The 60800-nt window shown below is 48.1% G+C and overlaps 2 protein-coding genes across 10 annotated transcripts; both read right to left on the bottom strand.

Moving 5' to 3' along the window:
* Positions 1 to 2323: 2323 nt before the first annotated feature.
* On the bottom strand, positions 2324 to 34359 carry FTCD (formimidoyltransferase cyclodeaminase). 4 transcript variants are annotated; one of them, XM_072640795.1, is made up of 19 exons: positions 34122 to 34358; positions 32079 to 32262; positions 30116 to 30244; positions 29043 to 29131; positions 27089 to 27268; positions 25794 to 25931; positions 25500 to 25631; positions 24970 to 25031; positions 23493 to 23622; positions 21422 to 21587; positions 20405 to 20444; positions 19811 to 19949; positions 17276 to 17371; positions 12726 to 14003; positions 10948 to 11319; positions 9739 to 9917; positions 7937 to 7975; positions 5030 to 5286; positions 2324 to 2526 (listed from the first exon to the last, which is right to left on the bottom strand). In XM_072640795.1, the coding sequence occupies exons 1-14, from the start codon at positions 34173 to 34175 to the stop codon at positions 13917 to 13919; spliced, it is 1626 nt and encodes a 541-aa protein (XP_072496896.1). In that variant the 5' UTR covers positions 34176 to 34358; the 3' UTR covers positions 2324 to 2526; positions 5030 to 5286; positions 7937 to 7975; positions 9739 to 9917; positions 10948 to 11319; positions 12726 to 13916. The 4 variants fall into 4 exon arrangements, with proteins under 4 accessions (XP_072496896.1, XP_072496897.1, XP_072496895.1 ...); XM_072640796.1 differs by having other exon boundaries at positions 2324 to 4393; positions 9739 to 11319; XM_072640794.1 differs by having other exon boundaries at positions 9739 to 11319.
* Positions 34360 to 36047: 1688 nt separating this feature from the next.
* SPATC1L (spermatogenesis and centriole associated 1 like) lies at positions 36048 to 59042 on the bottom strand. Of its 6 annotated transcripts, none has more exons than XM_072640787.1 (6): positions 58964 to 59042; positions 57097 to 57329; positions 49769 to 49855; positions 42295 to 42645; positions 37412 to 37563; positions 36048 to 36442 (listed from the first exon to the last, which is right to left on the bottom strand). In XM_072640787.1, exons 2-6 carry the CDS (start codon positions 57311 to 57313, stop codon positions 36116 to 36118), a joined length of 1134 nt encoding a protein of 377 aa, XP_072496888.1. In that variant the 5' UTR covers positions 57314 to 57329; positions 58964 to 59042; the 3' UTR covers positions 36048 to 36115. The 6 variants fall into 6 exon arrangements, with proteins under 6 accessions (XP_072496888.1, XP_072496886.1, XP_072496887.1 ...); XM_072640785.1 differs by having other exon boundaries at positions 58932 to 59037; XM_072640786.1 differs by having other exon boundaries at positions 58426 to 58990.
* Positions 59043 to 60800: the final 1758 nt, after the last annotated feature.

The raw sequence follows: 60800 nt of genomic DNA, 5'->3' as shown, positions 1-60800 counted from the left end.
ACAGTCCTGGGTCTCTTCCCACCAAGTATCAGGGACACATATGAGGCCAGTTTTTCCACCTTGAGTTAGAATCTTTAGTTTATCTTGCTTGTCATCCATACTAAGCACATTTATTTGTAGCCTTGAGTTTTACCACTGCCTTCATTCCTGGATTTTATTTCCTGTGAATTTCTATGGCAATTTTGTAGCTATTCCTTATTGCATGTAATGTTGTGTGTGTGTGTGTGTGAATAGTTTTCTATCTCTCTTTTTTTTAGTTAAAATCCTTTGCAGATTTTACTTAGATTTCCAAGATTCCATTTTTACCATTAGCTGCTTTTGTCTTTGGCAAGGGGCTCACTATTTCTGCGTTTGAAAATTCTGGTTTAAAAATGCAAATCCCATTCCCTAACAGTATCTCCTAGCCTGGGAGCTCCATACTGGGAGCTCAGATAATATATCTTAGCCAAACTTTGGATCTCCCCCCATGTATAGATTAAATGCTTGTCTCAGATGGGTCCTAATTAGAAAGGACACTCTTTTCCACAATGCCATGATCACTAGGGGCAGATGCCAAATAGAAGAGGACAGGATTGCTTAGGAAAGGAAGGGAAGCCATGTGCAGGAATGGCAGGACATCTGGGCTACGGTGATGAAGTGGTGACTATGGACATGGCATATGCAACAGCTTTGGCATCAGTGCAAAGGGTTCCTGAGTCATGCCAGGAGCTACAGAATGAGGTGTACTGAACTAGAGATAAGCTGGATGCATACCAGGCATGAGGACATAATAAGCACAAGTGGGCAGTCATTCAATCACTAAGCATTTATCATGTGCTAAATGCCCACTAACATGGTGCCTAGACTCCAGGAAAAGGAGACCCCAAAAGGAGGTGCCTGAATGCTGCCTTCCCTGGGATTCTCAACTCTACTCGCGCTCCTGAGACGTCCCCTGTGACTGGGGTGATTTTTGTTCCTTAATGCCTTGACTTAGAACTAGGTCAATCCCATTTCTGTTCCTTAGATGCTACATAACAAATATGATCTATCCTCAGATGCATAAAGTCTTTGTTGCTCTGGAAAAGCTAGAAATGCAACAAATCCCTATATTAGCAGACAGATACTTCTGGGTGGGCACAAACAGGAAGCGTACTCATTATAAGAAAGAAATTTCTCAAGACTAACCTTGGCACACCTGGCCATAATAAGAACTGGCATTTACATAGGGCTTTCTATTTATTCATTCCTTTTCCTCACAGCAATGCTATGAAATAAGGGCTTTTAGCACTCCCATTTGACAGCTGAGGAAAGTGAGGCAGACATGGGTGAAGTGACTTTCTCAGGTGCAGAGGTAGAATTCCAAGATCTTCTTATCTGAATGCATCTGATGGAGGGAGAGAGGTCTAGGAACTCAGCTGAGTACACCAGTCACGTGCTTACTGTTGGCTGAATAAATGACCTCAATGCCATGAAATATGTAATCCCTGTAACGTGAAATATAATGGAATGTCAATAACAGGGAGAGTCTTTTATCACTGTCACAGCCTCTAAGTCCAGTGTGGTCTTCCAAAGGGAGTAAGAGTGATGGTGATGAGGGTTTACTTGTATTCAACCATGGGGCTTCACTGGAGCATTGAGGTGGGGGTTGGATTGTAGGGTGGGAGTTTTCTTTGGCACTGGGAGGGGAAGAGACTCATCCAAGGTCACAAAGCCCTTATTTGTCAGGGGCAGGACTTGAACCCAGGTCTCCTTGACCTTGATACTGACTCTCTATCAATTACACCACATCATTTTATTGTGTTTTTGGTCCAACTTTTCCTTTGCTCTTACAGAGTGATTCAAGAATCATTTCCATTTTGTAAACAAAGGATGGAAGGAAAAAGCAGTTAACTGAGAGGACTGGGTCTCCCAGAAAGTCTGTGTAACTTGAACACAGAGCCCCAGAATCTAAATTCATGGCTTACTTAAGGTTCTCCAGAGATTGGAAATCCCCCCAATTTGCAGTACTGGTTGACCTTTGGGTTTTGCATTTATTTGTCTTCTCCCCTTATTTTAAGAGCAGCCTGTCCTGGGATATTTGCCCCCATCTCCCTTCTCTGTCCATTTACATAACTGAGAAAAATAAGTGTGGTCTTGTTTTCTCCATTGTAAGAGAAGTGCCTCCTGCCCCGGGATTTTGCACTGTAGGGGCCAAAGCATCTGGGGGATGCTCCTATGGTGAATGTTCCCAGCTTCTGAGGTGAGGGCTGTGAGCCAGGAAGGTGACCCAGCCCCTCAGAATCTTCATCCCCCACAATGGACTCTGACTCAAGGATTACATCAGAAGAAAAAGCCATCAATGAAATCTTATCAGAGCTCTCAGAGAAGCCCACGGACATGGCCATGTTTTAATTTCAGTACAGACAGATTGAATCATTGTGGGAAAGCAGGAAGAGCCATGGGGTAGTGGTGGACTGCTGCCATTGCTGGCCCCTTCAGCAGAGCCCCCTGGTTGACTGTCACATCTCAGTCCGAATCAGAGCCTGAGCCAGATGAACGGCGACGATGCTGAAAGAGAGAGGTGTTCTTAGGAGCTGTCTGGAAAAAGCCCAGCCTGTGCCTTGGACCATGAAGGACAGGAACATTCTGTGGACTTGCACCCCCAGAAGACTCTGGGAACCCAGAATCTGGGACCAAAGGGGCAAGGAGGTGTAGGGAATGTTCTCTTGGACCTGATCTTTGTTTCAGAAAAAGAGTCAAAAAGACTGAACTAGACCCCTTGAGGGCATGGGGCACTAGGGCTGGGAGAGACTTCAGCTAGTCAAATCCCCAGATCTTACATTTGAGGAAACTGAGGCCTGGAGTTGGGAGGTCACTTGCCCAAGACCCCAGGTCCTCTCTAGTTGTTGGGTTGGCAAATGAACTGAATCTCTGAATTATAATATTCCTCAGACCAAGTCAATTCACAACAAATATTTACTGAGGACTTGTTCTGTGTGAGGCCTTCTAGTGGCATGAAGATGACTCTGGGGTCTGTGTGGCTTTGCTGTTGGAGAACAAGCCCTGGATGGTCCTTCCGAACTGTAAAGGCTCAGATTCTAAACCAGTGAGGGGCAATGGGTCTGGTGTCTGAGACTCACCACCAGGTTACCTACAGGGCAATGAGCCCTTTGGTCATGGGGCCTCTCAACAATCCACTGAAGGGAGAACAGATGGATTGTCAAGGCTGATGAAATGGGGAAACAAGATGGTCCCACTCTTAAGAAGCTCTCCACTGAATAGGCAGGATTCCGTATATACAGGAATAGGTAAGAAGCAAGGCATAGATGGACAAAAGAATGGCCCAGACAAAGTATGTTCAGAAGAGTTGAGACAGGAGGCCTCCTGGGTAGGACCAAGAGAGCTTAGTGGCTCCTGAGCTGGGCCAGAAAGAAAGGGATGAGTTTCAGGGGAATGTGTCTATGAGGAAAGGACTCATGAGCCACACAGCCACACTGATACGGGGGCAAGGGACAAGATGGAAGCAGAGTGTGAGAAAAGCAAACCAGAATCAGGCTGGGAAGGCCCATTGGAAAGAGACTGCAGAGGAAATGCCAGCCTCAGTGGGCATGGGGGTGCTCTGGGAGGCAGCAGAGGCTTGGGGAGAGGGCCAGGAAGACCTGGGGCCATGTTCCCCTGCCCCGATTCATAGGCCACTGAAGTGCTTAAGGGACCCAAGCTAAGAGGGAGGGGCCCATGGGCATTAGTAGGGGAGCTACCTCTCCCAGGAGCTCCCCACATGAAGCTCTCTGGCTCCTTCCCTTTCCCTAGAAGTAATGGGGAGACACCAGAAGTTCTATGCATGGGGAAGATTAGAGAGAGATCCAAGAGAGGAGAGGCTGGGGAACCACTGAGAGGCCATTGCAGTCCCCCCCTCCCAGGGGGACCAGCATAGTGGCCATAAGGCAAGAGAAAGAGGCAGAGGTCAAATGGACAGAGCTTAGGGATGAATGGACATGGCAAGAAGGAACAAAGAAGAATCCAAGATGAGGACAACATGAAGAGCCTGCCTACTGATGAAAACAAAAAAGAATGGCATGAGGAAGAGAGGAACTCCATCTGAAATGCCCGCAGAATGTTCAGGAAGAGATGAGTTGAAGGCTGGAGCTCCAGGCTGAAGTCGTGAAGCACGATGAATTTGGGAGTCATCTTCAGAGAAGCCATCGACCATTGCCTCCCTCATGGTGTACAAGATCTCCAAGGGGTTTGTACAGGATGGAGGACAGAGTCTGGGAGACACTCCAGCTAGAGAGCAAGAAGCAGCAGCCAGCCTCCAGAAGAGAGGCGAGCAGCAGCTGGGTCACAGGAAGCAGGGGAGTGGGATATTCGGAAGGAAGATGTGCTCAGCAGGGTCCACTGCAGGAGAATGGTCATGGAGGATGGGCACCACCTACATCTGAGAGACGGAGACACAGAGAACGAAGAGACAGACAGAGAGAGACAGAGAAAGAGAGAAAGACAGAGAGGAAGACAGGGAGAGAGACAGAAAGAGAAAGAGAAAAGAGAGAAGAAAGACAGAGAGAGAGAGACAGAGAAAGACAAAGGGAGAGAGAGATAGAGAAACAGAGATGGAGACCAAGAGACAGAGGGAGGAGACAGAGAGAGAGAGTTTGATCCAGGGGAAGCTGTGTCTTTTAGGTTAAGGGGCACCTTCTATATTCCTACAGCCCTTCATATTCAGTGGCCATCATGCCTCCCCCTCCCCCTTCTCCAAAGCACGATCTCGAAATCTTTCACCATCCTCAGCAGGCACTGCAGGAAGGGACCTGCTGGGAGGTACTTGGACCGAACATGTGGATTCCAATCCCACTTCAGACCCGTACAGCTATTGGACACTTAGATCAAATGACTCTTATTGAACCTCTCTCGCCTCCATTTCTGCAAAATGGAAAGGATGAACCTTGCCCTGTCCACACCCTGGTAGGTGCTCCATAGACCCGAGTTGAAGTCTCCCAGTAAATAAGGCACCGATATTTCTCTTGCCTGCTTCCCTCTGAGGACATAGGCTCCCTCAGAATTGCCTGAGACTCACCTTATGGCAGTGGGGCCCAGGTCCATGTTTGTGATGATGGTGATGGCCTGGATGTGGAGGAGGAGGGTGGCAGCCAGGTGGTGGAGGGTGGCATCCAGGTGGTGGAGGATGGCATCCAGGTGGTGGAGGCTGGCAGCCAGGTGGTTGAGGATAGCAGTGGGCCATTCCTGGGCCAGGGGGAGGACCGCCAGGGTAGTGCTGGCCATGAGGTGGGGGGCAACGAGGGGGGTACCCTCCTGGCCCCGGGTGCGGCATTCCTGTTTTGAAAAAGAACACTGGTAAGACAGTTTACAATTTTCTTCTCTTCCTGCCTAAATAAATTCACCAAGGCCCTGGCTTCACAGCCCAGACAACCTCAGCTCCCCTCCCTAGGCCTCAGCATTCTCATCTGAAAATTTACAGGTGTCTTCTCTAAGGCTCCTTCCATCCTCAGGCCCTACAAGCCTCAATCCCTTTTACACACAAGATTTTGTTGTCCTTCTTTGTCCCTATGAGAAAAGAAGGGCATATCCCAGAGGAGAAAATCGAGGCTTCCCGGAGTGAGGCAACCCACCAGCTACCCCAAGGTCATACCAGTGGTTAGTGGCAAAGCTGAAATTTGCAGCAAGGTCTTGTCTCCAATCCAGATGGCAGCCTGCCACACCCAACCACAGGAAGCTGCCATGCTACAGGGCACTGAAGGCAGCTTTTGGAAGTCTCTGGGGAATCCTTCCTTGGCCTCATCAGCCTCCCTATCTAGACCTGGCTTCTGTCTGCCAAAAGGGCATATGCCCATTCCATGTAATTCCTAGCCATAACAGGATGATGTACCTAGAAAATGGCTAAGACTCTAGAGTAGGAGTTGGAAGCAGCTTCAGAGGCCACCTAGTGCATGCAACCTCCCCATTTTACAAATGAGGAAACTGAGGCCCAGGCAGGAGAAGAGACTTTCCCAAGGTCACTCAGGTACAAAGTTATCAGAAGTAGGATGCAAAGCCAGGTCCTCTAATAAAGTTGTACTATGCTGCTCTCTTAATAAAGGATGGTTTTTAAAAAAAATAAAACAAAAAATGAGGTTTGAGGAATGAGTTCATCCACTCATCCACACAGGTCTTCAGAAAAGAATTCTCTTTCCTGTAGAAGTGACACAGCACAATAAAAAGAGTGGTGGTTATGGAGTCAGAAGATCTAGGTTCAAGTCCTGACCACCATTTATTAGCTAGGTGATAGAAAGTAAGTCATGTCATCTGTTTCCTTGTTGGTAAAATGGGACTGAGCTGTACCTTGTAGACCTTGAAGTGAGGCCAAAACACACAATTTTCCTGCCCCAAGTGTTGGAAGCCAAACAAACTGTGTTCCGTGGATGACAGAGAAGAACACTGGATCTTTATGTCCAGTATCCTCAGGCCTCATGAGGATATCTATGCCCTCTGACCTATCTATTCACTCCTTGCTACTCCCTAGTGCAGGGAAGGGGACCCTGAGTCCTCAGGGATGACGCCAATGGAGCCCAGCTCTGGAAGGCTCCCTCCAGCCGGAAAGATTCTGAGTCTGAGCTTGAGGATGGACTGGCTGGACATGGGCTGCCCAAGGACTGACCCAGCCAAGGGCAGACGGTGCCTACCACGGGTGGTCACCCTGGGTGACTATCGGGGACAGGCAGCATGTCACAAGAGAAAGAAAAGAGGATTTGGAAAAGACCCTGATTCCAAAGCCTGGCCTCCCTGGCTAAGATCTTCTGCAAGAAGCCTTGTCCAATCCCCTTAATGTTAGGGCTTTCTCTCTGTGGAATACCATTGATCTCATACATTGGTTGTTTCTACATTACTGTCTGCCTTTTGTCTCATCCTATGGACAGTAAGCTAGCTCCCTGAGGGCAGGGGCTGTCTTCTAGATTTCTTTGTATCCCTAACACTTAGCACCATGCCTGGCACATAGTAAGCCCTTACTAAATGTTTATTGTCTGACTGGCCTTGCCACTTACTACCTGAGTGACCTTGGGCAAACCATTTAGCCTCTTGGACCTCAGTTTCCTCATATGTAAAAATGAGGGGAATTGGACTAGATGGCCTTGAGATCCCTTCTGACTCTAGAGCTCCTAAGCCTGGGGAAGGGGTGGGGGGAGGGACAGGGATCTATGTGAGTGGAAAGAGGTATGACTCCCTTCTCCCTCACTCCCCAGAAATCACAAGTCCTTGAAACAAAATAACATGGCACTGCTGATTCTGAAAGATCAGATCCTAGATCATCACTGCAGTTACTTTCTTAATGTTGAAGAGTCATCCAAGCTCAGTATCCATCTGTTTGGGGCTGGGCATGTCCTTGCAGGGGAGTACAGAATTCCCAGTGGGGAAACTCCCTCTCCCAACACAGACCTGCTCATTTGACAGCTAAGAGCCAGAGGGCAGGTGTTCTTTACCTGGGGGTCTGTGGAAGGGGCCTGTGAACTTGGGTGGGAAAACAACTCCACCTTTATTTTCAGTAACCTCTGAGATCTAATTTTTCCTTCAATTGTTTAAAAGATACGATTCTGAGAAGGGTCCACAGGTTTCCCCAAACTGTTCACAGTGGGTCTAGGACACATACAGAAGCCTCTGCCTTGGAGAATTGCCTGGGGAAATGGGAGATCAAAGGACTTTCCATAGGTCATGCAGCCAAGATGTGTCAGAGAGGTGATTCGGGCTCCAATGCCACTCACTGTCTAACCACCATTCTGCACTAGGGTACCTCATAATCTGTTATTTGGTGGAAATTATTTTAAAAATTCCTTACCAGATCCTGGATGGCCTTCCTTAGGGTACCCCCAAACCACTGCTCATAGACCTACTTGATCCTCCCTGAAGTTGCCAGCTTCCAATCATGTCCCACATCCCCATAAACACTGTGGCCCTTGCACAAAGAAGACAAGGGAGATGTTTGAAGCCGTACCTGAATTGGGATTCCACATTTCGCCCCTCCTTTTGTCACCTAAAGTACAGAAGGACATCACGGTTATCAGGATAGGAAATCTTGCTCCCTCCCCCTCATTGGCTTAGGAGAATTAGGAAGAAAAACAAGACCCCTCTCTTAGCAGCCTCTTGAGGGCTTTGTGACCATAGATGACAAGTGGAATAAAGGACACTAATGCTGTGGCCTGAGGAACAGAAGGGGATAGAAACAGCACAAAAATTACCAGAGATTGGAGATAGAAAGAAGGAATCTTGAGTGTCTGCAGGGGTATGGGTGGCCACATGCAGGACAGGGATCAGAGAAGAGGCCCCAGGTCACCTGTACTCAAGGTGGAATGTTTGTAAAGAGTATTTTTAAAGACCGGACCCGGCCTCCAGGCACAGGCCAGGAGCAGGGAAGACAGAGAAGCCTCCGAAGAAGCCTGAACCTGATGGAAACCCTCCCTGCCCCACCCCACTGTGGACTTTGAAACCTCTTTCTGCCTCCCCATCTGAATTACCACCACCTAGCACAGGGCTTTGAGTGCAGTAGGTGCTTCATAAATGCTCGATTTTTGTGGATACTTGGAGATCATGCCAGTGTGGCACAGGCTCAGGGAGGTCTTACCAAGCTGGAAAAGCTCAGCCATGGTCTGTCCACCTGTGGCCAGGTCGCCCGAGGCTGGACAGGCTGAGGACCAGAATTATTTTGGCCACAGCAACTAACAAGCATTTGTTAAGCGCCTACTGTGTGTTAAGTCCTGTGCTAGGTCTGGGGATATGAAGGCAAAGACAATGTACGCACATAGATGCACAATCTATGCAAGAGAAACCAAGAAGGAGTGCTATCCATGTTGATGGAGGGCACACCCACAATGATGAAACCACAGATGGGTCCAACCTGGCCCTGACCCTGCTAGGGCAATCCTCTTGGGAAATTCCTGTGAATTCCACCTTGTGGCCCAAGCCTCCCCCGGGGACAAACCCTGAAGGTAGCAAGGCTGTAGCTCTCATCCCCCCTCCATCTGGGACCTCCTGACCCCAGGGAGCCAGGGCCTTCCTGACATTTATTCTTACCCTGGCTGCCTCTCAGAATATCTCCTCCACCCACCTCCAAGTCTGCCTCCACCTTGACCTGGCCCCTTGGGGCTCTGCTCTGGGAGACGGTTAGTACCATGGGAAAATCAGAGCCTACAACCCCTCCCAGGTCACGATGCATTAACAGTGAGGGAGCAACACTTCAGCTGTGCTTTCTCTGCCAAGGAAGATGAACTTTGCACTGGAAAGGACAGAACAAGGACTAGGACCCGGGATAAACACCTGGCACAGCCAACCCTCTGACCACCAGTCACCCAAATCTCAGGGAGACTGGTCCTGGGCTAAACTGATAGTATCTAGCCTTGGGCCTGGTTCTGAACGTTCTTACCTTAGTGGGATCTGTCAGAGCTGGGCATCACTGGCCCATACTTGGAGAACCCAGAGCAGAGTCTCCTCTCTGACAGACTGAGTCAGAAGGGAAGGGAAGGGTTCCACTTTCACAGAAATTAGCCTTTCTCAGAGCTCACAAAATCACCAGGTCTCTCCTCCCCAGGAAAAAGATAAGACTTCTACATATCTCTGATTAAGAGAATTTCACATAGGAAAGGACCACACAGGCCATCTGGTACAACTCAGACATCCTGTTCTGTGTCAATGTTCCAAAGACCCTGCCTTCTCTAGATCCTCCCTCCACCCCTCCAGATAGCAGCCCCCAGTTCCCATGACTTTCGCCCAACAATACAAATTCAATCCAGAGATACCTACCTCCCTTCCACAAAGCGTTGAGAGCAGAGGCAAGATGGGGAAGCTTCCTGTTCACCCGTCAGCCTCTCCTTAAATGCCAGCACTGGCCTTCCTCGACAGCTTGTCCCAGCCAATCAGGAGCCTCACAAAAAAGGGCCCACATGTGATGTTTACAGAGGGTGGACACCCAGGCCATATACCTTAGAAAAGGTGAAGCAGGACAAGCAACCCCTGAATTACTCCTTCTCTGACGCCAGGAGAGGCTTGTGCCAGGAATGTCAATTCCCATACCCACCCAACACACAGGCATCTCTGATAAGAAGTGACTCACTCCCTGGGCAGGCCCCCAGTGGGCCCTGGAGGGGGTCTACTATACCACCCGAGGAGGGAGGGTGCACTCTCAGGATGCCCACAAATGGAGGGTGAAGCGGAGATGCTCAGCTGTGGAGCAGAGCAGCCAGGTCTGGGGAGGACCCTATGGAGATAGCTCCATGGGGTTCAAATTGGGGGCAAAGCCCTAAAACATAGTAATAAGCAAAAAGCCATAAAAACATAAGCTCTGTGAAAGGTGAAAGCCAGAACATGGCGGCCTGTTTACAAATTGTAACTTAGACACCAAATCATAACTTAGACACTGAGTCAAGATTTAATATGCTATATGACTTACAAAAACCAATTGAAGAATATTGTGCCCTCTAAGTAACCTGGACGTGATCAAAACACAAACTTATGTATGTGCGTGACATGGGCTTAACTCTGAAGCTTATTCCTAATATCCACCTGTGGGGAGGGGGTACTCTTCAACTTCCCCTGAGCCTGTCTGCTTTCTATGATTCCCAGGGGGATTTGGGGGTTCTTGCGGGAGCGGGTCCACTCGATCATCTGGCTGCCTCCCAGACCAAAGATTGCCATTTTCAAGTATTCATAATGACTGATTAAACAACGACTATAATTGATATCTAGATACTTGCCTTTTCCTTCAGGATTAAAAAGAATACCCCACAGTTATGGGGGAGGTATGGGGTTCCCCAGCCAGGGGAGTTCCTGACCTTACAGCCTCATTGACCCACCTGAAAGGGAGTAACACAGGCAGGAGCTCCTTTCCAATCAATAGTCTGCTAAAGGGGTGCCCAATGTTTGCTGCCGGAGGCAGGCGGGGGAAGGAGGAACATGACACAGTTGAGAGACAGAGGGGTGAGCGTCCATGACCTTGGGCCTCAGTTTACTCACCTGTCAAATCAAGGGGCTGCACTAGATGATGGCTAAGGTCCCACTCAGCTCCAAATGCCATGCTGTAGTTATGTGACCTGGAGCAAGTTACTTTGTCCTATATGAATTAAGGGGCAGGACTGGGTGATCCCAGACATCACTTCCAGTTCTAATAGTCTCTATGCCTGTGATTCTAAGGAGGGATTGCCTGTAACCAGAACACTTCAGCTCTGAGACTGGCCCATTCTCTGTCACCTAGAGGTCCATGCCAACCCCCCCTGCCCTGAACCTACAGGAGTCTTCTCTGCCATCACCTTTTCCATACTGGATCCATGTTTCTTGACTTTCCACCATCACTGTTCTTCCCAAAGCCTCTCTCAAGAGGCCCTGCCTCTGTAAGAAATGAACACAATAAAATAACAAGTAGGCAGCTGGCCCCATCTGGACACGTATGTCCCATTCTGCCATGGTTGCCCCCCACATGGGACAGGCAGAAGCTCCTTGAGGGCAGAATATTCATTCCTCCCCAGCACTGGGCACACAGTAGGGTTCTACTCAGTGCTTGAGGCCTTGAAGTCACTTTACCTTTTCATGATTTGAGACCCCATGAAACTTGTCTTCACCTGGGCTCACTTCACTCCAAAGGTGTTTGACCAGGACTTGTCCAGTCATCCCCATGGATGGGTAACACTTCTAGCTAGAGTTCTTTGTAACACCCAAAAGTCCCAGAGGGGCTTTTCAGGTGACCCTGGGGGCAGAGATGGGGTGGTCTGGGGATCCACTTGGGAAGGAGTCCTCCATCTACAGCAAGGACTGGAAGCTAAGGATGCCACAGGGCAGCCCTGGGGGCTGCTGGTCACCAGGCCCATGTGGCTAAGCTACAGAGGAAGGGGCCCATCCTCTGGCCCCCTAGTCCCAGCCACAATTAGTGAAGGCCCCCACTCAAGAACACCCCAAGGGCTTTCATTTTTGGACTCGGCATCCAATTCCCACCTGGGACACTTAACAGATGGTAACACTGGGCAAGTTCCCCGGAACCCCAGGGCTTCAGTTCCCTCTTCTGTACAATGAGGGAGTGGCCTCATGGACTCTAGGGTCTCCTCCAGATCTGTCTCTGAATATTCCTGGGATGGAGTCCAGGAGCAGACACCTCTCCCTTCAGAAGATGATGTGACATGATTTTTTTAAGCCTTTGAGGCTTAAGGCTTTGAGCCAGGAACAATACTAAGGATTCCCTGACAGAGCAGAAACAAAGCCTTCCCTCCAGAAGCTTCCCTTCTAGGAAAGAGGTGCAGCACATTCCTGGGTAGGAGGGTCCCCCACAAAGACATAGGCCTAGGTCTAGGAGGGACCTTAGACCCCTTCCTTGTACACATGAGGAAACTGAGTCTGAAAAGTTAAGTGACTTGTCCAAGGTGACATGAGTGGTAAGTATAAGAGAGGAGATTTGAACCAGCTCTTCTACCTCCACAAACACTGCCTTTTCTACCACTGTCCCCAGGTGTGCCCAAAACAAAGACAGAGTGATGAAGGAGGGACCCACAAGGGGAAAACAGGCTTAGGAAAGGTCTCTCAAATGTGGGCCTCCTTGGGACGAACTTTGAAGGGGGTCAACATGGGATGGCGGAGGTCTCTGGGAAGTAGAACACTCCAAAGTTAACCCTCCTCCCCCACACACCTTCAGGTTTCTGCATTGGGGTCCCCATCAGCCAAGCAGCTCTGGCCTCCCCATCCCCCATCCCCCTGCCCAGGGTGTGGGTCACAAGGTCCACCAATGGTCCAGGGTGAGACAGACTCACCCTTCCTCTCCTTAGGGCGTGCATCTATCAGCGCCCTTATCTGGAAAACAGAAATAAGGCCTGGCTGGTATGATGGCATGCTAATAAAATCAGATTATAGGAAGTCTGAATCTTGAAACCTGAGGTGATTCTTCTGAGCCAACCAGGATCATGGGCACTAAACTTCAAGTGACTTGAAGAATCCAATCACTGAGTACAACTCCATGAAAATGAGTTAAATGCCTGCTGTGAGGGAATGGGGGCTGGGGACCGAGTCTTAGATTCTGAGATTCCAAGGATCTAGATGGAAAGGAACTTGGAGGCCACTAAGTCCAAATCCCATGTTTTACAGAAGGGAAAACTGAGGCTCAAGAAGGTGAAGGGATTTGCTCCAGGTCACATAAGTGGTGGAGAAGAAGGGAGAGAGGGAGAAGAAAGTAGGAGGAAAGTAGAGAAGAGGAGGAGGAGGGAGGAAGGGAGGTGGGGGAAAGAGGAGGTAAAGGGTGAATGTGGGGGAGGAGGAAAAGGAGTGGGTGAGAGGAGGAGGGGAGATGTAAATGGAGGAGAGGGAGGGGAAGGGAGGGGAGGAGAAGAAGAGAAAGAAGAAAAAGAGGAAGAGAGGAATGGGGAGGGGGAAGAGAACTAGAGAAGGAAGTGATCGATAAGCAGGTGACTGGGCAATGTCACGCTAAGTAAACAACCTTTGTCACTTAATGAATCACTTGCCAGAGCTTCTTATCTTCAAGGGCAATCACTACTTTATTTTTAAACCCTGGCCCCTCCCCAACACATACATTGTTGTTCTGTTCTCAGCCCTGGGAAGGAAGAGTAGAGCTGAAGGACTTGTCTTTTGAACAAGGGACAGGGCAGACATGGATGGGTGGGTGGGTGAGTGGAGGGATGGGTGGATGGATGGATGGATGGATGGATGGATGGATGGATGGATGGGTGGGTGGATGGGAGGGTGGATGGATGGATGAGTGGATGAGTGGGTGGATGGATGGATGGATGGGTGGATAGATGGGTGGATGAGTGGATGAGTGGGTGGATGGGTGGATGAGTGTGTGGGTGGGTGGGTAGAGGGTTGGGTGGATGGATGGATGGGTGGATGGGTGGGTGAATGGGTGGGTGGGTGGGAGGATGGATGGGTGGGTGGGTGGATGGAGCAATGGGGCAAGTTGGTACACTCTCCCCCAGATGGTGCCAGACTCTTCACTCTGTTCGGGCTGCCAGGGACTCTAGCACAGAGTCAGCATTGTTCTGAGCTTCCTCCAGGAGGTGAGAAATTTTTTCCTGCATCTGGAAAGGATAAATTAAAGGATGTATCATTTTCAGAAACTAGCTTAAAACATCTCCTTTAAAAAGCAATTTCTGCCCCCACAGAATGTGAGGAAAAGAAGAAAGCCCACAAGGGAGTCAGGGTGGGCCTTTGGACTGAATCTTACTCAGCCTGTGTGACCTTGGGCAGCTTGCTTAACTTCTCCAGGCCTCAGTTACCTTATCCCTAAAGAAAAGAGGGACACTAAATGACCTCTAAAGTGCTTCCAACTCTAAACCTCTGATCCTCTGGGGTGTGGAAAGCACAATGCATGTTGGAGTAGCAAGGTTTGGGTTCAAATCTTGTCTCTTCAGGCTCTTTAGTCTAAGACCTGGGAAAAGTCATTTCCTTTTGCTGTGACAAGGTAGAGGCCCTGAACCCCGCTCCTCAACTCTCCTTGAATTTTTCCACTTGATCAAGTCTCTGTCATTTGCCTGAGACATTGACCCATTCCTGTTAATTGAATGGCCTTTCATTGTGTCCTATATCCAATCTCCCAATTCTGTTACCTCTAACCTAGCCCAGACCTTCATTATCTGTTACCTCTGATCACCCCTGGCCACTTCCCACTTTTAATCCCATCTAGAGCCCTTACCTCCCAGTCACCCCAGACTATTCGGCCATTCTTAGATCCTTCCCACAGTATTTCTGTATATAAAATCCGTCTGATCTCCATTAAAGTCCTCAGATTCCTTAAGAGTCTGGTCAATATGGCAGATTTTTAGAATCACATCCACTCTCTTTCAGTGTTCTAATAAACCTTGTCTTTGACTGAAAGAAGGCTTGGGTCGAATTTATTAGGGCAGGACCTCACTATTTCAGGGTCCCAGAACCCCTAAACCTCAGCACCTGGATGTCAGCCTCCTCATCTGTAAAATGAAGATCCCATGATCAGAGTTCACCTAGTCTACCTCTGGTTTTATAGATAGGCTTTCTTGGATAAATGGATAAATGGGTGGATGGATGGGTGGATGGGTGGATGGGGTTCTTCTTGGAAGTGCCTCCTAGCTGGCACTGAATGCAGGACTTGGAGCCAGAAAGACCTAGGTTTCAATCCCACCACTAAGACTGGTTCTGAGACCATGGGAAAATAGCTTGACCTTTCTGAACCTCAGTTTCTTCATCTGTTAAAACAAGGACAATAATCCATGTGGTGCCTAACTCACTGGGTGGTTGTGAGGCTCTAGGAGGACTGTGTTTGTAAAGCATTTTGCAAACAAAGGTGTTAGAGAAAAAGTCAGACCTCATCATTTGTATGACTTGGCCCCATCTTCCCCTAAGGCCCTCATGAATTCCACTCAGCTCCACTTTAGTCTCTTTTTTGGTCCTATCCAGAGCTGGGACATTAACGAGGATGCCATCACAAGCTCTGGTGGGCTCCACTGCTCACTGATGGCACGGATAGAGCAAACCAGAGGGGGACCTCAGGAGACAGATGTCCACAACAGCTTGAGATGTTTCCAAGGACTTGTGAAGTGGGAAGTGTCTGCACTTAATCTGGGACACCTTGTCTCTGCTGGGAGAGGGCTTCCCTAAGATGCCTCAGTGAGGGGGCACAACAGAAGTGCTAGATGGGTGCTTTCTGGTTGACTATTTGATTGGTTGACAGTATTGGTACTCAGGAAATAGATCCAATTAATTGAAAATAAATGAGTTTCCAGGACAAAAAAATCATGTCTGTCTGCAATGGACAGGGAAGGCTTTACCAAAGAGGTGGAAATTTCAGCAGGGCCTTGAGAGGAGTTTGACTTTGGAGAAGTGGAGAGGAGGACAAGCTAAGGAAAGACAGTGGGAGCGCCAGGGACCTTCGGCTCTAAAGGGAAAGACTGCATATTAAAGCGATTAAGAGACTTGGAGTGACCAGTGGAAGTACAAGAGCAGACAAGCTGAGCCCCTGGGGAGCAGCACTGTCCTGGGCACTCCTCCAACGGAAACCCCATGGGTGAGTTGAGGAAAGGGCTCGTTGGGGTGAGGGTTGAATTAGGGTCCATAAATGCAAAGTTAATTTGAGGAGAGAAAGAGGACTGAGCTTTGAATGAAGCCCAGGAGCCTAGGGGGGAGGGAGTGCTGTATTTGGAGTGGGGAGAACTGAGTTCAAATCCTGCCTCTGTTGCTCACTATCTGCGATGTTAGACAAATCACATCATCTTCCAGACCTCAGTTTCCCTAACTATCAAGTGAGGGGGTCCCTATATTTCCAAATCTATCCCCTTCTGACAAGGGGGAAATGAGGACAGAAGGCCATCCAGGCACAGGGGCCAGCCGAGGCTGAGGCACCTAGGCAGGAGAGGGGATGAAGAATTCTGGGAAATAGCTGGTGGTATTTGGTTGGAGTGGAGAGAGTCCTGCTAACTGGCATGGGAAAGACAAGCTGGAGAGGTGGCCGGGGACCAGAGGGCAGAACCCTGGCACGGCCAGGTGAGGGAGGGTAGGGGGAGGGGGACAGGGCCTCAAGCTCCTGCTTGTCAGAATTGAAACCTTCCCTGTGCTATCATGACTCTACCCACCTCCAGACTAGGATGTCGAGCCTAGTGAGATGAGTCCAGTGGGATGGGGAAAAGAGAAAACTGGAGAGCTTGGAGCCCCTGAACGCTGTGCTGGGAGGAGGGATCCACCTTATTCCCCTTGGCCCCAGGGGATGTAGGGAGGACTTGGCTGCCTGACCCTTCCTACCAAGGCACACTCCATCCGTGGAATGGCAGGTTCCCCCTCACTGGGGGTCTTCCACCAAAGGTTGGCTGACCCCTTGTCAAGAATGCTACAGTGAGAACTCTGGGCAGGGTATGGCAGAGTAGTCATCAATCGATCCACAAGCACCCCTTCATTAAATGTCTCCATAAGCCCCAGACAAAATGGAAGCATCCTCTCTCTAGGACAATGTGGGTTAGTCTGGATGGCTCTGAGTTCTCTTCAAGCTTAGAGATCCGTGGAGTGATGCTATTCTCAGCATCCCAGGAGAAGTGAGCCTGCATTACCCTGGGTTTCATGGCTGGGGAGCTATGAGCCAAAAGAGGGAAAGACTCCCCCAAAATGGATATAGACTCTGAAAATCCTTGGACACAAGGATTGCCCTCAGTTTCCCCATCTGTCGAAGAGGGATCATCGCATTTCTCCTTACATTTCTGCCACTCCTCCATTTCCAGGCTCCCATTTTTGCAGCCAAATCAATTTAGGTGAAGGACCCATGGGTTCTACCACAATAAGACTGTGACTCAGTGAGGCTTACCTGGACACCCTACCTCCCACTTCTTACCTGTCTACGAAACTGTTCATCACTGATATCCCTCAGATTGATGAGAACATTGAAATAGGCCCCAAAAACGCCTGTTTCTAAAGCTTTGGTGGCCACCTGCAAAGAGCCCAAAGCAGAGAAAAGTTTGTTACACATCCTGGAAGGAACGCACCCTCCTCAGACAGGAGCTGGCTCTCTGGCCTTCTCCATTCAGATCTGACTTCCAGTCCTGACCCTGGTTGGCTGCATGACTGGGCAAGTCGCTCCTCCATGGGCTTCAGTTTCCTTAACTGTAAAATAAGAGTTTGGACCAGATGGCCTCTGCAGTCCCATCCAGCAGTGTCCAGGCATTAGGGCTCATTTGGTAGCAGGGTCTCTTAGTCCCTTATCACTTTAGCCTGCTTCTCCCAAGGATGTTTGTCTCTGGAATGTGGCTGCACACTTCAGCCCAGCTCCCTCCTCAACAGCTTCGAGGTGGGTGGCCCTTTACTGCTTATCATCCCAGGGAGGCCTCCCCTGGCTCCTCATTCAAACTTTAAAGTCCCTGGGGACCCAGACTCCCCTTCTTATCTTTTTTACCCAGATCGCTAAAGACATCAGATCCTAGAGCCAGGTCGCAGGACTCTTAACTTCTTGTCCTCAGTTTCTCAGTCCTTTATGGTCTGGACATGTCTGAGGCTCTAATCACACTGAATAAAACACACACACACACACACACACACACATACACACACACACACACACACACACACACACGAGTACCTGAAGCCCGGTTAATACTGACTTTTGTTACCCTGGAAACCTGTCCACCAACTTTCGTAGAAATTTCCTGGCTTGACTTTTGCTTTCTGGTACAATCTCTGAAGGGGTCAGAGGCTGAGAGCTTCCTGTGCTATCTGTGGTTACCCTCAGAAGGACCTGGGCTCTTGACCTTTCTGGAGTTCTTGGCATCAGGAGAGAGCAGAATTCACAGATCTCCCCACATGGCTGTGGCCCCAGAAAGGCTCCACTGATGCTTCCTGGTATGGAGGTAGCTGTGGGATCTCAGAAACCTGCCACCAGTCAAACTGTCAGCTCTGGCAGATCCTACCAAGTTAGAGGGACTTCAAGTAAATATAGACCAGTAATGAGCTGTGTGGTTGCTGTCTGAGGAGCTCAGCCTTCAAGGAGGACTATTGTAGCTACAAGGGCTCCTAAAGACTGTCTCTTGAGTGATTAGAGGTGGGAGCAGGGTCTCTGCTTCATTGGATGGAGTGTGCACAACAATGAATAGAAGAACCTTGAACTACTGAAGCTTAACTATCCTGTGTCACCGGGTGAAATTTGTCATAATCTGTACAATAGTAATCCTTCATCCACTTGGTGTCTCCTGTGCAGATGATGAGACTAAATTCTTGTTTGATTTTATATTTCATTCAAGAGTCTGCAATGTTCTGAGCATTGATACAGTCACTAAAATGTTACCCACAACCCTCCAGAGCATATGAAAGTGCTCTCCCTCTCCCCTTCTCTTTCTGTCTCTCTCCATCTATCTCTCTCTCCCTCCCTTCTTTCTCTCTTCTCTCTCCCTCCCTTTTTTCTTTTCTCTCTCTCTCTCTCTCTCTCTCTCTCTCTCTCTCTCTCTCTCTCTCTCTCTCTTTCTCTCTCTCTCTGTCTCTCTCTCTCTCTCTGTCTCTCTCTCTCTCTCTCTTCCCTATTCCTCTCCCTCTCCCCCTTTCTCTGTCTCTCTCTCCATCTCTCTTTCTCCATCTCTCCCTCTCTTCCTTCTTTCTCTTTCTCTCTTCTCTGATACTTTCTTGAAAGATGCTGTCCAGACTCTTTTCTTTATCATGGCTTTCAGGCAGTCCAGTAATACATAAATTATATCTCTTGGATCCATTGTCCCAGTCAGTTATTTTTCCAATGAGGTGCTTCACGTTTTCTTCTATTTATTCATTCTTTTGATTTTGTTTGGTTGATTCTTGATGCCACATAGGGTCATTAGCTTCCACTTGCCCAATTTGAATTTTTAAGGAATTATTTTCTTCAGTGAGCTTTCCATAGGCCCAAGCTTGAGGACCCAGGGTTATCTCCATTGCGGGTGGGGGGCAGGGAAGGCTCTTGGTCCAGGATTCAGGTCACATGTTCAGGATGAAGACTCTGGGCTCTGATCTACATTTGGATGAGTGGAGTCATTTTAAGCAGCCATCCCTACAGGCATTAATGGTGGGCTGTGACCCCATGGGAGGATCTCACTGTCTTCATCTGCACAACAAAGGGGCTGGATGATTTCCCAGGTCCTGTCCCATTCTAGATCTACAATACTGTGAACAATTCATTCTGTTTTCCCTCATTCATTAAACAACAAACCCCTGCCAAAATTGACTTCCACTCTTCCATATGTGAGTTTGTCAGGGAGCCAGTCAAAGATAGCTGCGAGAACAGGCTGAAGGCCACCAGGGCCATAGCCCAGGAAGCTGTGCAGGGGCCCCCAAGAGGCAGTGGGGTCTTGCCCCTCTCCTATCCCTTGGCCACCTCACTGGATGGGAGGAGCAAGCTCTGCTACTGGCCCAATACCTGCAGGTCCGATTTGCACGCAAGGTTCCCATAAAGCGCCATCTCCTTCAAAGTTGGCCACAGAGTATTCACTTTATGTGCCAGGCCTAAGGGGACTCCAATGGCCTTTTTCAACCCTTCCTGTATGGCAGCTGTGCGCCTGGAGAGAAAGAAGAAGTCACTGGCTCCCAGTTCTTGCCTTGGAGAACCAAGGGAATGCCTCTGGTCACCCAGAACTTGCTTTCACAAAACTCCATAAACAAAAAACAGATGAAGCAGGGGGCTTTGTCTGCTCCAGAAAGGCTCTTCACCTTTAAAATGAGATGATTTTAGACAACCAGTTCTCCTAATGATAGGACATGGGCTTTGGACTCCTTCCCTTTTGAGTTTTCCCATGAATCCCTGGAGCCCAGCCCCTGAACATGGATCTTTGGCATTCACCAGGACTTGTCACTAGTACACTTGAAACTGGGCTCAGTTTACATAAATGAAATGTATACCTAACTTTGAAGGAATCCCTTTCCTGATTGACAGTATCACTCTCTAGTGGACCATGGTTACATGGCAGGGAAGTTGAATCCAGCCATCTACCCAGAGGTGGAATGCTGTACACACCTTTCCTTTTCCTCAGGTGTATTTTTGGGCATCTTCAACGCTTCCTGAAAACAGACAAATCTAATGAAAGCAGCAGATCAGTTAATCTAGCAGATGGCATCTGGCAACACATCCACTGTGTGCCAAACACTCTGCTAAGGGTCAAGAATACAGAGACCAGATGAAAGAGACCTACCTTAAAAATGTGTGTATGGGTTCTATCAGAAGAGAATATTTTAGGGGGAAAGAGCAGAAGCGACCACATCCAATGTTGTTACCAACTTTGGAGTGCCCCACCAAGAAACACACAGTGCCTATGAGCTTTTTATTCCACCACTGTTCTATCTGTGTGATGGGGCTCATAATGCAGAATGACCCAAGAGCCCTCTTCCAGGGAGGACTCGTGGAATTGCTACTTCCCTTGGACTTTGTAATATAATGGTGCCCATTTTACTGATGGGAAAAGTAATGACTCTAGATGGTTCACTGGATTAGATTCATGCAAAGACAAGATGGACCAGATGGCTAGATTGGGAAAAGAATTCCAGATTCTAAACTGTCTGGTCATTACTGACTCCAGCCCCAACATTGCTCCACCCCCACCCCCAAGCAACTCAACCAAGCCTTCCAAGTAAGGCTTGGATGTTGAGAGGCATGTGAAACAGCCTGAAGGAGTGCAAAGAACACTGGGAACTTGGAGATCCCCCAAATCTAAGGTCACATTATGATTTCACCTGGGTAGCCTTGGGCAGACCACTTCACCATTCTGGTCTCAGTCCCAGAACACTGATTCTGTACTCAGGAATCTCACCTTTGATTGGCTACCTGCACGAGCAGGAAAGTCACTATGCCTGCCTAAGTCAGTAAAAGGAGACCCCTACCATTCCGTCCAGCCCTCATGCTCAGACCTCCAGTTCTCCTGACCCTCCAACCCTATTCTCTTTCCAGTTGTCACCTAGGCTTCCCATGGGACCCCCAGCATTAAGCCCCCTCCATCTCCAAGTCCAATGACTGCCCCCTTCCCAGGAGGCCTGTCACTTGCCATGTAGCTACTGAAGGCCTCCGTGTCCGTGTCCACCATCACTAGCAGTTCTTTCATTGCTTGATGAAAAGGGGAGATGAGCCTCCTCATGACTGGGTCCAGGTGCTCAAACTGTCGCTTTCCATATGTCATCAGTCCCACCATAGAGCCCAGCGCTGCCCCCTAAGAAGAGACAAGGACCTCTACCCAGTGGGTTCTTTTTTTTTTTTTTAATTTAGCTGGTTACAGCCATGTTGGGCTTGGTGGGTTATGACCCCATGGGAGGGCCTCACTGTCTTCATCTGCACAACAAAGGGGCTGAATGATTTCCCAGGTCCTGTCCTATTCTAGATCTACAATACTGTGAACAATTCATTCTGTTTTCCCTCATTCATTAAACAACAAACCCCTGCCAAAATTGACTTCCACTCTTCCATATGTGAGTTTGTCAGGGAGCCAGTCAAAGATAGCTGCGAGAACAGGCTGAAGGCCACCAGGGCCATAGCCCAGGAAGCTGTGCAGGGGCCCCCAAGAGGCAGTGGGGTCTTGCCCCTCTCCTATCCCTTGGCCACCTCACCATGTTGGCTTAAACAGCGGAAGTGGAGAAGGGCAAAAAGAGTTTGGAGGCTGGGGGTACTTTGATAGGGGTCTCTTGGTCCTAAAGAAGGTTTGAAGTATCACAGATATAAAGCCAAGGCTAAGGTGCAGCCTCCAAAACCTCATGAAAAGGAGTTTAATTTGGGGGTCTCATTTGTTTTTTATTTTTATTTTGTTTTATTGACCATGAAGTCATGAGGTTTTATTTATTTTTAGTTTTCAACATTCACTTTCACAAGATTTTGAGTTCCAAACTCTCCCCATCTCTCCCCTCCTCCCATCTCTCCCCTCTTTCACTCCAAGACTTCAAGCATTCTGATTACTCCCTCCCCCAATATTCCTTCCCTTCTATCGCCCCTCCTTCTCTTATTCCCTTTTCTTCTATTTTCCTGTAAGGCAAGATAGATTTCTATACCCCATTGCCTGTGTATCTTATTTCCCAGTTGCACTTAAAAACAATTTTTAATATTTTTAAAACTTTGAGTTCCAAATTCTGTTTCTTTCTCCTTTCCTACCCACCCTCATTGAGAAGGTAAGCAATTTGATATAGATTATACATGGGTAGTCATGCAAAACACTTCCGTAATAGTCATGTTGTGAAAGACTTACTCTATTTCCTTCCATCCAGTCTCACCCCCATTTATTCTATTCTCTCCTTTGATCCTGTCCTTCCTCAAAAGTGTCTGCTTCTGATTACTCCCTCCTCCAATCTGCCCTCCCTTCTCTCATTCCCGTTCACTCATCCCCTTTCCCCCTACTTTTCTGTAGGGTAAGATAGATTTCCATATTGGAGTCTAATTGGGGTCTAAACCCCCTTCCTCTAGGTGCTCATCTTCAGGCTAGTTAAAATCAATCAATTTCTTCAAAGAAATACTACCCAATTTTTTATTTCCTTGGTCTAATGAACTCCCAGGCAAGGAAACTCCTCTACCAGTATAGATCAGCATCCTCTTTGCTACTTAGAGTCTTAGTCCTAAAGCCCTGAAAAGAGGTTTGCCCAGGGGCAGTGGCAGAAGAAAGACTTGAACCCAGGTCTTTCTTGCTCTGTTCTCTATGCACCACATCCCAGGCAGGCTGCCCATATCTAGGACAACTTCCTCTCCCAGACAGTTGCCTATTCCAATATAATCTCAAGATTGGTCCCCAAATTTTGCTTTTGAATTGTATTTACTTGAAGAAATTGGCTGATTTTCTGAAAGTCCGCTAGCCTCAAGATGAATACCACTCAAAGATTAGCCAGAGGAAGACCATCCAATTGATTATTCTGGCTATGAGTCTTTCTGCATCCCAAGAATATGGATTCACCTCTGAGGGATCAGGCAAGGCCTTGTGGAACAGGAGTCTGTAAACCTTGTGAAGGCAGGGTCCTTATCTCATTTAAACGTTCTAATTCTCTCTATGAATCACTCCAAGGTGCTTAATAAACGTTTGCCGAATTGGATTGAACCAGAAGGCTAAGGAAACCCTCAGTCCATGGCCAGAAGTCTTTACCATAGCAGCCACTGCTGCAGCCACTGAGCCACCCCCGGGAGCAGCAGAGCGGGTCCCAACATCCCGGACAAAAGCACAAAGTGACTTTGAGATCAAGCTCCCACTTATCGAGCCATCCTGAACCATGTACCTATGGGCCAAGAGGTAAGAGAAAAGGTGAAGGGAACAAGATACATCTCAGAAGTCTCTGCATTCCCATAACTGGGTACAGTGTATGGAACACAGCAGGTGAAATAACAGTGTGGAACACAGGTGTTTAATTAATGCTCATTGATTGGTTGACTGCCATGAAAGCAGCACTTAGAGAAGCAGAGGCCAATGGGGGCTCCTTGGATGATCTGCATCCCTTTCCTCTCTCCCCTCCCTCTTCCTTTTCATGTTCAAAATATTGTTCAAACAGCAAGGGCTCCCAGAACATCCAGCCTGGAAAGAACCTCTCAGAGGTCACCAAATCCTCCCCCTGCCCCTCACAGTACAGGTGACTTGTCCAGGGTCACACAGCTGGATGGCTGCAGATCCAAGACTCAACCCCTACATTTGGACACCCAAGGCCCTGACAGGACCTCACTGGGAGGGAACAACAATGCAGAAGGACAAGGAAGGAGGGTTCCTCCCACCTCTCTCCTGCTTCAAGTCTGCATAGCTCCTTATCTCATCCCTTCTTTTAAGTACTATCTTCACCTATTCTCATCCTCATTTTATAGATGAGAAAACTGATGGTCAGATTAAGTCAAGTGACTTCCCCAAAGCCCTACAACTAAGTGTCAGAAGTGAGTTAGGAACTCAGGTCCTCCTGACTCTAAAGAGTTCTACACTCCCTCCCTGTGCCAAGCCATCTTCATGGAAGCACCACCCACTTTGGACAGCGACTTTGGTCACTGGAGGGGATGGTGTCCGTTGGCATGAGCTGCCCAACATTTCCCTGCCTCACAGAGGGAGGGAGGCTGGCTCAAGTGGAAAGCTTTGGCAGATGACCTCTGGTGGCCCTCCCTTGTGGCCGGCTCTAACCTCAGAATACAGACCCTGAGGCCAGCAGCCTTGCAAGGACCATGGTACTGCTGCCAGTGGCATTTCCAATGAGCACAGTGATGGGCTGGGGCCTATACAGTGGCTTCTAGGAGGCTGAGGCCTCTTCTCCAGGATGTGGAGGGGCCTCCCTCAGAGCAGAGGACCTGGGGAAGCCCCACTATGATGCCCAGGTAACCTCAGCAGATCCCTTAACCTCCCTGGGTCTCAGTGTCCTTCTTGTAAAGTGAGGGTTGGATGGGGCCCACTCATCAGCTCTTCATCTTTGAGGTCATGATCCTATTTTATGGGCTGGTTTGCCCAGAGGGATGCTGTGAATGGGGAGGTCACGGTGACCCTCTCCAGGTGGCTCATCCCAGAGCCCAAAGGCCATGCCACAGGACACACAGGCCAAGGGGGTTTGGGGCCTTGCCCTCCAAGCTCTAGCGTGAGGGGTAGGGAGTTCTCCTACTCAATAATGCGCTCCTTTGGATGAAAGGGGGACAGTGAGTCCAGGCCCAGCCGGTTCACCACCTGAAATAACAAGAGACCACATGGCAAGACCAAGATGAGAAGTTGATGCAGTTTAAGGAGTTCAGGGACCCCCCAAATCCTGGAGTACTGAACAGGGTCATCTAGAACAGATTCATAGACTCGAGCATTCTTTAAGTCAAGGTGGCAAAGGTTTATTGTAATGCCAATATGACTGGCAAAGCTCCTTAGGGAATTTGCCACTTAACAGGAATGATGCTAAAGCTTCTACAGGAAAGACAGTGCATTACCTGGCAGGTATGCTATTAGGGGATAACTTTGGTCACAGGTGTCATTCACTGAGCCTAGGAGGTAGAAATCCTGGGTTCTACCCCTAGCTCAGACCCCTGAGTCCTCCTCTCCCTCTGCTTCTAGTTCCTCTTTATCTCAAAAGAAGATTTAGATGTTCCCAGAGCCCCTTCCCTCCCAGGATTTTGTAGTTGGCTCTAAGCCAAACCATGCTGGGCCTACCAGTTGGATTTTGTGCTCCTCCTCCAGAATGAAGAGGTTTTCCTTCTTGCAGTAGAACTCTGCTGCATTAAGAAGGGCCTTCAGAGGGACCAGGCCCACCAGCTGAGAGCCCACAACTGGCAGATTCAGCTCCTGGCAGGACAAAAGGAAGACATCAGCAAAGCACTGGCAGTCTCAGTGGGCCTGCAGTGGCACTATGTGGGGATTATCTGCAATGGGCAGGCCAGCAGTGTCAACCCTAGGGCTTGCCTGGGCAGCAGAGGGTAGGCCAGCTGTGCCAGTCTTGGGGCTTACCTGGGCATCTTTGCATGTCTCCTCATACACCGTGTGGAGAGCAGTGATTTCAAAATCCAGAAGGTTGGTGGACACCTGTGCAATGTTCTTCTCATCTAGGTACCAGCCTATGCCCTGAACCTTTCTCAGCCGCCCAGGCTACAAAAAGAAACCTGTTTCACAAACTGGGCAAGCCCCTCTCTTTCCCCTTTCCTTATTCTCAAGGAGGTCTAGCTGTGATCAAATCCACTTCCTTTCTCAGTGACAAGAATACAGGGTCTGTTTCCTTCTCCCTTTCTAAGTAACTGATCAGATCAGATGGCTTGACCCTGATCCCATTGGTAAGAAAGCAGCTGATGGGTCTCTAGCATGGGTATGTACATGGGCATGGTCATGGGCATACCCCAGCATGGGATGTACACAGCAAAGAGCAGACCAGAGGAGGAGAGCGTCAGTGCACAAAACAGAATTAAACAGTACACAAGATTCTTGTGGGCCAATAACTGGAGAAAGGCTTCATCATTTACTAAACACTGTTGAGGAAACTGGACCAAATACGGAGGAAAATAAAATGCAGATTTTGACATCCCAAATTCCAGACTGGATCTCAACAGATTTAACTATTAAAAATGGAATAATAAAGAAGTTAGAAGAAGACAGAGTAGCCAGACTCCCATGTCCCAGAGCTGCCTGGACCTTAAGGGCTAAGGGAGTGTGGATCACACCCACCTCCAAAAGGTCAGGTGGGGCAAAAATGAATCATAACAGCTCATCCATCCATCCATCCCTTCCTCTGTGTCCCCACCCCCTCGGATCCCTCGAGGGTACCTCTCTCCTCTCAGACTTTATATAGGCATCTTTCCCTTCATATGGTCATCTCCTCCATATTAGTCATAAAGCCCCAAGGTCACCTAGTCCAGCCCCCTCATTTTACTCTTTACAAAACTGAGGCCCAGAGAAGTGACTCTGTCCAAGGTCACAGAGCTAGCTGCCAAGTGCAACTGGACTAAGCGGGGTCTTCCCCCTCTCCAGCCAGGATTCTCTCTGCTCTAGACCAAACGCCATTATGGCAGGCTCTCTCCCCACAGTGGAGAACCTGTGGCCTTGTCTTCTAGGTCCTCAGGTGTGGCCTTCTGACTGAGTTCAAGTTTTACAGAACAAATCCTTTTATTAAGAGGATGGTCTGTGAAGTTTGGAGTCAAAGGGCCACACTAAAGGACATAGAGGGCCACAGGTTCTTCACCCCTGTGTCTTGCTGCTCTTCAAGCAGGATTCTGTTAGGGGAGAAGCACTAAGATCCCCCAGGAAGCCCTCACCTGGTCCTTCCCCCGTCCCTGCTCCCGGATGTTCAGAGCAATCCGATGGGCCTGCTCTTTGGTACAGATAAGGTTGATATTGAACGCAATGAGGAACTTCCGGGCCCCTGTGACTGTGGCTCCCCATCTGGGCACGAAGGTGCTGGGACCAAAATCAGGAGCCCACTCAGCCTTCTTGAACTGTGGGGACAAAATGCATTGGAGATGAGGAGTCCAGGGTCAGTAGGAGGTCTGCCTTTGGAGAGTGGCTTTGGGGAGTGTTTGTCCATCAGGGATAAAATCTTAGAAAATGCTTCTGGAAACTAGACGATGGGCAAATGCCCCTGCTCACCCCACCTTTTCCCCTCCCCCTACACATACCCTTCGTGACCTGAGCACTCTTCCAGACACATAGGAAAAGGACAGGTCTTTCCAATGATAGGTCTTAGGAGACCAAATAGAACATTTACACAGGGAGATAGCGCTGGAGTTAAGAGTTCATCTGGTCCAAACCCTTCATTTTACATTTGAGGAAAGTGACACTCAGAGAGGTCACTCAGGCAGTAAGTAGCATAGGTGAGATTCCAGTTTAGTTCCCCTGGTTCCAACTTCAGGGCTCTGGCTTGGCTCTTATTAGGGGTCCATGACTCCAATACCAGGGAACATGGTGGACTAGCTGGTCCTTGAGTTTCCTTCTCAGCCCTAAGATGATGTAATTCTGATTCTGTCAGATTCTCCCTACCTGTGATTCTCCCTAATTCCTCTTTTTCTGTCTCAGAACTCATTATCTTTCCTCTAAGTCCCCCTTACCTCTCACCTTCGCTATTACTGTAGAGGGCATCCCCATCCTCCCAGTCCCTCATCTCCCAACCTAGGAGTCATCCTGGACTCCTCATTCCCTGGTGCCTCCCCCCATATTCAATATGGTGCCAAGGTCTGTCGATTTCAGTTTTGAATCCTCTCTTGCGGATTTCACTTCTGAAACATCTCTTGTTGATTTCGCCTCTGAAATATCCCTTGTGATTTTACCTTTGCACATCTTTGGTTTCACCCCAGAAGCTTCTCTTGCGGATTTCACCTTTGTAGAATCTCTAGAGATTCACCTTTGCAACATCTCTTGTCTATTGCACCTTTGCACATCTTTGATTTCAGCATTGAAGCATCTCTCCAATAGGATCCCTTCTCTCTGCTCTGGCACATACCCCACACCTAGATCACTGTAATAGCTTCTGGGGCAGCTGCCTGCCTCATCTCTCTCTACCCCAAAACATCTTTCCCTCAGCTGTGAATGATCTCCCCAAAGCACTTCATCACACACACACACACACACACACACACACATACACATACACATACATATACACACACACACACACAAACATACCTCAATAAACTTCTGTGACACCCAATTACCTCCAGGAGCCAATATAAAATCATATTCTGGTTTTTGAAGCCTTTTACAACCTGGTCCCTTCCCAAGTTTCCACTTTTCTTACCCTTTCCTCCCCCCCACCCCTATACTCTGTGATCCAGGAACATCGGGCTCCTGGATACTCGTCACATAGGACATTCAGGTCCCCAACTCTCTGCCTTCACACTAGCTGTTCCCCATGCCTCGAATGCTCTCCCTCCCCACTTTGTGAAGTCAACACCTGTCCTGCAAGACTTGGTTCAAATCCCACCTTCTGAAAAAGTCATCTCCCACTTCCACCCCCACCCCAACTAGTGCCTTCTCTCCGGTAATGATCCCCAATAGATCTCTATTTTGTTTCTTTGTTGTCTCCCCCATTAGACTAGAAGCTTCTTAAGAACAGCGACTAGCCTGTACCTTCTTTGATTCCCCAGGGCTTAGCCCAGTGCTTAATCAATGCTTGATGACTGACTGTCTCTGGGTCTCAGCTCCTTGCTCCCCCACACAAACACAAATACACCGAGGCACACATGGCCCCGGGCTCAGAGATTCAAGGGAACTCACTTTTTCGGATAGAGCTTCATATTCACCTGCTCGGATTGCAGGCAATGTTTTCCTCTGTTCCTGCTGAGCTGCTTCTCCATATAAATAAACTGTGGAGACAGGACCACAGGATAGTGGTCAGACTAGCAAGATGCCACTAGGGGGCCACCTAAGATGGTTTATTGGGACGCCATGAGAAGCCCACATGACAGTGGTCAGGCTAACTGGCCAGTAATAGGAGTTCTCATGGAAAAGACATTACTAGACAGCCACTTGGAACAGCCTAATGGGACACTGTTAGAACGATGATTCCTTCTCTCTGGGAAGGAGCAGGGACACAATTCCATTCATTTTGCTATCTGCTAAAAATCACCAGAAATTAGAGACAGAAGAGACCTGAAGGTTCAGTTTGTCCATCTACTTCATTTTAAGATGGTGACACTGAGGCCCCAAGGGGAGTGACTTGGTTCAGAGGAAGGGATGTGACCCAGGGTCCCACAGCCATTTATCAGCAATATCAGGACCAGACACAAGGTCACCGGGAGTCCAGGACATGACCCGACATGAGCTTAAGGTGAAGAAAAACAAAGACCACAATTGGTACCAAGATCCGAATTAAACAGGGCTCAGTTCATCTCAGTGTATGTGGAAAACCCAAATGGTGAGATTCAGTGTATTGTCTTGGCCTTCCCTCAGCTTTGAGTGAACTGAAGCCAAGTGAAAAAAATAGAACCAGAAGAATCTATGCAGTTCTTAGCTAAATATAAGTAAAAACCACACGCAAAGCACTGGGTTCCTTATAATGGCCACGTTTGGTCCAGGAGGCCTAAGGATAAAACCAACTGCCCTCTTCCCACAAAAGAAAGAAAGCTGGGGAGGTAGAAAGAGGCTGGCTTGGTCATGCCCAGTTACTGAAAGTTATCTGTTCTGAATGAGTTTTCAAGGGTAGGAGTTGGGATGGGGCTAAAGGAGAGATGACTCCCAGGAGCCAAAAAAAAGGCAAATTCTACATTTTAATTTTAAAACACCCAACCTCCAACTAATAAGGAAAAAGTCAGGAAGGGGAGCAGATGTCCCCTCTTCCCCTGACTCACCTGGCACTCTGAGCTCCTGTGACAGTCGCTGGCCAAAGGTACGGGCACACAAAACACATTCTTCCATTGTAATATTCTTCACTGGGATGAAGGGGCAGACATCAAGGGCGCCCATTCGGGGATGTTCACCTACATGAGGAGTCAGGATGGAGGAAAGGTGGACAAGGTGATGGTGGGGGCCATGGGTGAAAAAGAAAGGAGGAGAAAGTTAGGATCACTGAAATGCAGAGTTAGAGGGGGTCTGTCTCTCCACCTCCTGGTGCAGAGAAGAAAAATGAGCAGAGATTGGATCCAGGCTGTCAGACTCCAGAACCCCTCCTCTTCCCACTCCAGAGATCTGGGTTTGAATCTTGGCTTTAAAGGTTTGTGTGACTTCCTTCTCTGGGTCTCAGTTTCCTCATCTGTCAAATGGACAAGATGACCTCTAGGGTCCCTGCCAGCTCTAAATCTTCTGAGTTTTCTGAGCATCTATAAAATGGGGGTGATAATTCTTGAACTACTCATCCTCCAAAGTTCTTGTGAGGGAGAGCCTTACAAACCTTGGGGGGAGATGGTCTCAATACAAAGAAGTACCCATGCAACAGTTTACAGACTATTACACAGCTGAGCAAAAGTAATCAATTCACAAGCTTTTATTAATCCCCTATGTTCTAGATACCATACTAAGCACTGGGGATGCAAAGAAATACCCAGACAGCCTGTGCCCTCAAGAAACTTGTATTCTAATGTAATGGAGGTAGCACTCTCATTCCTAGGCACATTCAGGACACACAGAGAACGAATGGGAGGGAACCTGTCTCCTCACTCATCTCTGTGGACCAATGCCATGTCGGGCACTTATGGGACACAGGGGGCTTTGCCATAAATGGTGGGCTTCCAGGACAGTCTGTTCCTGAATTCTTCAGAATGTCTCAAGGTCTGTATTTCAGGAATTCATTGCCCCTCAGTTCATAGCTGGAATTCTTAGGGAATGTATTAATCCTTCTCATTCTATGATGTTCCCCTCTGTCACTCAGCTCCCCTTGAAACCCAAAGTGGCATCAGAAAGACAACACAGGGGGACTTTGGAATCTTTTTGTCTGTTAAGTCACTCAGTGTGGCCTTCTGCTAAGACAGCTGATGAAGCTAACCCTGTTTGCTCAGCCTGGCAGTGAAGGCTGGCCAAGGGAAGCTAGTGGCCATTGGTCCTTCCGTCCCCACCTTCACCACACCTCTAGTCTCCACAGGCACTACAAAAGGCATTCAAGGTTAGCAGCAAAGCAGGTGCCAAACACAAAACTCAGAAACACAACGATGTCAGCCTGGTCACACAGACATCCACATCCCACACATCAGAGGCCACAGCTAGGCTCTTCTTGCAGACCACACCCAAAACCACAGCTCCAGACTGGGAGACCCTGGGTCAGTTTCTGGTACCTTCCTTGTTTCTGAGATGCAGAACGGACTGTCCAGCTCTCAGCTCTAGAGTAAGAAGAGACCTCAAAGGTAAACTGATCCAAGCCCCTTACTGAACCAACGAGGAAGCCAAGGCACAGTTCACACATGGCAGAGGCAGAGGTCAAAGTTAGGGCTCTTTCCATGAGCTAAATCTAAGCTTTGTCTAAGGAAGATCACCTGGAATAATTGGAGGAGACAGAAGATGAAAAACTTGATCCTGCCCCTTTGGAAGTCAGGCTCCCCCCAGCTAAGCCAGGTCTGTCTGATGCCAGAGCCAGGGCCACTCCTGGAGAAGTCATTGGGCCCTGGGTCATTATCTCATCCAAATACTAACTGGACCCTCAGGACAGTCCTAACAGTGAGTGCAAAGAAAACCATGAGAGGTTGAAATCTTCAAATGACGCCAGTGGGATTCAAACCCAGATCTTCTGGCCTCCAGGACTGGCTCTAACCACTGCATCACTTGCTAAGGGCCTGAGCTGTAGGGATGACTCCCAGGGTGCCCACCTCCCCATGCTCCTTTCACCTTTGTGTTTGGTCATGTCAATGAGATGGAAGGCTACCCGAGCGGCCTTCAAGGCCCCCTCCACGACATCTTCAGGGGTACCCACAAAGGTGTACACTGTCCGGTTGGTGGAAGGGCCTGCATCTACATCCAATAAAACACAGCCTGCAGTCTGGGAAATGGCCTGGGCAATCGCATCAATGACCTACAAAGGAAAATCATTCAGGTCTCAATTTCCCCATATGATCATGCCTTTTCCGATAGCATTTGCCAAGTACATGGCTTCAGTGGGGCCCCAAAAGAGCCACCCAATGAAAAAAGCATGGCAGGGATTGCAGTACCCAGCTCCCCAATGAGGAAAATCCAGCTGAGAGGCATGAAAGGCCTTGCCAGTTGTCCAGTGTCTAAGGAACTGAAGTCTCTACTGGCTCTATTTCCCATTGGGTCATGCTGCCTCTCATAAGAAGAACTTGGTCTTCATCGCAACATTGAAGGGCAGAACCAAGGGGCTGAGATGTCCTGTACATCTTTCTATCTAAGATCCTTTAACCTTAGAGATCAGTAACTCACCCCACATCTGGTAGATAAGCAAGCTGAGGTCCAGAGTGGACCAGGATCACACAGTGAGTGAGCAAAGAGTTAACTTGGTCCTCATGCCAGGTGGGGCTCTTCCCTCTCAATACCAGTATGCTTCTACAGCTTATGGGGAAGAAGCCCCACTACAGTGCAAATATTTATCCTAGAGGCCACTAGGCTTGACCAGATAAAGACATTTTGTATGAGAGAGATTCCTCTACCACACAGCAGGTATGGCTGCCATTTCTAGAAGTTTGAGGCCACAGAGACACATTAACTAGCCTTGTGGGTCCTCATTCCCTGCTAACACCCAGACACTTTACCTTCCAACACTGATATGAGGGAAGATGATGGAGTGCCCCTCTGGCCACCAAACCACCCCAGAGTCAATGGGTCTCCCCGGTTCCCACAACTGGTGAAAAACAAAAACATTTTTTTAATTTTCCATAAGGTGATCATGGCTTTGCTGTTCTGATCAGTAAAGAGATTTTTTTAAAAATCAAATTCCTGCCCATTTCTAAGAAAATAACATGAGCCCTGGGTCACTGTGGACATTTCTGTTTAGAACTAGGACACTCCTGGAGGAATATCCAACAAGGTGTGTGGATTTCTCAAACCAAGACGTGCTTCCCTGGGCATGAGAGCCTGTGAAACTGCAGACTTGACGAACAGTCACATTTTGGGGGGCCCCCCTTAGATACATGGGATGTGGAGCCCAGACAGGCCTCCAGGATGGCCAAGTCTGATCCCCTTTCCTTTCAAAGGGAAGGAAAATGAAGTCCTCTGAGGGACAGGGGTTTTTCTCAGTCACACAGAAACAGAAATGATCCCAACATTGCTGACTCAGACCCAGGATCTCTTGTACTATCCAGCACTGCCATGTCTACCCAATAGGTCAGTGAGGTCAGAGGTGGGATCAGAATCTTCATCTGAAACCCCCTCCCACCAGCTTAGGATGGAGCCAGGTCTCATGGTTCAAAGTCTCTGAACCATCAATGAAAGATCTCATTCCCCTTTGGACAAAAGCCAAACTTTCAGAGGGTTGTGTGGTTGTAGACCAAGTTCTGTAAGGCAAGGCACATACCATTCCGTGCAAACCCATTCATTTACAAAGAAGGAAACTGAGGCCAGAGAAGGAAAGGATATGCCCATGAGCACAAAATCATAAGATCATAATTTGAAACTTAAAGGGACCTTAGGAGTCATTGAGTCTAATGTCCTCATTTTACAAGTGAAAAAACTGAGGGACAGAGATATAGTAGAGGTTTGCCCATGTCCCAAGGGCCTGTGTGCAAGTCCTCCCTGTGATCTCTCCACAGTGATCCTGCCCCCATACCACAATCAATCAGCAAGCTCCCAGCAGAGTGAGGAAAGGCATACCCTGGAGTCCAGTGACCCCCACAGCCAACCAGAAAACGTTCACTAGGCAGCCTCCCCTTCTCCATAGGGTCTTCAGGAGTGCTACAAGGAGAAACTTCTGTATCCTACCTCTTGGTTGTTTCCCTCAGAGAAGTTGGGGACACACTCCACCAACTGAGACATCCTGGAGGCGCTTCCCTCGTGGGGCCTACTACGAACAGAGAACTGATTTTTTAGCACTCCAGCCAACCAGTGGTTGAAGCATGAGCCCTCTCAAGGGTGGCCAGGGTGCTTTATACCAGGACCCACTAAACTTTACCCATCCCTGTGGCTTCTTATTAACTACCTGAAATCACAGTTCATCAGAGAGCCTGAACTCTCCTTGTTCAAACAAGCAAAACCCCTTGGGGGGAAGGGAAAAGGGGAGAGAGACTCTAGGACAGATACAACTTTCCCCCATCTGACTCATGAGCCTTACTGTCTGCTGTAGGAGGACAAATGCAGATATCCTCAAAGGAGCCTGGGCCTGATTTCAGGATGACAACAAGGACTCAATCTGAGCCACAGAGGTGCCCAGGACAGGTGCCAGATCCCAGGGAGGGATCCGGGTTGGCAAGCTGGACAAGGTAGCCAGGTGTCCCTGGACATGCTCCCAACACCAAACAAAGGGCAAGAGCAAGAGGTCAAACACGGGGGCAGAGTATTCAGGTTTGCAGGTGCTTTGACTATTCACAAGAGCCTGGCATAAAGGTGCCAGGAGTATTGGCCTCATTTCACAGAGAAGGAAACTGAGGCTCAGAGAAGTAAGGGAATTACTCCCTGGGGGGCAATCCAAGACTCCTCTCTCCAAAGCAAGAGCTCCCCTTATTTCCTCCTGAGGCCTCACTACCAGGGAGGGAAGGACAGATCCTGGAGATCTGTGTCCAGACCTGAAATCAAGGAAGGTCAAAGTGACCTTAACCCAGTCACTTTAGGTCTCAACCCCTGGACTCTTCTCATGTTTATGATTTGTACAATAATGATATCGCTAACATGGCACCTGAAGGCCCTAGAAGTCCTGTGCAAAGGTTATCTCTTAACCCCCACACCTACCCTGGGAAGGTGGTGGTAAAGCAACTGAAGGCTGAGAAACGGTGAGGTGACTTCCCTGGGGTCACACAGGTCACACCTCCGCTTCTGGACTCCAAGGTGGGCACTCTCTCCACTGGATACTCACCTCACCCATGGACCACAAGCCAACCTTTGCACCTCTTTCCAGTCTAGGATAGGCAGATCATCCTTGCTCCCTCTCCCCAGTCAGCTGGGCCTGTCCTGAAGCGTTGCCTGGCCAGGGGCAACCTCCTCACACTGCTGGCCCAGAGAGCAATTGAGCTTGTCAGAGGTGGGCAGGGGGAGGTCAGGGCTCCAGGGCTGCTGGGCCCAGGTCAGAGCCGAGGTTGAGGAAAGACTGTGTCCAAAGAGCCTTTAGGCAGCAGCACCCTAGTGCAGCATTCAGGAACCAGGCCAAGGGCCACCTCTTCCAGGCTTCTCCTGCAGCGACTTGCAACTTACCTCTGGTTTCCCTATCTGTGTCCATGTAGAATGGTGAAGGAAGGAAGGAAGGAGGGAGGGTGGGAGAGAGGAAAGGAAGGAAGGAAAGGAAGGAAGGAGGGAGGGTGGGAGAGAGGAAAGGAAGGAAGGAAAGCAAGGAAGGAAGGAAGGAAGGAAGGAAGGAAGGAAGGAAGGAAGGAAGGAAGGAAGGAAGAGAAAAGCATCTAAGAAACACTCCAAGGTAAGCAGTGTGGATGCTAAAGAAAAAGGCGGTATCCCCTGTTCTCAGGAACTTACACTGTAATGAGGGCAGACACCCCAGAGAGGAGGCTCAGCCAGGGAGCAGTCTGGGCAGTCCCAGGACACCGCCTCTAGGCAGCCAATGGGAACTCCTGGGGCCTAGGGCAGTGAATTGAACGACCGAAGTCTCCTACCCCAAGAGCCCAGGGCTCCCCACCCCACCCCCACCCCCACCCCCGACTCAAAGGAGGAGCCATGAACAGATGCACCTGGGAGCTGACACACTTAACTCAAGCACTTGTATTGTAAAAAATGTAGTATCTGAGTATTGGGTTTCCATCGGCGCAGGCCCATCACCAGGCAAAGAGAGGCTTGCTGTCTTCTTTGGAGAGCTCGCACAAACAGTTCAGGAGCAACAGGGAGTCCCCGAGGAACTTGGGGGGCACGATGTCGATCACCAGCTTGCGCAGAGCCGTGGGGTTGTTGTGCAGGGGATTGGAGCGCAGGTCCGGCCTCTGCTTGAGGATCCCGTAGGTGTTGATCAAGAACTCACTGAATACCGGGTGCACCTCCCTATTGTAGCCCAGCTTTTCCAGGCGCGTGGTGAGCGTCAGGTAGCGGTGGGTCAGGTCTCGCAGCTTCTTCTCATCCACGGAGCCATCCAAAGATTTTATGGAAGTCTGTAACAGGAACGACAGGCTGAGGGAGGAGGGGGAGGAGCAAAAGCCGAAAGGAAAGAGGGAGCCATGGTCTAGTGGGCACCAGCCGGGAGACATGCCCTGCCCTCCCCAAGATCCCCTTCCCACCATTCCTTCAAGGTCTGCCATGTTTAGCCTTGTTTAGTCCATAGACATAGAAGACCTGCAACTCATGGATACAGTAAAAAGAAGGAAAAGTGAAGGGGTAGTGAAGGCAAAAGAAAGGGAAGGTAGCAGGGTCATCTAAGAGGCACTGATCTCTGGGTCCAGAGGGCAGCAAAATGATAGTAGGGCCAACCAGCAGGCACTCCCCAGATGACTTGGGAGATGGTCTTGGACAGTAGCCATGGTTAGAGTAGTAAGGTGGCCCCATGATGCACAAAGTGCCTGACCTGCAGTCAGGAGGACCAGAGTTCAAACCTAGCCTTAGACACTTACTAGCTGTGTGACTCTGGGCAAATCACTTCACCGTTTTCCTCATCTGTAAGCTGGAGAGGAAACAGCAAACTACTCCAGTATCTTTATCAAGAAACCCCAAAATGGGGTCACGAAGAGTCAGGAATGAGTGAAACAACCAAACAATAACAAAAACACATCTCATTCCATGGCCCAAATATCATGACCTTTCTCCCCTCCCCCCCAGCCAGGCTGGTTATCACACAGTCAGTCCATCATCGGTCCAGAGCCAAAGAGGAAGTTTTGAGGGCACTTTGTTGTTGGGCATCATACTTGCTACCACTACAATGAGTACAAAAGAACCTGAGTCATTTCTAATTCCTGCACAAAGGCGGAGAACCAGCTCACCTTCTAGAAGGCTGCAGGGACCCCAGGATGGAAATGGGGCCAAAACCAAGAGGGGCATGAGAGTCCCTGGATCCTGGGGCCAGCCTCACTGTCCTTCCCAGCCGGCAGCCATTAAGAACAGTCAGAGGGAGGGCCAAGGGGTCATACCTGTTTGATCTTCTCAGGGATATTGGACACAGTGAAGCCATAAAGCCTGGTTACTCCTGGGAAGACGTAAGCCAGGATCCGTCTGTCTAGCTGGAAGGCAATCTCCCCCACGATCCTCCCATCCTTCTCAGCACTGGTAAAGCTTTGGATTTCTGTGGGAGAGCAGAGAAAAGGCAGGTAAGAGAGACAGGTGATAGCTGTGGGCAGCTTGGCCTTTACAGGAAAACAGGACCCGCTTTAAGAAATTGTAAACATGTGAATGTGTCCTATAAAGAGAGTCTGAATCCATGACCAAGACACTCGGGATAATAAACTCGGTTTGTGTTTATCTTGTTCATTAATAGTGATTTCCCTTGTGTTAGAACTTCCTCCAGTCATGTAGGTTGGCACCATTTCTACAAACTCTAGTCTGCTGTAGAGTTGACCAGGGCACAGCCAGGTTAGGTGATTTGCCCAGGGCCACACAGCCAGGACATGAATCTTAGGCTTCCTGTCTCCAGGGTCAGCTTTTTAATGCCCTGCAACGTGCTCCCATATTCACATGTGAATGCTGCATGATTTCTATTTCTATTCTGTAGACAAATAGACCCCAGACTGTTCCTGGAGGAAATCCCACAGTGTCCCACACTGATGATGAGCTAGATAGGCAGAATGAGGTTGTTCATTCAATCTCTTCTCTCCCCTTCTCCTTTCATTCACCAGGGGCCTAAAGCGGGGCCATTACTAACATGAACGTGAGACCCCTGGCAAGCAGCTATCCAGGAGGGGGAAGGCAACCCACAGCATCTTCTGGGAAGCCCCTGGACCTTAGAGCAGTCACCTTGTTGTTGGGAAATTCTTCTTGATATCTGGCCTCCATCAGCCTCTTGGAGTTTCTACATGTCATCATTCTTAGTTCTGGCTTCTGGAGCTAAACAAAATGACTCTGAACTCTCTCCCACAAAACAGCAGCTGTCTATACCTGCAAACTCAGGCATTCTCTTCTCTAGGCTAAATCTTCCCACTTCTGTCAGTTATCCCTCAGATGACATGATCTTGAAGGCCTATGATAACAACAGCCCAGAAGTGGTCTGATAAAAGACAGACTCTTCCAGCTCTGAGAGAAAGAGAGAGAGACAGAGACAGAGAGAGGAGGGGAGGAAGGAGAGGTACACAGATACATAAATAGATACGTAGATAAATAGATACAGGAAGAGAGGAGAAGAGAGAAAGGGAAAGAAAAAGAGAAGAGAGAGGAGAGAAAGGAGGAGGACAGAGGAGAAAGAGATAGAAGAAAGAGATAAATAAGAGAAAGATAGAGGGAGAGAGGAGGGAAAGAAAAAAGAAGAGGGAGAGGGGAGAGAGAGAGAGAAAGGAAAGAGGGGAAAGAGGAGTGAGAAATAGTGGGTGAGAGAGAGAGAACGAAAGAGAGAGAGAGAGAGAGGGAGGGAGGGAGGGAGGGAGGGAGGGAGGGAGGGAGGGAGAGAGGAAACAAGCATTTCCAAAGTTTCGAGCAAGTCCCAAGCCTCAAGTCTAACTATATTAGGAGAGAACAAATCTCAGTTGTGAGGTCCTAAGACACTGAAAGAAAAGCAGCCCCCTCACAGATGCATAGATGCCAGCAGTAATTACAGTGATGCTAGCGCCCCCTCTCTCATCAACCGCCAGGCAGATAGGAAGCGCACAGCCCACACCAGGCACAGCCCTAAGTCCCAGGGATACAAGGACAAAAGAAGGAGCTGCTATTCTATCAGGGGAGGCCGTGTGTCTATAGAGAAACATGCACAGTATATCGCCAGATAAATGCAGGATTTCGCGGCTTCAGAAAGGGTCCCTCATGGCTTTAAAGGAAATGGGGGATTCCAAGAGATGGAGAGGAGGGGTGAGAGCATTCCAGTTCTGGGGGAAAGGACCTAAGGAGGACCAGAAAAGAGAGAAGGGGGAGTCCTGTGTGAAGACCAGCAAGAATGTGGCTGGACCAAAAACGAAGGATACGTAATAAAGCTGGCTAGGCAGCCTGGGGCGGGGATCCAAGCAGAGGCATTTGGGGTTGATGGCCAGTGGCTGAGTAATAGGGAGTCCCTGGAGTCCCTTTGGCAGCCGTGCCACGGAGGATGGAGTGGAGTTGGAGGAACTCGGTCCGCCCAGCTGGCATCTCCTTTCTCTCATCTCTGTCCACAGTACATTGTCCGTACTTAGCAGAATCTAGTCTGTACCACGGGGAACCATCAGAAGGCTGGAATCGTCATCACAGTGGGAGATGGGGGGAAGTGTCCTGATGGAAAATGAGGTCCCTGGGGGCTAAGTGCATGATCTGGCAGACATGGAAGCTGAGGAGATTGGGTGCAGGAACAACGCAACCCTGGTCCCTTTGTCTGCCTGTCATTAGATTCACATCCCAAGGGTTGTATTGAGCCAGGGAAAATGCTGCTGCCTCCTCAGCCCATTTCTTCTCCTGTCTCTCTCTGTCTCTCTCCCAGGTATCCCACTGGACCAAGATACTCACTGAATTGGTTCTGAAAAGCCACCCGGTTTGATAGATAATTTTTGATTCTGACACCTGGCACTGTCTTTCACATACAAACTGCCAATGGATATTTGTAAATTGATTAAATAGATGTAACGGAAAGCACTCCTATCTATTTGATTATTTAAATAGTAGTAGCCTAACCCTCAAACCCTTTACTCACAACCACCTGGTAAAATTAATAGGGTCAGTGTGGTGCTCTCACTTTAGAGAAGAAGCAGCCGAGGCTCCAGGGGCCTAAGCAACCGTTTAGACTAGTGTCAGATCTGAAACTCAGATGCTTTCCTGTGTCCAAGATCATCCCTACCCTGCCTCTCCATTACATTAGCTGGACAAACTGCACGATGTCCAACAATGTGGAGTACTCAGGCTGGGAAAGACCAGGAGCAGAGAGACGTCAGTCACAGACCTCTCCTCAATGGAAGAGCTCATTCCTATTGGCAGCAGCCTCTGCTCATCTTTCCCACCTCCATCTGGAGGCCCAGGGCAAGTGTTGTTCAAATTCCAGTCCTGTTCTAATAGGGTGGTAGCAGCAGCAGCAACAGCAGTAGTAATAATAATAACACTTATGCTGAGCCTGGGCAAGACACTTCACCTCCGTCTGCCTCAGTTTCCTCAATTGTAAAATCGGAATAATAATAGCACCTATTCATAGCGCTGCTGTGAGAGTCAAATGATATAATACATAAGTGCTTGGCACATAGTTGGCATTTAATAAATACTTGGCTGCTAGGTGGTGCAGTAGATAGAGTGCTGGTCCTGAATCAGGAAGACTTGAGTTCAAAAACAGCTTCAGACAGGTTATAGCTGTATGACCCTGGGCAAGTCATTTAACCCTGTTTGCCTCAATTACCTCATCCATCACATGAGCAAGTGAAGGAAATGGCAAACCCCTCCAGTGTCTTTGCCAAGAAAACCCCAAATGGGATCACGAGTCAGACAGGACTGAAATGACTGAACAACCATCCCAACAACTAAATGCTCATCTTCTCCCCTTCTCTACGACACCCCACTGCCTTGATGCTATCTCTGTTTCTAAAGATACAGGTAGATTGACTGGGGTTGTCCACGGTAGCCAGGATGTCATGGCAAGTCACAAAGTCATGGCACAAAATCACAAGAGTGCCACCTTTAAGGCTATCTATCTGACCCTGGCAAGTCCCCTGTAAAATGAGGGAACTAGATTAATTGACCTTTAAGGTCCCTTCCAGCTCTGGCATTCAGTGGTTCTAGGTTCCAATAAAAAAAAAAAAAACAACCTAAAATCATAGGTCACTTAGATCTTCCACATGTGCTAGACAAGTGTCATCAGCGTGTGAAGGGAACTGAACATGTGAAAAGGGCCTCCAGAGCAAAAGGGAGAGAAGTTGCTCTACCCTGTGCCTAATGACAAAGTGCTCGCCAACATGACCACCTGAGCCCAGAACAGGCCCAGCCTTCCTTGGGCGTCAAAGCCCAGACACAACATGAGGAGCAAAGAGGGTGGTCTGAAGGTCCTAAGGACAGCTCCCTCTGCCTCCCTTACTTACTGATGCTGAGGAGAGTTGGCACATGCTGGTTTCCTCTCATTCTCCAGGCTCCTAGAGTTTTTCAGAAGCTTTTCCTTGCTATCCCTTCCCCAGTTTGTGCTGATGAAATCACCCATTTCATTTTACTTGTCTCATCTTTGCAGTCTATTGAGGTCACTGGAGCGTCTAATGCCACTGTCCAGCACATCAGCGGTCCCCCAACTTCATATGACATCTGTCAATGGGCTAGCATGGCCTCCACCTTCTAGTGGGATGAACAGAGGAAGTTTGTCCTCATAAGTTCACAGCTAGATAGGGTGGAACTGGGGCTTCCCAGACCTGAGGGCAGAAGCGATGCTATACACATCTTTCTTCTCCACTAACCAATCCCATAAAGGTTTCCAGGGGACGCAGGGATAGGAAGGCCAAATGGGGGACCCTGCCCAGAAGTGGCCTTGCTAAGCAAACCCTAAGTGCAAATCATAGTAATAACCAACATCCTAGGTCTGCAAAATGCTCAATAGATGTCCTCTCATTTTAAGTATCTTCATGTTACATTCAAGGAAACTGAGGCACATAGAGGTTAAGATCCCACAGTGAGCACCAGAGATCTGATTTGAACCTAACTCTTCCCTCTACATGCCTCTGCTTCTCATGGGAGAAAGGCTGGCTCTCACACAATATTCTTATCTTAGATTATAAACTCCCTGAGGGCAGGAGCCTTGGTTTACTTACTGTTAGCTCACCTCCAGTGTCAGCTCTCCCTTTCCCAAGGACTGGCTCTCCAGGAGAGGAGGGAGGTGTTCTGTGCTCCCCTAGCCCATTCACACACACAGGAGCACCCCCCCATCCCTGAAAGGCCCCCATACCATTCAAGTAATAACTCTTTCTCATTTTATCCCCTCCAGGAAGGCCGCTCTCTGAGAAACACACTTTCTTCTGCCGGATCTCCTTGGATTCGGCCATGGGTTTATCGATCATGGCGTCCTGCATGTTGCTGAGTAGCTGACTTAGCTTCTTTTCTGTGACTCTCGAGGAGTAGATGTCTGGAGGGCTGAGAAACCCCTTAAAAGCCACCTGGGAAGGGGTGTTGCAGGTGGGGGAAGAGGCATCTTCCTCATTGGAAATGTTGATGTGGGAGTAGAGCAAGTCCTCCAGAGCTGATGGCTGCAGCTGGGTGCATGCCTCAGGGATGTTGATGAGTCTTCCATATTCTGCAACTGGGAGAGAGGGGAGAAGGAAAGGGTCATCAAACAGGCAAGGGGTGGCTTCCTCATACCTGCGGAGTCCTGGGACAGCATTGGGAGCTGCAAGTGGCTTAGAGGCTGCCTCAGGTACCCCAAAGAATAGTCCACCTGCCACTTCTGTCCCCCCTCACACAATGTCACATGAACAGTGCAAAACACAATGACACACAAACATACAATGTCACACATACATACACGACATCACAACACAATGTCACACAAAAATACAATGGCACACATACACACAATGTCACAAATGTACGTAATGTCACATACAATGTTGCACACACAGTGTCAAACACACACAATGCCAAAGACAATGTCACACTTGCAATGGCACACACACACACACACACACCGCTTTAGAGAGTGAACCTGAGGCAGCCCAGATGGCTCTGAGGCATCTCTCACCATAAGCGAGTTTTCCCCGAGGTCCAGCTTGACTCTGCCTCCTTGCAGCCCCCACCCCTCCAATGCTCTTGCTTCTAGGTTGTCTGGGGAACCCCCTTCCACACCAGCCTTTCTGCCAGGCTGTCACTGACAAAGTAAAGCTATAAGAGTTGCCTTAGACTTGGGGTTCAGGACCTGGATTTGAATCTCATCTCTGGCCCTTAATACTCAGTAACTTTGGGTCAGCCACCCTCCCCCTGGGCCTCAGTTTCTTCATCTGTAAAAGAAGGGGCTGGTTGAGATGAGCACTAAATCTGTGGCCAGTGATCCCACTAAGTCTTCCCTTGTCCAAGCTCTGAGACTGTCTTGAGTTCTCAAAAGGCAAAGCCAAAACCAGGTCTCCAGTCATGTTTCCATTGAGCAGGGAGTTCATCAGGTCTCTTGGCTCCCTGATCCTGGCAGTGCAGGCTCTCTGAGCATAGCTGAGGACCTCACGCATTCTCTGTTGACTCAGACCAAGTCTGTGGTCCACTCAGAGTCCCAGGTCATCCTCTGGTATCTCCACACTTCCAAGCATTGCCTCCTTCATTTTCTAATTGCAAAGTTGATTTCTTTGTGACCTAAGCATAAAACTTTACACTTTTCTCCATGAAATTTAATCTTGTTATATTTGGTCCCATGTTCTCAGGTTTTTGTTATTTATAGTCTTGTCTCTTTTTTTCTGCTTAAATTATTTATTTAGTATTTTATTTTCCCCTATTATATGTGAAAACAATTTTTAACATTCATTTTAAAATTTTGAGTTTCGGGGGGCAGAGACAAGATGACAGAGTAGAAAGATGCACATACTCTAGCTTTTTCCCCACAGCTCATAAAATACCTGTAAAGAAAGATCTCAACAAATTCTAGAGCCCCAGAAGCCACAGAATGAGAAGTGGAGAAGATTTCCAGCCCAGGATGACCTGGAAGGCTGACAGGAAAGGTCTGTCACACCAGAGGCAGTGCCCAGCCTTGGCTGTGCAGTACTGGGAGGAGCAAGGCCAGAGCAGGCCTAGGGGGCAGAATCCCCAGCAGTAGCAGAGAAGGTTTGCAGATCCCTCAACCCACAGGCACAAAAGACACTTCAAAGGTCAGTGAGAGACCTTTTTCACCTCCTTGACAAGGAGCCCTATCCCCAGGCAGTGGTGCCAGCTTCCATTGTTGAAGCCTCAGTCTAAAGCCCCTGGGAGAATTGAGCAGCTGATCTGAATCTCAGTCATGAGTCAGGCTGGGGAGTAAACTCCTCTCCCTTGATTGTGTGTGCCACCTTGGAGGAACTGATATCTTACAGGTCCCCAGAGTATACCCTTCTCTTGACAAAGGACCCAAAAGTCAAGTAACCAGTTGGGAAAATGCCCAAAAAAGGGGAAAAAATAAGATAATAGAAGGTTACTTTCTTAGTGAACAGGTATTCTCTCCCATCCTTTTGGATGGGAACAACAATGTTTATCATCAGGGGAAGACATAAAAGTCAAAGCTTCTGCATCCAAAACCTTCAAAATAAATATACAATGGTCCCAGGCCATGGAAGATCTCAAAAAGGACTTTAAAGTCAAATAAGAGAGGTGGAGGAAAAATTGGGAAGAGAAATGAAAGCAATGCAAGAAAATCATGAAAAGCAAGTCAACAGCTTGCTAAAGGAGACTCCAAAAATGCTGAAGAAAATAACATCTTTAAAAATAGACTAAATCAATTGGCAAAAGAGGTCCAAAAAGCCAATGAGGAGAAGAATGCTTTAAAAAGCAGAATTAGCCAAATGGAAAAGGAGGTTCAAAAACTCACTGAAGAAAATAGTTCTTTAAAAATTAGAATGGAACAGATGGAAGTTAATGACTTTATGAGAAACCAAGAAATTACAAAACAAAACCAAAAGAATGAAGAAATGGAAAATAACGTGAAATATCTCATTAGAAAAACAACTGACCTGGAAAATAGATCCAGGAGAGACAATTTGAAAATTATGGGACTACCTGAAAGCCATGATCAAAAAAAGCGCCTAGACATCATCTTTCATGAAATTATCAAGGAAAACTGCCCTGATATTCTAGAACCAGAGAGTATAATAAATATTGAAAGAATCCATCAACCACCTCCTGAAAGAGATCCAAAAAGAGGAAATCCTAAGAATGGGAGCTGTAGCCAAAGTCCAGGGTTGCCAAGTCAAGGAGAAAATATTGCAAGCAGCTAGAAAGAAACAATTTGAGTACTGTGGAAATACAATCAGAATAACACAAGATCTAGCAGCTTCTACATTAAGGGATTGAAGGGCTTGGAATATGATGTTCTAGAAGTCAGAGGAACTAGGATTAAAACCAAGAATCACCTACCCAGCAAAACTTGAGTATAATACTTCAGGGGAAAAAATGGTCATTCAGTGAAATAGAGGACTTTCAAGCATCCTTGATGAAAAGACCAGAACTGAAAAGAGAATTTGACTTTCAAACACAAGAATCAAGAGAAGCATGAAAAGGTAAACAGGAAAGAAAAATCACAAGGGACTTACTAAAGTTGAACTGCTTACATTCCTACATGGAAAGATAATATTTGTAACTCTTGAAACTTTTTTCAGTATCAGGGTAGTTGAAGAGATTATACACACACACACACACACACACAGAGAGAGAGAGAGAGAGAGAGAGAGAGAGAGAGAGAGAGAGAGAGAGCACAGGATGAGTTGAATGGGAAGGGATCATATCTAAAAAAATAAAATTAAGGGGTGAGAAAGGAATATATTGGGAGGAGAAAGGGAGAAATGGAAAGGGGCAAATTATCTCTCATAGAAGATGCAAGAAAAAGCTTTTCCAATGGAGGGGGAAAGGGGGAAAGTGAGAGGGAAAAAAGTAAAGCTTACTTTCATCACATTTGGCTTGAGGAAGGAAAAACATGCACACTCAATTTGGTATGCAAATCTATCTTACACTACAGGAAAGTAGGGGAGAAGGGGATAAGCAGGGTGGGAGCGAAGATGGAAGGGAGGGCAAATGGAAGGAGGGAGCAATTACAAGTAAACACTCTTGGGGAGGGACAAGGTCAAAAGAGAGAAGAGAAGACATAGGGAGCAAGATAAGATGGAGGGAAATATAGTTAGTCTTACACAACATGACTATTATGAAAGTCATTTGCAAAAACTACACATATATAGCCTGTATTGAATTGCTTGCCTTCTCAGTGGGGATGGGTGGAGAGGGAGGAAGGAAGAGAAGTTGGAACTCAAAGTTTTAGGAACAATGTTGAGAATTGTTCTTGCATATAACTGGGAAACAGGAAATACAGGTAATGGGGTATAGAAATTTTTCTTGCCCTACAGGACAAGAGAGAAGATGGGAATAAGGGAAGGGAGGGGTGTTAGAAGGGAGGGCACATTGGTGGAAGGGACAAACAAAATGCAAGGCATTTTGGGGTGGGGGAAGGGGAGAGATGAGGAGAAAATTTGGAACTCAAAATTTTGTGGAAATGAATATTGAAAACTTAAAATAAATAAATTTTTAAAAAGTAAATTAAAAAAAATTTTGAGTTTCAAATTCTCTTCCTCCCTCCTCACCTCCATCATTGAGAAGACAAGGAATTTGCTATAGGTTATATATGTGTAGTAATGCAAAACATATTTCAGTGTTAGACAAGTAAAACATAGACAAAAAAACAAGAAAAGTAAAGTTTAAAAAAAGTCTGCTTCAATCTGTATTCAAATCCATCAGCTCTTTCTCTGGGGGTGGACAGTATTTTTCATTGTAAGTCCTTCTGAGTTGTCTTGGATCACTATATTGCTGAGAATAGCTAAGTCATTCACGGCTGATCCTCTTACAATGTTACTGTATACAGTGTCACCTGGTCTTACTCATTTCATTTTACATCAGTTCATGTAAGCCTTCCCATGTTTTTCTGAGAGCATCAAGCTCATCATTTCTTATAGCACAATAGTATTTCATCACAATCACATAGCACAGCTTGTTCAGACATTCCCCAATAAATAGGCATCCCTGCAATTTCCAGTTCTTTGACACTACAAAGAGAGTTGCTGTAAATAGTTTAGAACATATAGGTCCTTTTCCTTTCTGTTTTTTTTTTTTTAATCTCTTCTGGGATAGAGACCTAATAGTGGTACTGCTGGGTCAAAGGGTATGCATGATTTTATGGCCCTATGATGACCACAGATAGATTTGATTACTTCATCTGAAAATGGACTTCTTATCTTTTGATCATTTAACAGTTAGTGCATGAGTCTTGCCTCTTTCTAAAGAGGCTAAAACCAGAGGAGGCCAGAGTAGGGCTGATGATAAGCAGTGCTAGTCTTAAAGAGCGCCACTCTGGGCCATGTGAACATCTGTGTCTTTTCAATTCCCATTTGAAGCCACTTGGCCCAAATCGACAGTTGGTGAATTCAAAAACCTGTACTCCCACTGTGTTAAAGCATATACAGAAACTGGGCAAAGAGGGTGTCCTGTGAAGCCTCAGCACTCAGGCCAAATGCAGGCTAGGAACAAGGGTCCCCCCTTCCCCCTCCAGGCCATTCTCTCTTCAACTACCAAAGGAATGTTCCCAAGGAGCAGGTCTGACCATGTTACCCTGGAATCATTAAACTCCAGCAGCTCCATATTCCCTCCAGGATCCAAACTGCTCTGGCCTTCCAAGCCCTTCATTGTCTGCCTCTCCTCTCTTTCCAGTCTTCTCACACCTTAATCTCTGAGTGCTCTTGGGCCTCCTGGTTGTGCCACTAAGACCCTCCTTTCCTCAGCACCAGACATTCTGACTGGTGACTGGAACATATTTGCTCCTCTGCCTGCCCCAAGCCACCTTGAAGTCGTACCTAAAATCCTCCAGCCCCTCCTCATCCCAGGGCCTTCCTTTCTCTATCCATTATTTCCTAGCCTGTCTAGAGCTGCCTCCCCCGTTAGATTATGAGCTCCTTCTGGGCAGGGCCTGGCTATCTCTCTGTCTTCCTCATGCTGAGCACAGTGCCTGGCACATGTAGTAGGCACTTACTAAATGTTTACTGACAGATTGTGGGAGCCCCGATGCAGTGTACAGGTGCCGCTATCTGTGTAGGTAAGAATGCAGATCTCCTCTCACATTCACAGAATGGGCACCTTTGCCATCTGGTATCCAACAACAATTCACATGCTACTTTAAGATCTGTGAGGCGCTTTGCAAGAGCTATCTCTAATCTCTCTGGCCTCCTAGAGCCACAGACTTCGTCTTAATCTACTACACAGAATAGCCTCTCTAGAATAGGATTTCTCATCTTCTTCCCTCTCCTTTCCCTTAAAGTAGCTGTCTGGTGAAGCCCATGGCCCCTTCTCGGATCCATGTTTTTTAATCGTTAAAGGAAATGCTGAACTTCAGGTAGAAGTCTGTGAAAATAGAGACTACATTTTTTCTACCCTGACATGTTCCCAGAGGCCCCTTGGAGATCTGTGGGCTTTACCTTCAGAGAGAAGCTGCCCCAGGGTGCACTGGAAATACTGAGTCTGAACAAAAAAGCCAGAAGAGTCCTGGGTCTGCCATTTCAGGCTCTCCACAGTCCAGCTCCGATTTTTTCCAACCTTTTCTTACTCGGTTTGTGGTTATCCCCCAGATTCAACCTTCTGATTCCTGTCTTTCTGCCTTTGCACAGATGAGGCTGTCCCTCCCATAGCGACCTCTCTGAATCCTTTCCCCGAGGTCAGCAGTGGCCCCTTCCAGAGAACCTTCCCTGATGGCCTACCTCCAAATGTTAATGCAGTGTTCCTCCTCACATCACCTCCTTTGATCACATTGATTTGTTGCTGGGTAGACACTGCCCTTCTCTCTTTCCCATCCCATGTACTCCCACCTGGGCCCAACAAAACATAAGCTCTTTGCAAGTAAAGACCACTTCATTTTGGTAAATAATAGCAGCTAAATAAATGCTTATTTGGTAACACTGGGTCTAATATTTGAGAGCAACAGTCTAACCTTCATGTACACGCCTAGATTCTCTGCTTAAGCAGGATCATCAGGACCCTAGGACCCTAGCCTGCCAGCAGTTCACCACCCTCACCCACCTCTACAATAGGCTGTCCATGTCTATACAAGCCAGTCTACTCTGGGGCCCTGGCATTCTCCTTTGCCCTATGTCTAGAGGGCCACATGATCCCTGGAGGCCACAGGTTCCCCACGCCTGCCCTAGGGTCTAGAGAAGCTACTAGGCTCCAGGAAAATGTCTCTATGGAAAAGGAGGGATATTTCTTTTGTTCATAAAGTCCACTGTGTCCTGGGGAGGACCCCCTTTTGGGTGGGTACTTCTAGAAATCGGCGTCAAATTCTTTGGTAAGAGCATGCCCTGTCTCTGCTCCCTCCCAGTGGTCTGCTCCATCTTCACACCTGATTATCCTAGGTACCCTGACGCTTAATTTGTAAGTCCCCTTGAATCCTTGTAGAAGTAGGTGAAGAACTATAAATGCTAAAAAGAAAAGAACCATAATGAGATAAGACTAGTTTTTTTAAATGACATCCAGATGAATGTCATCCACTTCAAAGTCGTTCCCCTGGGAGCTTCCAACTTATTCCAACAATAAGCTGTCATTGCCAAAGTCTGGTTGGAATTTCTCCCATTCCAGAGGGACGTCTTGGACAAGGACTGCTCTTGCATCAGTCCTATGCTTTATTGCCAGCCCTAAGACACCTGCAGAGACAAAGATGGGGTTCATACCTTGAGAGGTAGGTGAGGACTGTTTTACAGATGACTGAACTGAAGCGCACAGGAGAGAAACCAGAGGCTCCCGGCTCAAGGCTGACCCTAGGTAAAACCGTGAAGTGACTGACGTTGTCTTCCATCCTTCTTCCTGTTGCCCACCCATCCATGCTCTTGCTCTGCCCTACTGCAGCCTCACACCTTCCCGCTCCATTTCCCACCTGACTTGGCTGGGACTTGACTTCAAGGCTCAGTTTCGGTGCCACCATCCCTTGTCCCCAAAGCTGTTGGGGCTCCCTCCCTCCTGCAATGGCTCTGCACTTTCTTGACTGTACACATGGTTTCTCCCCCAATGCAATGCAAACACCTCGAGGACAAGGACTGTGCCCTCTTTGTCTCTGTACCCCCAGCACCTAGCAGGGTGCCTTGCCTGTAGTAGGCATTGAATGGAATTGTCACTGAATGGGACTGACCCTGAATAACACTGAGGAGAGTTGGTCTCTAACATCACACCCTTCCCACCACCCTTTGAGACAACTCCTGGTCTTGTCCTTTAAGCCTTCACATCAGCCTGCAGCTGCTCAGAGCTCCTGAGGATGGTAACCCCTATGATCTGGGAGAAGACAAGGGGATAACAGGATGAAGACGGCATGGTAGGTCATCTCTGGAGAGGAGGGAACACACTTGCCTTGGGAATCCAACTCAACCCAACCCAACCCAAGACACATTTATCAAGTACCTACCACATGCAAGCAAGTCCCTTGCACTAGATTCGGGGGGTACCAAGACAAAATGAAAAACAGTCCCTGCTCACAAGACACATTCTACGGGGAAGATACAACATTTAAATAGCTCTGTGGGTGTGTGTGTATGTAAATAGATATAGATATAGTACAAATATACTTATAATGTATAAGTATATATAAACATTTACCTACTTAAATGTTGTACATGTATATATGCTACATACATATATTTATATATAATATATACACATACATGTATATATACCTTTATATATGATTATTTGAGGAGAGGAAAAACAAAAGCACAGACAACTATAGGGTTCGGGAAATGCTTCTTAGAGGAGATGGTTCTCTGGCCACCATGATTCCAAGGTGCCAAGGGGAGAAGAGGGGCATGCTGAGCATCAAAGGCATCTTGAGAGGCAGTGTGGGGAGCTGCGGATTGGCTCGGATGTACTTGGATCCGATTAAGGGAAAGGGAACAAGGAGGCTGGAGTCTGGACTCCTCAGGATTCACCTCAAGGAATTCAGCGGGGGGGTTTCTAGTAGCCGTTATCTCTGAATGTTTTTGGGCATGAAGGGTAAAGGACAGGCAAGAGTCAAGGGTGAGGGAAAAGGATGAGCATGTGACTGAATGGATGTTGGCGCCCTCAAGAGAAATGAGGAAGTTTAGAAAAAGGGTGGGTTTATGGAGTAAGATGATGAATTCCACTGAGTTTAAGATGCTTCTGGGATACTCAGTTGGAAATGTCTAAGAAACATTTAGTGGTTTGGAGTTGGAGCTAAGGAGAAAATTGAGGGTGGACCTGGGAATCCTCTACATAAAGATGATCATTAAGACCACAGGAGTTGAGAAGAGAATGTAGAAAGAGAGAAAGAGAGGACCCCAGCCTTGGGGGATGGGTGGGAAATCTGTGACTACCCAACAAAGGAAGGGAACCCAGAGAAAATATGGTCATGAAAATACAAGGAAAAGAAGGTGTCCATGATCAATAACGTGCAGCATCGAAGAGGTCATGGAGGAGGAGGACTGAGGGAAGCCTGTGCAAGGGAGCAGTGAGGACCTCAGGGAGACCAGATCACTAGGAACAGAGAAGTTATAGGAGGATGGTCACCAGAGGGAGTGCGTGCAGATGACCTTTTCTGGGAGATTGGTGTAAAAGAAAGGAGATGATGACAGCCTGAGGAGATGGTTGGGTCAAGGATGAGAGAGAACTAGCTGGGCATGCTTGTCAACAGCAGAGGAGGAGCCAGAAGATTGAAGATCATGGAAGATGATGACCAAAGGTGGGGGAAGGGTAGGACATGGTAGACAAGGAGAGGAGTGAACCTTGGACCAAGACTGGAACAGAGGAGAGCACTGGCAAGACTGTGGAGAGGTTGAGGGAAAAGAAGGAAATTCACAAGCAATGGTAAAGACCCAAATGTAAGAGATGCTGGAGGCATTTGAGGAAGGGTTTTGACACATCTGGAAAAGTGTAGTGGAGGTTCAGTTTGAAAAGAGAAAAAGGATGGCTGTGTCCTGGTGAGGGTCCAGTCTGCATTCTTATGTGATTTCTTCCACAATACCCCAGGGGCTTAGGGGAACATGAGAAAAGGTGCCCATGGACACAATGTCTCCCTGGAGGAGCCAAGTTTCTTTAAGGGTGAGAAATTAGAAGGAAAGTGAAAAGAAGTGGTCTAAAGGGCAAATTTGTTGATGCTAAGTGTGGTTTTCTGGGGGCACAGCAAGCTAGGAGCTTAAGAGGCTGAAATGGAAGGGGATGAGTAGAGAAGGGGACCTTGGTAGCCCTCAAGCAAGCCTGCCTGAGGTGGAAAGGAAGAGGCAGGTGGTTTGTTGACTGTGGGGTCATATGACTGGCCTCCTAGACTTGGTTAGGCATCTGGACCTCTGAGGACCTGGCTGAAACTCCAGTCTGGTATTATTTCCTTTGCTTCATCTCAACCTGGTGGGGAATAAGGTCTAGTCAAGATTTCCTACCTATGGAGCCAGGCCATGGCTCCTCTTGCCTGAGATCTGGTCTGGGCAAAGGGTTCAGTCCAGCATCAGCCCCTCCTTCCCAGGCCAAGTCCAGGGCTCTGGAGAACTGGGACAGTGCTGCAATGTGAAAAGGAGAAGCCAAGGGGGCCCTTCCACATATTCCCAGAGCAGGTTTGTGACTGGAGCCAACCAAGATACAGCCCAGTGTCCAGCAGGAGTCCCGGGGTCCTGCAGCTATGTGCACTTCCTGGGAAATTAGCAGTGGTGCTGCAGGAAAGGAGAGAGTGAACGTGCAGAAAGGGCTTCGGACTTTGAGAAGGATGTGGATGGTGACTTTGGGGGTGGGAGGGAGGAAGGTCAGGGAGCTGGATATGGATGAGCTTGGGAAGAGGAAGAGACTCAGGTCAATCACTGGAGGTAGCTGAGCAGTGAGCAGGCCAGCCTGGAGGCAAGGGCCTCCTTGTCTCGGGTTCATCTCCTGGAGGGACATGACCAGGCTGAACCTGCCCCTAACCATGGTGCTTCCCTGACATTTTCCTGCAGTGCTTGTTCAGAAGCCTGAGACTTGGAACAGAGGAAGGGGGGAGGAGAGTGAAGGTGACCCAGGCTTGGAACAGATGCCACCAGAGTAGAGGGATTCTCAAGAGTCATCCTTCCCATAAGGTCCAAACCCTTCTAGGAAGACAGTGTAAGCAGAAGGGGATAGAGGCAGCAGGAGGAACAGACAGGGCTAGAGGGACTAGGATGAAACTGAAAAACATGTCCTGTGGTATGAGGGACACTTGGGATGGGCAACCAGGAGAGGGGAAACTGAGGCACTTGGCAAGCCATCATCCCTACTTCCATCTGAACCACCAGGGTATGAGAGTGCCTAAAGCTACCCACCAACTAATCCTTCTAAACTTACATGGGCAAGGAGGAACTAGCCAGGATTTTCTGAAAAGATACCTCCTTTCCCTTCAGAGTTCAGCTCAGCATGGCTTAAAAGCTTTTGGAGAAACTGAGTCTTCCAACTGTTCCTCACTAGATCATCAGCTTCTGCTGGGTCCATTGGCCTAGCAAAGGAAGTCCTAAGAATTTTTAACAGAAGAATCTGTTAAGAGTGTGATTTGATTTTTTCCGAAAAGACATGCAAGTCTAAGTTACACAGAAATCATTTTTTTCAACCTCAGGACCCATTTCATGCTAAGAATAAAACAAGAAAGAGCAGCCCCTCCATGGGAAGGATGCCCAAGCTAGTTAAGGATCTTGGAATGGTCTGGGAAAGAACCAGGTTGGCAGCCATGGAAACAGCGTGTGGAGGGATTCTGCTGCCAACTCTTCTCGGGGGCACCCTCAAGAACCCAGCTTGTTTGAATCCAGGAACTTACTTTTTAAATCACCTCCAAATGTTCTAGAACCCTGTTGCAGCCACTGCCTCCATCCCTTCCCTTCTTGGAGTGCCCCTGCCCTCCCCTTCTTCATTCACCTCCACTACTGCACATTATCTCTTCATACTGAGGCAAGTCCTTCCTTCCCAAAACCTGTCTAAAACTCCAGAAGGTCACTGAACCACAGGCATGGAAGGGACCTCAGAAAGGCCATTGGCATAAGTTACCTCTGAACCAGGATCTTCTCCCTCCTCCCTGAACTTTGGTCTTTTTTGAATGATCATCACCTGAATTGCCTCCGGTGGTGGGGACCTCACCCTCAGAAGGCAGGTCATTAGTGGGGACAACACTCACAGACGGCAGCCCATTCTACATGTGGTTAGCTCCTATCCTTAGAAAACACTTCCTGACATCAGCCTAAATCTACTGCCATAAATGGGTCCATGCACTGATCCCCATTCTCTGCTCCTCATTGAAGACCAGCAGTACCAGTCTAATTCAAGGGACAGTCCTCAGAATCTGAAGACAGCTAACGGGTCTTCTCTCCTACAAATCAAATATCCCTGACTCAGTTGCCCAATACAGCCAAAATTTGAAAAAGAAAGTCAGTGCCAGTACCTGACCTGATCAATCCATGAAGACCAAATAGAACATCCACCAAAGTTACCCCTCGCTTACCTTTTTAACAAACCCTCATCTTTCCCAACGGCCAGATCCCTGCTTGTTCCATCTTATATGTCCATATAACTCAGGCTCAGAGAAAGCTATGCCAGCGTCCTATCAATGAGCTAGTGCTCAACTAAAATGAGGGAAAGAAAGACACCCTCAGCAGCCAGAAGGTCATCAAACTTCTGCAGGCTCTCTGTGAACTCGTAATAATAGAAAAGGATCTTGGCTGAGTTGTCTGGGTCCCAGTTGGATAAGCCCATGACTTCTCAGACCTTCTCTGGGACATCAGATTTGTATCAGACCTGCCATCTGTCCTCCTGCCCTTACAGTTCTCTTAGACAAAGCCTGGAGAGGGCAGAATATCGGGCATGAACTCAACACATGACTGTTTACAGCACAAATAAAGCCAACTCAATTGCACATCGGTGTAAGCAAAAGGCACCTTCAGAGGTTATAAGCATCCTCTGAAATAATGTCCTTTCCCACTTAATTAAATCAGTTTATTCATTGCTCCCCCTGAAAGGTGAGCAAATGTGACCTAATATGCTCAACCTGGAAAGAATCAGCAGGTCTCATTGGGTCTGACTGAATCGTGTGACAAAAGAAGAAATAGAGGCTCTCGGAAGGGATGAAATGGCCTTGTACAAGGTCCCATGGGAGGACAACAGCAGAACTGGGACTTGGGCAACCCAGGGTTCTCTCTACTGCCCAGAAGGCTGCATGCCTCAGCACAGGGATGTTTGTGGCAAAGCAAACACAGGTTTCTCAATCCCCATTCACAACTCAAATCACTCAGTAGGAGAGTCCAACTTGTCTTTTTGCAGGGAGTTTCATAGTTTGTGGCCAGACCACTCTGGTGTACCTAATTGCAGCCCCCCAGCCCTGTGAGGTAGGCAGGACAGACATTATTCCCACTGTATTTTATGGAGGAGAAGCTGAAATCAGCTCAGAGAATTTCAAGGACTGAGCCAATGTCACCTAGACAGCAAGGGACAGAGCTGTGATTATTCACACCTACATCTTCTTCTAGTATCCAGTCCAGAGCTCCTTATGCCAAGCCCTGGGGTGGGCTGGGGGAGCCACTCTTCACCCCATGACTAGTGGGCAGGTGCCAGCAATGGAAAGGGTAGGCCAACTGCAGGAACAAGAGTCCAGTGTAGCTGAAAACGGGACTGGGCGGCTGGAAGGGGAAACCAAAGAAAGTAGCGGGAGTGTGAGCTTCCCTCCTCTCACCAGACTGGGCTAGTTCATGGGCACCTGGGATTCCCAGGCTTTCCTTGATTCTGTTTTCCATAGAGTCAAGAAGAATCATTTATTAAGACCAGGCAGAGACTGTCCAATGGTGTTAAATCGCACTGGCCTGCATGGAGGTTGGAATGCGCCCCTTTTCTTCAGAGACTGAGTGCTGAATCCCCTGTACCCTTTTCTCTCAGCAGTGCCTGGCTCTGCCCACAGGGGAGCTGGTGAGCCTCTCCCTGGCCTAGTACCTGCCCGTTCTGTGATGGAGGAAGCCTCTTTTCCATTCCTTCTGTGGAAACCTTTCCAAGTTGGATTCATAGGAAAGCCTTCTTTGGTTTAATGAAATATCTCTTGGAGGAGATGTGGGAAAACTGGGACCCTAATGCACTGTTGGCAGAACTGTGAACTGATCCAATCATTCTGGAGAGTAATTTGGAACTGTGCCCAAAGGGCTATAAAACTGTGCATACCCTTTGATCCAGCAATACCACTGCCATATCTATTTCACAAAGACATCCAGAAAAGGAGGGGGAGAGAAGGCTATCTATACAAAAATATTTATAGCAGCTTTTTTTTGTGGTAGCAAGAATTAGACATCAAAGGGATGCCCATCCATTGGGAAGTGGCTAAGCAAGTTGTGCTATAAGAAACAACAAGCAGATGATTTTAGAAAAACCCGGAGAGACTTACATGAACTGATGAAAAGTGGAATGAGCAGAACCTAGAGAACATTGTACACCATAACAGCAACATTGTTTCATGAAGAACTATGAATGACTCAGCCATTCTCAGACATACAATAATCCAAGACAACCTCAAAGGACAATGATGACACAGACCTCCAGAGAAAGAACTGATATTGATTGAATACAGACTGAAGCAGGCTATTTTTCACTTTCTTCCATTCTTTTTCTTTTATTTAATATATATACATACTTGTGCAAAATGACTAGTATAGAAATGTTTTACATGATCATACATGTATAACCTATATCTGATTGCTTACCATCTCAGGGAAAGGGGAGGGAAAGGAGAAAAGGAGGGAGAGATATAATTTGGAACTCAAAACTTTAAATAATTTTTTTTTAAAAAGAAAAACATACACAGTTATGCAATACAAAGAAAAAACAAATCCAAATGAAACATTTCCCTCCTAACCTCTGACTCCATAGCACCATAGGCAACTTTGAAGGAACAGGACATGAATAGGATGGAAGTTCCTTGATGCCAAGGACTGTGCTGGTTTTTCTCTCTGTACCCCCAGCACCTACCACAGGGCTGTGCTGTGTCAGTACTTGATAAATGGTGAATGAGGAACAGCCCCGTCACCTCCCTGCTTACCTCCAGCCCCAGGGGAGCAGGCCTCAGGGTATCCTGGGACTTTGGGGAAGAGGAAGTCTCGGCTTTCCCGACAGTCTCGATTTCGGCTGCTGTTTTCATGGCAGCTCTCGCTGAGAAGCCTCTTCAGCATCTGGTTCTCCTTCATTAACCGAACCTGCTTTTTCAGGTCAGCATTCTCACTCATCAGCCTGTTCATCAGTTCATTCCCCTCAGCCATGTCCTTCTTCTCTTCCCTAAAGGAAAGGTACGTAAGGCTACTTTACTACTTTTAAGGTGGAAAGATGACTCTCAGGTCATACTCAAGAAGTCGGCAAATGCTTTAATGTTCCATGACAAGTACTGGGGCTTCTACAGCTCTATGATGTCACATCATCTTAAAGGAACAGGTGTGGTCAGAGAGGACCTGAGGGGAGAAACCGAGGGACCTTCTTCCTCCAGAACTCAGCAAGGAGTCACAGCTCACCAGAGCTGTACTAAAGGACTTTCTGTAGACCCATCCCCAGTGGAAAACTTCCCTCCACAGGGCCAGCTGAATCAGCTGGCACACCAGCCTACTAAGTCTAAAAAGACATGTCACAGAGAGATAGGACAAGGTCATTTGAGCCACAGAATTGAATTTAGAATTGGAAAGATCAAAGATCATCTCATTCATTTTTAAAGATGAGGAAATGAAACCTCAGAAAAGAGAAGTTCTAGGTCATACAGCTTGTGAGTGCCAGAACCTCAGGCTCTGCTTGGCTCTCAAGGAAGCATGAAAAACAGACAGTAGCCCCACTTGAGGAGATATGGCCATGGGTCTCAAGAAGGAACTGGGCAGCACCTGCTCCTAGCTGGCAGTTTCCTCTCCTTGGAAAGGAGCCTCAGAAGCCACTGAGTTAGCCCATAGCTCAACCCCAACCAGGGATTCCTTCTACGGGGCTTCCAACAAGAACTTTCTTAATATCCCAGGTTTTCTGCCCCTCTGGTTCCCAAGGACCATGGAACCTGTGACTCGTTAGAACAAAAGGATTCAGTTGCTTTTCTCCCTCTCAAAAGGACTGTGCCAATAATCTCCTAGGATTTAACACAGTAATGATCCTTCAAGTCCTACAAAAAGAGGACAAGTGCACATATGGAATCCAAATGTGCTATTAAAATACACCCTCCTTCCACCAAAAAAACATCCCCTTCCCCTTCTCCTGCTGTCCTGTTTGACCCAAATGTCCTATGTCCCCAGTACCAACGGCTAAGATGTTCATTAACTGTAACTCTGGGAGCCTTACTGTACTTGAAAAAGGAGCTTGGGGCTTCAGTGACCCCATAGGAAGACAGTTTCATTGTCTGACTGACCTCACTGACTGTCTCACTGACTGACCTCAGTGAGCTGTGTAAAGAAGAGACCCAGGCTCCTCTAACCCATGGGGTTCACCAGGGTCATAAGCACAGAGCAAACCCCATCAGTCGATAGGGAGACTGTCCTCTTAAATGGAGGATGTAGGAAGGATGGCTTCCAGCCCTGGAACCCTGCCAAACCTCCTCAGGACGTCTGCAGTCTACATCCATATGGAGACAGTAAAGTGGATGACAAATGAGAGGGTAGACCAGACAGCCTTTGAGTCCCATCTAGCTACGATCCTACAGCTGAGCCTAGAAGTGAGTCGCAGGTGAGATGGGGCAATGCTTTCAGTGATGCTTCCAAAGAACAAGGCTTTGCAACCAATGTGTTCCCAGGGTTGCTCCATTCCTACGAATCATAGAACAGTACGATCTCATGGAAACCAAAATAGCAGACGAGCCAAAAGGGGATGGAAAGACATCCCTGGGGGAGGCTGCGGCACCCACTGCCTTCCTAGTACCTGCTCCTACATTGACTGCTGGGACACTGTACCCTCATGGTCTTGTTTCCACCTCCGAGTGCTTGTCCTCCCTTGCCCTGCTTCTCACTCCATCCTCCTCCCCTCTAGTGATCTCACACGTTTCTATGGCTTCAATTATTACCTCAGAGCAGAGGATCCCCAAATTCATCACATCTACCTCAGGCCAAATCTCCTGGGATGGCCTGCAGGGACCCCCAATCAGACAGCCTCCAAATGCGGCTCCTCGTTTCCCTGGAGGCTGACCTTCCTCACTTTTCTATCGTGGCCAATTGCTTCCCCATCTACCCTGCCTCTGGAGAGTCCTCTTTTGCTTTTCCTTCCCCTTCACATACCCCCTTGGTTCTGCCTCCTACTTTTTTGAACCTGTGTGGCCCTTCTTGCTCCTCCTCCAGCAGTGACCTTAGACCCTAATCCTAGTCTTGCTCTTCTCACCTTTGTACTGATTCCTTTTGTTTACATTAGTCATTCCTGAATAGAATTGTGCCCCAACCCACTGAACCTTCCCTTGTAACAAAGATTTTTTGAGCAAAACCAGCAGACTGCATGTGACAATGACTGCCACACCTTCTATGCCCTTGGCCCCCCATCTCCTTCACCCACATTTTAAAGCTTCAGTCCACACTCTCCCCAATACTCTTCTATGCTTTAGCCTAACTCACTCCCCATTTCCCAAATATGAAATACTGACACCAAAACTTGGTTGTCAGAGCCTTGGAGACCACTGTTTCCCCAGGAAATAAAGCCCAGGTGGGTTGTCCTGCTGGTGTGAGAGACAAGGCTGAGGCCAGGAGGAAAGAACGCAATGACAGAATGAACAGCAGGCTTCCTTCTGCATTGCTCTGCAGTGAGGAAGTGGATTCAAGTCTCAACAGGCAAGAACAGGAGACCAAACAAGCAAGATGAAATACAATAGGGATGAAGACTTGGACTTGAATCCAACATTCCTCCTTCCAGGTGCCAGATAGGCATGACACAGTCAAACAGCAGTGATCTGACAAAACTCAGCAAACTCACTAAGCACTAACAAGGCCATAGGGCAGGCCAGAAAGCTGTGGGGACTGCATGCCATCCAAGAGTAGGAGGGCACCCATCCTGCTGTCCTGTGCTTTGGTCACAGCCTTGGGTTCAGATCTAGGCACCCCAAGTTGGGAAGACAGTGTTAAACTAGGAGTATCCAGAGAAGGGAGATCAGGCTAGTGAAGGGAGGCCTTGCTTTAGTGCCATCAGGGGACTGGTCGAGGATTAGAATGGGGACAGCTAGCCTGGAGAAGGCTCTTGAGGACATGCCATCTCTAAGTATTTGGAAGTCTACCATGTTCTTCATGATATCGGGGGCACCACCAAGCTGAGCAATGGGGGGAGGTCATGGAGGGAAGATGGACATGCCCTTGGATGGGAGGTTGGGGAGGTGCTCGATGGGCATCTCCTTGGTACAGGTACAGGTGAGTTGAGCCAGCCTCTGAGATTCTGAGCATGAGAAGCAGAGTCATCCTGGCAGAGCTACTGATACTTGGCTGACCCGGCTGCTTCCCAGGAGACAAGGTTCCCTCCCTCCTTGTTTTTCAGGAGACATAGGAAGAGGGATGACAGGTTTTTAGGGGGTGACAGGCTTTCAAATGAACAGTCCTTGAAAACAGGGAGCTGGGAGGGGAAAGGGCACAGTGGATGAGGCAGGGGCTGCTCGACCTTCACAGGACATTCTACACTGCAGCATTGATGGTGAGACCCCAGGTATGAATGTCACTCATTCAAGCTCACCTTGGGCTTCAGTTGGAGATATCTAGGGAAGGGGGGCAGGACACCTTGCCCCAGGCCACCTGAAAGAACAGAATGGACAAGCATGGGACA

The sequence above is a fragment of the Notamacropus eugenii genome, chromosome 2 (assembly GCF_028372415.1).
Source record: "Notamacropus eugenii isolate mMacEug1 chromosome 2, mMacEug1.pri_v2, whole genome shotgun sequence".
NCBI classification, from domain to species: domain Eukaryota; kingdom Metazoa; phylum Chordata; class Mammalia; order Diprotodontia; family Macropodidae; genus Notamacropus; species Notamacropus eugenii.
This window is presented reverse-complemented; position numbering and strand designations above follow the sequence as displayed.

What these genes read in the sequence shown, in the direction of transcription:
- FTCD (XM_072640796.1), bottom strand. Translation starts at nt 34,175, where the DNA reads ATGTCTCAGTTGGTGGAGTGTGTCCCCAACTTCTCTGAGGGAAACAAC. An exon ending in ACACCTGAGGAAAAGGAAAG is followed by an intron (nt 19,950 to 20,404) that starts GTGTGTACAGCA and finishes CTTTCTCTCCAG; the next exon opens with GCGCACAGCTGCCATACAGG. An exon ending in ATGAACAGTTTCGTAGACAG is followed by an intron (nt 14,004 to 17,275) that starts GTAAGAAGTGGG and finishes TATCCTTTCCAG; the next exon opens with ATGCAGGAAAAAATTTCTCA.
- SPATC1L (XM_072640785.1), bottom strand. Translation starts at nt 58,969, where the DNA reads ATGAGGGTACAGTGTCCCAGCAGTCAATGTAGGAGCAG. An exon ending in CTGCTCCCCTGGGGCTGGAG is followed by an intron (nt 49,856 to 57,096) that starts GTAAGCAGGGAG and finishes GGTTTTACCTAG; the next exon opens with GGTCAGCCTTGAGCCGGGAG. An exon ending in AAAGAGTTATTACTTGAATG is followed by an intron (nt 37,564 to 42,294) that starts GTATGGGGGCCT and finishes GCTCTCCCACAG; the next exon opens with AAATCCAAAGCTTTACCAGT.